Below are 72089 nucleotides of genomic sequence, written 5' to 3' on the forward strand. Positions count from 1 at the left end.
TTCCACATTGTCTTTTGATCCAAGCAAGAAAATTTTCATTCAGAGTCTTATTAAACAAAAGAAAGAAAGACATGACAAATCATATCAAGAATACAAAAGAAAAAAAGAAAAAAAATGAAATGGAAGGACTAATGCAGGGTGAAATGCAGGATCATGCAATGCAACTAGAGATCTAGAATGTACCTAAACATACTCCTAACCTAACAGGCTTGACGTTCAGGGCTAATTGTAACAAAATTTCCAGTGTAGCCATCGTAACTGCTCCTGACCTACAATCCCAAAGATACAATCAATTAAAAACAATATAAATCATTATGAAAAAGTAAACAAAACAATTTGAAAAGCTTGCATAATGAATTGAAGGTCTCCCTTATTAATAAAAGAATGTGCCATACTAACTAGCTTTAACTTCTTTCTTGAAATGACGATCATACAAACCTTTAAGGCTACTTGCGAAATTACATACATTCACATTTTCAATTTTTTCACGCATAAAGAAAGATCAAAATTTTATATTTGTGAAAGAGCTTGCCATATAAGATTTCTCTGAACATTCACCGAATGGATCTCAATATTTAGAACAACAAATATGAAAACCTGAATACTCATGAGAGAATGAACTTTAATTAATTGATTCAAATCATAAAGAGAATATTCTAAGGGGAATTTTATCTGATCTTGTTTGATTCCTTGTTAGATGGTTATAACTTGGCATAACCATTAGCTCATGCTGAAGTGCCTCAACTATCTGAGAAGCATCTGAATTATGAATTGATAAACCATGAAGATCACTGAATTCAATAAATCAATAAATATAAAATGACTATGACCAGATTGGTGAATATAAGATCCTCGATTCTCCATTGGTCCACTTTGTATCTGATTAGACACTATGCCAAAAAAATGAAAGCTTAAGGCATTTAAAACAGTCATTGAGAACACAAACTTATGAAACCAATTAGGATACCGTGGCAGTGAGCGATTGGAAACAAGGGTCAAATCAAACCAAGTATTCATATCAACACAATGGTTTTTCTTCATTGAATGAATCGAGAATTTTATATTATTCAAGAAGATATTGTGCCAAAAACATGGTTAACCTCATGAAATACACAAGAGGGATAAGAAGGTGATAAATCTCAGAAGGGTTTGACAAAGAGAAATCCTTCAACCCGAAATGACATTCATATTGATAATCAGAATGACAAGATTTGAAACTGTGTAGATCCACAAAAGATGTGCTCTCCAACCTTGTGTGTGGTGCAAATGATTCACATGATGAATAATTAACCAAACAATAATATTTCATCTGATTATAAATGCTATCTTGAAGATCATGAAGATCAGCTTGAAAATATCGAAGGTCATTTAGGCATGAACTCACAACCAGTGGAAGTGTATTAAGAAAATAATTATTCGTGAAAATATGGATCCAACTTAGTTCAAATATCTCAATAGGATTGTGAGAACCTGACATAACCATCTGCATGGGATGAAGTGCATTGATTTCCTAACCCATCTCTAAACTTTATGATGGTGGATCATCGAATTTGTTTGGCTTAGAAAAATTAGTAGGTAAATATGTACCACTATCATCAAATCTATCAATGAAAACACTATTAATGCCACGGTTTCAATCAGAATTAAGATTAAACATACCAGGTTCTTGATGGATAGATAATTGAGGTAGATTAGTCAGAAAAATCCCTTGATTGTTCAAAGTTGTAACATCTTCCTCCTGACTTATAAAATGTTTACAATTGACCATACCATGAATAATAGATTGAATATTTTCATCCTCTAATCATAAGAACAAATCATCCTATACCTTATTGCAACCATGACCAACCAGATAAAGATCTAAAGAATTTAGAGATATTGTTGTTATAGAAAACTTATTGCACATATCTGAGTACAATGAGTAGTGTGCTAGAGGTGAGGAAGGATGAAAAGACTTAGGGGAGAAGCATCAGTTGTAACTAAATCAGATTGAGTTTGTAATAACAACATGCCAACATGCATGCTATGTTCCATGATATTATTTTTCATCATCATAATGATTGAAGATAGGCATACCAAACATAAAACTCATATTGATCCTACCTTTCTCCAACAGGGTATATTGAAGATTCAAAAGCCTGACAACTTATTTACTCAAATTTGATATTCAAAGAAATTTTAGAGTCATTTTGAATTGAAAGATAATCCCATCGCATAAATGAATATTGAAAAATATGACGAGAAGATTATGAATCGATAGCGTACAAATCCAAGTCCTTAGAAAAAGGAAATATATCGTTTGATGTACTTGGATATCCATCACCACGTGTTAATGGAAATAGGGATGTCATGGTGATAGTTGTCTAAATTCTCAATTTGAATGAAGGATATTGAATCATTTGATAGGTTATCAAGATTTCGAGATTGGGGATAAGCCAGAAATGCAAGATTGTCATCCTGGAAGAGGGAAGAAATATGAAACATATATTCACTGCTTTTCTCCTCTACCTATGAAATGAAACTAACTTGTATATGATCTCTACTTGAAACAAGAGGTTGAACACCCTTAATATTTGAAGTAGGTTGATCAAGAGGATCATGAAAAAAGGAATCATGAGACATGGATAGCATAGGTTGAAATGTATCCCTTAAGGCAGTCAAGTTTTCATTTGGATCAGATTAAAGATTGGACTTATGTGCACTAATATGATATTGAAAATCCAAGGGATCAACTTTAACTTTAGGCTCTATGTAAATACTGAACCACTCCATGTTCTCCTCAATAAGAACTAGATCATGGGAAATGGGAGGAGGTTGAATGGACGGATCAAAATTTTGATTTTCATATTTTCCCACTTTAACATTTTCACCATGAGGCACCCAAATTGATAATGGAAAAGGAGGAGGACAAGGGAAAAAAACAATAGCAAGTCCATCCTCACAAATTTGGGGTGTCTCATGATTAACATAAGATGGAAGAGGGGAATCATCGAAGGGTTCATATGAAAATGATTTCACGGAGAGAAAAATCAAGCTCTGAAAATTTTCACGGATAAAATTATAATCAAAATCTTCTACAGGAAACTCATAGCAAATGTGAAGAAACCGAATAAGAAAATCTTCTATATATTTACCATATTTTATTCTAAGCAGATCAATCCTATCAAATAGTTATTGATAATCATACATGTCAATGGCTTGATGAATCTCCTTGAGGAATTGATCAAATGAATGAATAGAAGCGGTGGCAAGGTATGACACCATTTCTTAACTTGACCTTCAAGAGTGAGGGTGAATAATATACAAAAAACATCTTCATAATCAATTTCATTATATTTACAAAAACCAAGAAAATTAGATATATGTTTGGCTATGAATGTACCACACTCACCATCAAACCTGAATTGAGAAAATTCAAGAAATTGTTATGTGGATATGAAAAGTTTACCAAAAGATAGGTTATAAAAACATTAGGGGATTATGATTTTGGAAAGATTCATTTAAGATCATAGATTCAAAACATATTTAGTGGGAAGAACTTGTGATTTTTCCCTCCTTCTAGCACCAACTATTGACAATGATATAAATATATCAAACAAGGGTATCTCCCTGATGTGAAGTCCAAATTATACCTCACATTGTTTGGAGTAGGAGCCCCAACCAAATATATGCCCGGTTGCCATTGTCCTTAGGGATTTTCCTTGGCTGCAATTATTAACATAAGAAGTTATAAAACATTCTTTGAAACAAGCAAGTAAGCTAACATTGTGAGGCATACAATTGCAATATATATAAGGAGAAAGAGAGTGAGTCTCTAGAAGAAACGTAATAGTGCCATCCTAAAAGAGACACACAAGAGCATAAAAGGATTGCAAAATAGTATGAAAAGTAGTTCACAAGATAACCACGATCATAAAACCAAAAAAAACACACCTTCAACAAGATAAGTACCAAAGCCACTGTAATATTTTAATTTCCTTAGTACATATGAATGAAACATATACCATAAAAATATAAAAAATAGTCCTACAATATTCACGATACATGCATGAAAATATGTTGGCTCATAGAGATTCATATATTAAGTGGAAGTGTCAATATATGCAACTAAAATTCTACCACACTAGCCCCAATAGTGGAACATTAAGTCACCACTTGCTCCTCGAGATAAATATCTTCTTTCCTATGCCAATGCTAGAGAAGCTAAGGTGAAAGTTCAAGTCCCAAAAGTCCCTTTCCTTGAGTTATGAGGGTGTATTTATAACAAATGAGGTGACTCTTCATCTCCCATGTGACTCTTGACCTCCCTCGTGACTCTTGAGATTCTAGAATGGCTTTTCAAATTCTTAAATGACCTTTGATCTTCTATATGACTTTAGAACTCAATAGTGACTCTTGATATTCCATGTGGGACCGTTGGTCTTCCACATATTTTACATTTTCTCATTTTGGGAAATTTTAAAATTACATTCCATAAACGATGTGGCAATATACTATGGCACATGTGACTCTTGAGATGAATCTTGACAATGATGACATGAAACTTCATGATGATGTGGAATTTCTAAGCTTCTCCTTTTTCTACTTTCTTTAAATCTTCATGATCGATATTGCATGTGTTTCATATTAATCCTCCAAAGGGTTGATTGATATGGATTCTATCTAGATCTTTGACCTGTTGTGGTAAGCTAGTGTTCCTTCATCTTCTTGCTCGATGACTTATTCATGGTTCCAACTTCACAAGTGTCTTCTTGTATGAACTCGTTCTCTTCCTCTCTAAACATCATCCTGTCATGTCATGATGTAGTACCTGCAAGTGGAATCCACTCATGACAAGATGACGTTAGTTCGAAAATATCCTAGTCTAGATTACTTCATGAAAATGACTAATTGAGCTAGGACTGGGCACTGTCAGGGAGGAATAATTAGGGATTACACAGTGCATAGTTCTAGGGGCTAGGAGTGAGGGAATAAGGCTTGATATTTCACAATGCGCAGTTCTAAAAGCCTGAGAGGGAATATTATTGCGTAATTGAGGAGCTTAGTGAGGAAATCTTGAGCCTTGAAGTTGCAAAATGTGCAGTATAGGAGAGAGATAGCCATAGGTATTACGCAATTGTGTAGCTCAGGGAGTCAGGGAGACAACTTGAGGATTTTCATTGTGCAATGCATGAAAGGATATTGACTGGAAGGGTAAAATGCACAATTGTGGAGGTCAAAAGGGTAAGGTTGAGCACTGAGACTATGTAATTCACATTCATTGGATGTAGGAACTACACATTGTGCAATTCCAAGAGGTAAGAAATCAACTTGAGGTTTGACATTACATAATGTGTAGTTCAAGTAGTCTAAGTGAGGTCAAGTTGATCGGGCAAGAACTTTCCAAAATTTGACTAAGTGTGGTATCACTGAGATAGAAGTGAAACCAGGTTTGTACTTTAAGAATGATCACACACACTCAAAAAAAATTGATGACATAACATTGAACACTCAGTACATAAGGACAATCATGACGGCGGAAACACAAAAACCTCCTCTAAGTGTGATACTGAGGTTACACTTTGCGACGATAGTGATGACACTTGTACGATAGTTCTTAATACTTGGGGAATATGTTTGATGTATTTCCTTATGATGAATAGGACATAATAGTGTAGGAGAATGCATCATAACTTCCCTTTAAGAATGTATAATTTAATCCCTTTAACTAGGTATGACACTTAAGGTACACTTTGTGACAATCGTGACAATACTAGTACGATAATGCATAAAAAAATGGGAGTGCGTCTAGTACATGTCTACTCTGCTTTTATAATATGCAACACTTCCCATGAAAAAATACGATAGTTGTGATAGTGAGAGAAAAGTGAAAATGACACTTGCAAATTCAAACAACAATTAAATTGACATGTGCAAGAGTGAAGATAACATGAAAATGAAACTTATTGAAGTGAAAACAAGGAAAAGAGACAGTTGAAAAAACCCACTAAAATAGAAGTACAATCGCAACCAAAAGTGAGAGACTATCAATGAAATTGTGCACTGATTGTCAACAAAGGTTTAACATTGCACATGAACTCTCTTGATGGATTGTGTTATACCTATTCAAGCTTGTGTAAAATAATGTTCTCTTGAACTTATTACGAACTAAACAAATGTGATCAAGTGACTTCGATAGTTAAAAACAGAGAAGAATACTAAAACAATTTGCATAACATTAATCAAACATGAAGTGACAGGTCATTAGATCCTTAGTTGGCTCCAAAATTCATATGTAGGAAAACTTTTAGAGGTTGTTGATCACAATGCCAACAAAACCACATGACATTCACTTGATTTTTTGCAAGCCTGAGAAACACTTAGATTCTCAGTTCTATGTTGCTTCAAGTTATTTAAATACTAAAGAAGTAATCAAGTCATGGTGGAAAGAACTAACCAAAATTTTTTAGAAGCCTATCAATATTTACAAAACCAAGTCTTTCATAATAGTGTACCAGTACTTGATGGTTATGTGTTTCTAAGACTTATATGGACAAAGGAATACTGAATCTTTCCCTGAAGGATGGGTATACATGCTATATCCAATCATCATAGAAGGGAAGATATTCAATTGGTCACACCTATTGTATCACCTGTTGCAAATCAATTTGAATAAGGAGAAAACCCCACCTAAATGAAAGAAACAATAGTTTTACATGCCTTCGTATTTACTTGATGGATAAGTTCTCATCATGAATTCTCTAGTCTTAAATGTAACTAGACCCCAAGAGACATCCCTATTCATGTGTATTGCAAATTTTTGTGAGAATACAGTTAAAGGGGAATGTATGACAAGAAGGAATATGGACTCACATTCCACAACAACAAAAAATTGTGAAGTCTGGTCTAGCTAAGATCGAAGCTCAACGCATTGCCTCTTTAAGATGTTCAAAGGCATTAATTTCTTCTGGAGTCCAAAAGAATTCCTCCTTTTCCAGTAAATTTGTTAGAGGTGTTGTTATTTTTCCATAATTCTTAACAAACTTACCTTATCAACCCAAGAAATCCTCAAAGATGCCATAAGGTTGTGGGGATTTTCCATTCCTTATGGCTTTAGTTTTGTTATGGTCTACCTTAACACCCTAATGAGATACAATATAACCCAAATATTCCACTTCATGTACCCCAAAGTATCATTTGGATGGTTTTGCATCTCCTCCAATAGTTTGAGCACCCTATCGACATGTTGAGCATGACATTTCCAAGTATTTTCGTAGAATATTATATCATTAGAAAATACTAAGACAAATTTTGTAAGGAAGGGTTTGAAATTTGAATTCATTAAAACTTGAAATGTGGAAGGTGCATTAGTAAGGTCAAAAGGCATGACCAAAAATTCATAATTACCTTCATGAATTCTGAATGTTTTTTTTAGAGTGTCTTATGTCTTCATCCTAATTTGATGATATCCTAAATTAAGATCTAGCTTGGTGAATTAAATTATTCAATGTAGTTCATCCAACAATTCATTAATGACAGGAATGGAATATTTTTATTTAATAGTAAGTTTATTGAGCTCTTTATAATCCAGGCACATATGCCATGATCCATCCTTTTTTTGCACCAATACCACTAGAGAAGAGAAATAACTTTGCCTAGGTTGAATTATACCTTCCTCTAGCATTTTTGCAGCCGTACATTCAATTTCACTCTTCTAGTATGTTAGAGTCGGTCTGGTCAGTCCTCCGTTAGAGATCAAAACTCTTCATGCATTTCAATTTTAGGTGTCCCACTCCATTCATTCAACTGCATTCCGCTAGGGGCATGCCATGATTTGACGGAGAAAGTCATGCTAGTCATTTCTCCTCATGTTTGGCTCCTGTTGGCTTGTGTCTTTGTGTCAAATAATCAAAAAGTCCATAACAGTTAAGGTTTGGTCCTTTAACAGACAAAAGTCATTTTTGGCCATTAGGTCTAGGGATTGATCAATTTGGTCTTTAAATATGTCTAGTAAAGCCATGCAGGCCAGAGTGATGTTCTTGCAAAGTAATGATCCACAGAGTTTCATCATCATATTGATAAACTTCGACTGTTCTTCAAAACTTTGTTTTGAAGAAAAGTCAAACAATGCTATTGGTGACAAAATTTTCAAAAGGGGTCTACAGTTGATTTCTTCAGATGCAGTCATGGTTTCCATGGCTGAATGTCCTATCGTGCAATCCCTGCAAAGAGTGCCGAAAATGTCATCGTTTGAGCTAAAATTTCAAAGGGAAAGTGAAAATCAGTGTGTTCTAAAGTCAGTGAAAAAGTGTCAAAACATAACATTAGAAAAATGGGTTTTCAAGGAAGCAAAAATTTAACCCATCACTTCCAAGGCTATATATACAAGTTTTCATCAAAATCAAAGGCATTGTGCTAATCCAAGCCTTGGAGAAACGTTGCAAAAGGTGTGAGCGTGCATCATGAGTGTTTGAGGGAGTTGGAGGCAGTTTGAAGGAGTGCGGTGCATATACCCAGGGGCGCAGTGCACACAAAGGGCACGGCACAAACAGAGCCTGCCCGCAGTTCAAATTTTCCACAGGCGCGGTGCATACCCAGGGCGTGGCGCACTGGGTTTTGCACGCGACACACATAGACCAAAGGTCGAAACAAGGCAAAATCACCTCCAAATTTTTGTGAAGCCCATCAAATTAAAAGGTAGGCTCTTTGTCATCATTGGTTCATCAAGTTTTATAAATGATATGGTGGTTTATAGCGATGTTTGAATGCAACCAAATTCAATAAAATCAACCATAAGAAATCACCCAAAAACCATGATGGCTAGGGTTGCTAAAGTGGGTTGTTAGTGCCAAGGTTCCATTCCACCCATCATTTTCCCCTCACCTACCATTTTTCCTATCCTCCCTTTTCCTAATATCCCTGCCCTAAATTAATACCAAACCCTACCTTGTTAAAACCCCAAACCCTACCCTATTGAAATACCAAAACTCCTCCCATATCCCTAAACAAATTTCTCCCTATAACCCCTATTCCCATTACATTTCTCCCCTCCTAATACTCCCTTGTTTCATTGTTCCCCATGGTGGCAGATATCAAAGCAACACCCAGCTTCACCATCATCAAAGGGGAAGCCCAAATATAGTTTATAAACAGCAGTCATGGCATCCGAGGTTTCATCAGAGTATGAGGTGGAGACCCACAGTGATACAGCTTCAGGAGAACATGCCCCTAGGAGACATCACAAGAGTGGAAAACATGTTAGGGATGAGGCAAACACCCTCACTGAGTTGCAGGCATGCCCTCTTGCTATGTCATGTTTCAAGCATTTAGCATGTCCTGAATTTTGTCAAAGGGTGGCAAATGTCAGAGTTCATCATGAGTTGGCCTGTCTTTTTGCACTTCACCTACATGGAGGTCAGTCTATCTTGGCTGGGGTCACTTTCACATTGACACCCGAAACCGTATCAATGGCAACAGGCATACCAAACATTGGAGAACAGTGGCATAAGAAGAAGAAGGTGGAGAGGCATCATTATGAGCCTTACATTAAGGCCAGTTGTTTGAGTCAGCTTACAAGAGTCTTCCCGTTCAGATTTTTGAGAGATGAGTATGCTCTGCTCATGAAATTGATCATGAAATACTTCAGTTGTGAGGGGAGGTTTTCTCGCCTTTATGCCTATCACATCAGGTTGCTCATGCACTTTACCAGGGTGTGAATGATGAACCTCCCATTTTTCATTTATGGGAACATAGAGAGGATGAAAAATTTCATGCAGCACAAGACCCCTCAACAGCAGCTCAACAGTGTTTATCACTTTTCTCTTATCCGGATTTTGGTGGACCATCAGTTGGGATTGCAGGGTATTGCTTGGAAGGACTTCATCTCCCGTGACTTCTTCAGTGCTCCACAGGTAGTATCAGAGGCAAAGCATGAGATAGGTGGCCCATCTCATCAGTATGAGTGACATGAGACTACTACTATGCCAGTATACATCACCTATCAGAAAGGCAGTAGACCTTTGTTTGCAGCATCAAAGCAAGTGTTATCTCCACCCGGGGTGGAAGAGGCCTCACTTCCGACATCAGCATCACACGAGCAGGGCAGAGGTAAGGAGCCAGTGCAGGAGGAAGGGCCATCAGGTGAACGAGAGACCGAATTCGTTCTCCTCCATGATGATGAGACAGATACAGAACCAACAAATGTAGAGCTTACAAAGATCATCTAGGAGTAGAAATCAGTGATTGAGGCCTATCCCTTGACTTGGAGAGGGCCAAGTGGAACATGAAATACCTGGAGCAGAGAAACAAGCAGCTTGAGGATCAACAGGCGATTATGGAGCTGCAAAACATTCGTGAGCATCGCCAAGTTGCTCAAAGGAGAAGAGTTGAGCTCACATAATTGGAGAAAGAAATCAATGAGGATGGGGAGGACCATCTCGAGAGCATGAACATGCACTTGGAGAGGCTTCTAGACAAGGCCGATCAAGACCTTGCCTTGCTGAGACACATGGCTTATCGTTACAGGACACAAAATATGAGTGCAAGGGCCCGGATAAGGAGCTTGAAGGCGAAATTGAAAAGGAAAAAGAGGCAAAAGAGCAAGATCGGCTTCAAATCTTGGCTGAGGCTTCCTTGGCCCATCATAACACCCCATAGAGAGCCTCCACCCCAAACTTCAAGAAATTTGGGGATTTTTTGGTCACATGACAAATTTTTGGGCAAAACACAGGGTTTTTCTCCCAGTGGCGCGACGCTAAAAATATAGAGCTCCAAATGAGGAATGGTTTGCATTTTTGGATTCAGCATGGAAAATCACGACTACTGGTGCCTGAACAAGAAATTTTGGCAAGATATGAGTCTCCAAAAGGTCAAAAAACACCCAAAAATGGCCTCTCTGCCCTTTTTTGACACACAGGAAGTAGTCTTGGGAGAATGAAGATTTGGAGGGGAAAATGAGCATCAAATTCAAAAATTCTAGTTGGATTAGAAAGTAGACAGGATAGGCTTTCTAACAAGTCCACCTGGGCACATTTTGGACACCTACAAGTGCCCCAAAGTAGGCCCCAAAGTAGCATGGCGCACAGAGAAAATGGTGCGGTGCATAGAGGAAAAATTGCCAAATTTGCTTTCGTTTCGCGAAATTTCGGTTCGCGACTTCTCCAAGTGGGCCCGCTCATCTACACTTCGGTTTTTTGGCACCAAAGGTGGCATTTAAAGCATTTTCTCTCCAGATGGGCTTCTATCCAAGTGGCGAAGGAAGGCAAACGGTCACCCAAGCCAAATGTCATGTTTGTAGCGCTGCACCTGTAGCTGATGGTTGGCTCTTCATCTCCATTTTGTAATGATTCGAGTAACTCCCCAACCCTTGGGCATTCTATCTCTTCATGGCACATTCTATATATTGTATGTAAGCTATTTGCAAAGGGTTGGTTGGCTTGTAACTTCTGGGAGACTGTGGGAAAGAAACTCTGTTTCTTCACTGTATATTTTTGACAGAGAATTAATGAAAGGCAACGGCTCTGTTTCATGAGATTCTTGTGGTTGTGAGTGTAGAAAATGTGTCTCTTATGTTTTCATATGTATTTCGTTATGTTTCATAATTCAATTCATGTTCATTTCCAGTGAAATTTTCTGAGTGAGATTAGGTAGAATTCAATTTTATTGCTCTGCCTGTGGGAAAATTTCATGTTCAGTGTTTTTCTTCTGTTGAAAAGGATTCATGTAACTATGCCCTTTTCACCTTTTTCAGCAATATATTCATTTCGCGTTACCTCAAACTAAATTGCTACATTTTCCGCCTACCTTGCCTCACGGAATAATCTGTTCCTTTGTATTAAATTCTCTGTTCCTTGCTGACCGTTGGTCCCATACCATCCCAGAAGCTCGGTCATTCATGAAAATGGTTTCTTGTATCCATATTCACTTACTAGCCTAAGATCAATATTTCACTGTAAGTCATCTCAGACCGTTTTTGCTTATATATTCACTGAGCGTGACTCGGAGAGAGCCCTCTCCTGTTCTGGTAGGGCTAGCTACCAGACTGAGTGTGGTTTGTGGTTACCCTAATTTTTGCCTTCCTTCAACCTAAGGCAGATTTAGGTGCTAACATAGTGGCGACTCCACTGGGGAGCAAAACTGAAATCAAATCCCCTTGTTTGACAATAATTCTAAGCTTCTGGATGATGAGCTTAGGATTGGATAGGCTGAGTAAGTTGGTTGTGTCCTGTGATTTTCCTCAATAGCATGTTGGCTTTGAGACGATATACCAGAGCCAATCCAGACCCGGATCCTCCTCATATCTATGAAAATCCCAATTTGATTCCTAGACTCCTTCGTCAGGAAAGCACCATAACTCCCGTGTTCAAGTCTCATTCATGTCCTGATATTTTTGAGTATCTTGAAGAGCTTGAGTTTGACGAACGGTTTGAAATATCATTGTTTGAGTCTAAGTCCGAAAGGGTTGTTGATTATACTGTCCCCGATCCTCAATTTCTTGTAGACCTCGAAACAGAAAGAGCTAATCGGTTAATTGGTAATTATATTGCAACACAACCCCAAACTCCAACTGCTAGCCCCTTGCAAGCTGTGCACACTCCTCCAACACTCCCAAGGCCAAATCCACCGAGAGTGATGGCTGCCCGTTTTTCACCCCTTGTTCTGCCCCAAGTTCTAGATGATATGCCAACAGATTATCAATGTAAAATCTCGTTTTTCGATGGCACTCCTAATAGCACTACTGCTCAGCAACATGTGGACAAAATGGCAGACTTCTATGAACTCCATGAGATCGATGCGGATAACGTGGCAATGAGACTCTTTGTACAGACATTTGTAGGTGATGTGAGGAAATGGTTCAGAGGTTTGTTGGCAGCAAGTATCACTACCTAGGAAATGGTTCAGAGGTTTGCTGGCAGCAAGTATCACTACCTTGGCCGAACTACAAAGACAATTTTTAAATCGATGGGAAGCAAGGATAATTTTAGGGGCGAATGTTCGCCCTTTGGCGAAATTAAGGGGTTTTAAATTTTTAGTGGGTGAATATTTTGTATCATAGTACATTTTTACAAATCACCTCAAATAGCCCACCTTATTTTATGGGAGAGCGTAAAAAAGGTAAATTTAGCCCTTGAAATTAGGACTTACAACCTTCCATTCGCCCATTTTCAAGAATAGGTTTTATTTAAGTGAATCCATTCGCCCATTTTCAAGAATAGGTTTTATTTAAGTGAATCCTATGGGCCAAATACCATATTTATAAAAGAGGTATGGTAAATTAATAAAAATATAAATAAATGAGAGGTATGGTAAATAAATAAAACATTTTTTATATTTACTCCATAAGTCACCTTATATACATGTAAGGGTGTAAACAAATAAAAATATAAGTAAAGTGGAGGTATGGTAAATAAATAAAACGTATTTTTATACTTACTCAAAAGGTATGGTAAATAAATAAAAATATAAATAAACTAGACGTATCGTAAATAAATAAAACCTCTTTTTATATTTAGTCCATAACCCTCGTTCTATTTATGAAGGCTCAAGAAATATGTTTTATTTAAGTGAATCCTATGGGCCAAATACCATATTTGTAAAAGAGGTATGGTAAATTAATAAAAATATAAATAAGCGAGAGGTATGGTAAACAAATAAAACATTTTTTTTATATTTACTCCATAAGTCACCTTATATTTACGAACACTCAAAAAATGGGTTATATTAGGTGAAACCTATGGCCAAAATACTATGGGACAAATACCATGGACTAGATTGTTATTAATACCATGCAAAAAACCATTATTAACCCTAATATTAGAATTAATAAAAATAAAAATGGCACATGGTATTGACCCATGGTATTCTCCAAAATGGCACATGGTATTGACCCATGGTATTCACCTGGAATGTAGCCTATTTAAATGGGGGAATTAAACCAGCATGTAGCCTATGCTAAGATTCACTAGGACTTTACAAAGTTTTATTATTTAGTGAAAGACTCGCCAAGATCTTACAAGATTTTATAATTGAGTAAAATATTCGCCATGCCTGGTGAGAGATTCGCCAAAAATTATATATACATATTATATTATTGATAAAATCGCCTTCAATTTTTCTTATATACCATGGAGATTCACCCATTTATTATATTTATAAATTTAGGGGGGGTTCTTAAAATTTTCCCTGATGGGAAGTGAAAAAGAATCCCCTTCAAATTCTGGCTGAATATGAGCAAATCAAACGAAACGTTGGTGAGTCGGTCCAAGATTATTGTGTTAGATTCAATACAGTTTATAACGAGATTCCAGATCATCTAAAGCCACCTGTGGGACTAGCTATGATGAAATTTCCATATGGTTTTGATGCTGACATGGCCTACCAATTAAGAGAGAGAGAATCGGCCACAATGGAAGACATGCAGAAAATTACGGTCAGCGTTGAAGCAAATCTGTTGTCCAAAAGAGCTAGAGCGAAAGTAGAAAAGAAAGTCACTGTTAAGGAAGAGTATTCTTCAATGGATAAAATACTCAAAAAGTTAGAGCGGATGCTTGAAAGGGTGAAGCTCGACAAGCCTGAGCCACAAGTTAGAAATCCTAACTTCCGTGGCCAGCAGCAACCACAATATAGAATAAGACAGAGAGATCGGCGAACCCAAGAGAAGGTATCACAACAGCCAGTACAGACACCTTTGCAGCAAAATTTTGTGCATGGACCGGAGTCAGATGAGGATGGGAATGTAATAGGTGAAGAGAACCACCTCTTCACTCCAGATGAGCTGCCTACTTACTTTACCGAAGAAGAGGAGTGTGCGGTGAGTTCAGCTGCACACAAAGACACAGATTTCATTCTAGCTAGTGACACTGTTTTAGAAGAAGAATCAGAGGAGTATCAAGGGGGGTGTTATCAGGAAAACTAGTGTCCATGCAGAGCTGCTAGTCCCACTAAGGCTGGTAGCTACCTTAGAAACAAACAAACTAAAAACTACTTTGGTTTTCCTTTATGAAAAATAGATAAGAGGGGAATAAGGAGACCAACCTCTATCTTGCGCTTGGTTCCTTGCTCGATTCCTCTCCCTTCTAATAGGTCTTCGCCACTCGCTTCCTCATCTACACAGCTTCAAAGATCACCTGTAGAATCAAAGCAGCGTAACACTATCCAAGAACATAGATCTATTATCATAAACAATATAGGACCAGATATATATTGACCACACAAATGCATATAACATCAATCATACAAGAATGTGGAGGAAAACTTGAATAGCTTTATTGATAATCAAGAAAGAGCAAAGAGGATTAAAACCAATTGTTCTGACCCAGCATCATCCTCTCAGCAAGAAAGCCCTTCTTCACCTCATGAAAAGCTTAGATCACCCAACACTATGATATTGCACCAAGAAACCAACAGCACTTCCTTACAAGATACAAAATTCCAGCCTCTGGATCTCTGGGATGAGGGATCCATATATAGATGTTTGCAAGGGAGGTGAGTGAGCTTTTGACATTTGATTAGTGTCCTCTCTCTGATAGTTCTTGATTCCACTTGGAGATTGATGATCTCTTACTCATCCCTGGGCGAATGCAAAGAGGCAAGTGTCACAAGAGAAGTTTTTGGAAGATTCCATGATCCTCCACCTCGCGGATTGACCCTACCATTTGTCCACTCTCACCCATCGCACCCCATAGAATGGATTTTCAACATGCATCGCACCTACTGTGTGTAGGCAGGTGGGATGCAACGCACTTTGACCATGGAGCAGTTGAAATGGTCCAGTTTTGACTAGTTCTGAGTAGTTTTTCATGGAGAACTTCTGGGAGATGCTGTAATCAGTTGACCTTGTTCTTTTAGGGGTTGGAACAACACCTTTAGGGACTTAGGAGCCCTTGGTTTATGGACATTTATGATTGGGGTTGCAGTGCCCAAAAATGTCTATAACAGTTGCCCCCTAAAGCATGAGGTCGTTAATCTTTTGATGTCGGGTGAAATGCTTTATCATGAGGATCCGAAGTTTTTTCAAGCTAGAAGGCGACCTGTAATAAGATACAATACAATACATTATCTTCATAATATTTTCATGATCTAGCTGAGGCGGGCATTCCCATGCTTAGCTTTATAAATTCATTTTCATGTACATGAGACAAACAATCGTCTGAGTGTAGACTGATGATTCTGGTAGAGCCATCATACCTTAGATTGGATGATTATCTGTGCAGCAGTGATGTACATTTGATGTCTTTATTTTCTTGAATATATATTGCAGCCCGGATGGATGAAACTAGATCCAGGGTCTTCAATCTCATTCGATCTTCACTCAAAGTACAAGTCGATCCATGTGAGAGATGTTCTGGAGTCAAACATGGAAAGACATCGCCTGATTACCAGCCAATGATGTAAGCTGTTAACAGGCGCGAGAGGAATCACCGATAATGACGATGACCCTCAAGGTACCACAGTACAATTCACATCGTGTGAATAAGAGACTTGGCATTGAACACCACACAAAATCTTTCGGTCGAAGGTCATTGATGTAAACCGGTTGCCGGAAGTGAGAAACTTGCCATTGAGGTATGCAAGCTTCAAAGTACTGAAAGGGTTGTTCCTAGATCGACTTCTTGGATAATGAGCTGATGTCGACAAGAAGTGATGCGTCATAGGAGGGCCTTAGTGAATCCCACATCAATGACATGGAACAGAGCAAATGATTCTAATGGAGGTGAAAATGATCTGGTGATATAAGGTTCAGGGTGGTGGTCATGAAAGAATGGAGCATGAATGTATTGCAGCGGATGAGACACAGGTGAATTCTCTGAGTGACTTCTCTTGAACATATTGGCGACACTGACATGATGGATTGGTATCATTAACCCCAAATATGGATGGTGTGACAGAACCATGGTGATGTGACCAGTGAATGGAACAACCCAACCCGACTCGGATGCGGAGTGAAAGTGTCATGTTCAAGAGTGACTTGCTACCAACAAAGTTTCTTCAAGTTTTCTTCCCAATTTTCCCTAGTCATTGCTGACTAGTACCTCTTTATTTTTGTCAAGCTTGAGGAGGATAACATATGCTTGTTCTATAATTTTCCCTTCGGGCAAACCCATCGCTATGCTTTAACGAGCCTAGCGATAGTAAAACTCGTTCTTGTCTGTTATGGACAAGTTTTTCGCTATTCGGTTTTAACGAGTTTAACGACAAAGATAACTCGGTCCTTTTCAATTTTAGAGAGTCTGAAAAGGGAAGTAAAGGAAACTCCAAAAATACTTTTTCGTCACATAATCCCTTGAGTCCAAAAAAGTATAAAACAATACAAAAGGGATGAATTTTCGGTACTTTTAACGAGCCGAACAAAACAGGTGCTCGATCTTTTTGTGTAATAATCCCTCAAGTCCAAAAAAGATTAAAATCTAAAGGAGGGATAGCACTTCCAGTCACTTTAACGAGCTAGAGAGGCCAATGGCTAGGTAATCTTTTCATATTTTATGAGTCAGTTGAAAAAAAGCTTAAAGGAGACTCATTTTTTGAGGAACGAGTGATAGATTCAGGTAGCAGCTGATTCCAGGTAAGGCGTGGAATTTTCCAATCACGGCAGTGTCACAAGGATGGCTAACAGGATCACTCTTCGCAGCTGTTCCTAAAAAGGGGTAAACAATCAAGTGGAGGTGAATGATCGGCCAATACAGAGTGGAGGTGATGATGAGAACACGACCAAGGCTTCAAAGGGCTGATGGTAATACATTCACTATGGTTATTTACTGGAAATTGGTTCATTTTTTAATGAGCTTAAACTCTGGAGGAGCATTTTCTCATTGCTTATGTTTATTTTTTAACGAGCTTGAATTCTGCGTTAAAACTGCTCAATATAATGGTCATTGATTTTCTTGATTTTACCATTAATAACTTTGTTCCTTCAAAGGTTGTACTGCCTGCTCAATTGCTTCACCAAACTAGTTAGAAATGAACAATATATGTTTGAAAAATGAGTCAAAACACTAATATTTTACTTGAATTACGTGAAAAGTAATTTAAAAGTGGTTTTTACCTCTCATTTTACCATTTCATTTGAACTTTGGTTTGTTGGAGCTTTGGAGGTGCTTCCCTCTTGATTTTCACTAGCTGATTCTGGGAGATTCTGTGGATGATTCTTGGCGCCGTCAAGACCAGGTAGGAGCTAAACCTGTACTCTTCAGTTTCATTCTTTCCTTTTTGAATTCTGAGCATGTTTTTTGGTTTTTCTGAGCCTCAGGGGTTTTAAAAACTCACCCTGGCTCCATCGCACCCTTTCTATATCGAAATGTGCGTTGCATGTTGGCTTGGCCATTGGCCAATTAGCATGCAATGCACCCAGAACACTACTGGGGGTGCGATGGGTGCAAGGAGGGAAATTTGTGCACAGTTTTTCATGGAAATTTATGCCTGTTTTTCACCAAATCAGGATCTAACTCTTCTCTTGTTTGTTTTCAGAGATTCATTGGAGCAAAATGCCTGTTACATGGCGAGAATGTGAACATGAAGAAGAGGACATGCTTGCTTTACATGATCCGGTCACGGTAATTGCACTGCGGAACTGTGGCCTGTTCAAGTTTTTCTGCATCTCTAGCATGAGGCAACAAATAAAATTGTTGCAATATTTGCTCGATGCATGGGATCCTACCAACCAGGTGTTCTAGATTAGGGGAAAATCTATCCCCTTGACTGTCATGGACATCTATTTTTTGACTGGCTTATCGAGGCGGGGTGCCCCTATCTCATTATCAGGTTCGGCCTGTGGGGTGAATCTGTGAGAGATTATATTCGCAGGTATTGCAGAGAGGGATCTCAGCCGAGTAAGGACGACAAGATCAATATCCAAGATGTCACTGATAGGCCCTTAAGGACCATTCTGTTCACTTTTTCTAGAATGGCTGGTAGTGCGGCTCTTCATGTGGCCAACTGGTCTTATATGCAGTATGCCTTAGAATGCCTTGAACCAAAGGTGTTCAACTGGTGTGATGCAGTACTCTTTGTGATGAAAGAACAATTGACCAAGGTGAAAAACGAAAGATTGAAGAACTTTGGATATGGTTCTATTTTGACCACTTTTGCCTTCGAAAAGATCCTGCTGATGTAGCCGCAACATATTTCACTTGGTTTACCTCCACCGACTAAGCCACGGATGCAGAGATGGGTCGACCATATGTCCAGACATGCTGGTCAGTCTCAGGTTTCCTTTTCCGATACCTTCTTCGGGTGGTTCGATCGTCAGGAGATGGTTTTTTCTGAGTATCCATATGGTGGTATGGATTTCCAAGGTGACCCGGATTTGGTACTGTCGGCTGGCAAGCAGTGGGGTGCCATTGGTAAATTCGTCGACCATATCTCTGTTTATCGTTTCTCTTCATAATGTCCTTGTGCTTTATTCTGTCAAGACTAATCAGAACTCATGTGCTCATGCAGATGTTGGACCAGTTCGGCCAGTAGTACGCCTGAGTGTGCTAGCTGCTGCTCCAGCAAGAGAGGCTGTGGGAAGGGCTATCCTTCGCGACCTCGATGTGGCCAAGACTCTTTCAGCATTACAGGATCAGGTCGACGGCCTCACTCTTGGTATTCCAGATGTGAGGACTGACGAGCTGCCTCTGAGGTTGCAGCGACATACCACTGGCGTGCCAAGTCGATGGACTAGGCTTTTACGCATGATTGCACAGGCGGTGACTTGTTATCACCAGCATCATTAGACTAGGGTGCCCCCTAGCGTTTTGAGTTTTGGGTCATTTGACCAATTTTGTCTTGGCTACAGAACATTATGTGCAAACCATAAACAGTTATATATGCATACATACATACATATATATATATATATATATATATATATATATATATATATATATATATAGATATATATATATATATATATATATATATATTTGATTTTCGGAGTTTTATTTTGGTTAAGTTACATGATCCTGATGCAAATATTGATGAAATGCTTATTTTTATAAATGTTGCAAATGTCTATCTAACACATAATTTGCCAATGAGTCTGTTAATGTGTTTAAGTTTCTGGAAATATGCTGATATTGAATAAAATCAAATTGCCTTTCCAAAATCTTGACCCTTAGGAACATGCGATATATAGCTGGATTTCGGACGGAGTAGATACCAGTGAGTTGTAGTATGACGAGTTGTGAGTCTATCCTGACGAAAAGTTGGCGTATGCCATGTGTGATGGCATCAGAGAGAAGTTCTATCAATGCACTATATTCAGTGATGTTATTTGTTGACCGACCAATACATACCCCTCTGAAACTTACTAACTCGCCGCTTGGATAAAAAATGCCCCAGGCCGCAGAAGATAGGTTCCGCGAACTACGACTCACTCCGTCGGCATATCCAACAAATGATTCCAATATGTTCGACATTTGCAACAAATGTAAAAATTGGATTACTTGACCAAAACGATTACCCTTAGAGAAAACAAAAATGTAACAAAAGCATATGGGTTACTACACTGCATCATGTGTAGTAACGCTTAAGGTACAACCCATTACAGGGTTGCACCAACAGAATCCTATCATAATCCATTAACTCATAGGCTCCTTTTGCTAATACACATTTAACAATATAGGGGCCCATCCATAAATACTTGAATTTACCTGCTCCCAATTTATCGGATTCTTGGTTGTAAAGTAAGACCAAGTCACCTTCTGAGAAGACACAGGGTTTGACATTCTTGTCGAACTGCGCCTTGACTCGTTTCTTATGGGCTTCATTAGCCAAAGCGGCATCACGACGGGTTTCATCCAATTGGATTAGTTCCAAGAAACGAGCCTCCTCTTCTGAAGTTCCGGGGAGAAGGTCGATTGCGAGTTTGAGGGACGAGATTTCACACTGAACTGGTAAGATTGCTTCTAGGCCATACACCAGTTGGAAGGGTGTAAACCCGGTTGCATTCCTTACCGATGTTCGGTATGCCCACAAGGCCGAGTACAGGATCAGGTGCCAACTCCTTTTGTGGACTCCAATCATCCTTTGTAGCATGCGCTTCAGGACCTTGTTGATTGCTTCAACTTGTCCATTGGCCTACGGGTAATATGGAGTAGAGCTGTCGTGAGACAACCCTAATTTGGCAGCCAATTCAGCCATCATGTGATTGCGAAAATGTGATCCATGATCTGTGACTATAGCCTGTGGAACGCCGAATCTAGCGACTACATGATTGAAAAAGAAAAGGGCAGTTGTTTCACCAGTGTTATCTAATGTAGGCATCGCCTCGGCCCATTTGGTAAAATAGTCCACTGCGACTATGATATACCCATGCCCCCCAGTCGAGGTGGGGTTACATGTCATGAAATCAATGCCCCATTTGGCAAATGGCCCAACAACAACTATTGGCTGCAGAGGTACAGGTGGTCTTCTGGTTTTGCTATAAAAAATTTGATAGGCATGGCAACTTCTGACTGCGGTTATGCAATCTTTGAACATTGTTGGCCAAAGGTATCCTACTCGTAAATTTTTTTGCGCCATAGCGTAACCAGATTGATGCCCCCCACACACGCCTGAATGGCAATCATTCAGGACTTTTTCGGCTTCCTCATGGGTGAGGCACCTCCTCAGAACTGTATCGACACCACGACGGTAAAGCGTATCACCGATGATCATGTAGTCTTTTGATTGGTATCGAATACATTTTTGTTCTGAGCGGGAGGTATTAGGCCTATATTTTTGGGTTTGGAGATAGATGATTATATATCCATACCACGGATTGCTTGAAGTTATCAAAAACAAAGATTCATCCACAATTGTTTCTTCTGATGTTTCATCATTGGATGACGATGGGAGATCGCATAGTAATTCCGCGAAAATCAGGGATTTCTTTGACCTGGATTTTACAAATTCCAGATCAAAATCTTGAAGAATTGCTATCCATTTTGAATATTTTCCCCCCAGCAATGGTGGCGACAATATATAAGTCATGGGGTTGCAATATGACAGAATGGTAGTTTTTCAAAAGAGGACATAGTGTCGAAATCTCTGTATCGGTTGAACAGCTGCAAGCGCCAGCTTTTCAACATAGGAATACTTGCTTTCTGTATCATTTAAGTTCCTACTTAAATAATATATAGGATGCTCAATTCCATTGTCTTCTTGAACTAAAACCATTGCGATGATTGTATCCGCTGCAGCCAGATACAGGTTAAAATCTTTTTGATAATCAGGAGCATACATTAATGATGCTTTCATTAAGGATTCCTTTAAAGCATCAAAGGAAGCTTGCACGACTTGATCCCAAACGAAGGGCACTTCCTTTTCCAATAGACGCGTATAACCTTTAGCAAGTTCGGCATAATTTGGAATGAACCTCCTCAGAAAGTTTGCTTTCCCTTGGAGTTTCTGAATCTGAAGCAAATTTGAAGGTGGAGGAAAATTTATAATTGCCTGAACCTTACATGGGTCGAGACGAATCCTGTCCTTTGAGACTACAAAGCCAAGTAAATGACCAGAACTGACACAGAACACACATTTGTGTGGATTGAGTCGTATCTTGTAGTGTCGGCAACATAGAAATATCGCTCTCAAATGCTACGGATGATCGGTCCGCTTTCGCGAATGAGCTGGAAGGTCATCGAGATATGGTTGAACGATGTTTTTGATGTCGTGGCGTTGTAAAATATGAAACGATTGCTGAGCCATTGGCCTCTCCAGCTCATTAAGGTGACTAGAAGTGCTATCCCTCCTTTAGATTTTAATCTTTTTTGGACTTGAGGGATTATTACACAAAAAGATCGAGCGCTTGTTTTGTTCGGCTCATTAAAAGTATCGAAAATTCATCCCTTTTGTATTGTTTTATACTTTTTTGGACTCAAGGGATTATGTGAAGAAAAATGATTTTTGGAGTTTCCTTTACATCCCTTTTCAAACTCTCTAAAATTGAAAAGGACCGAGTTATCTTTGTCGTTAAACTCGTTAAAACCGAATAGCAACAAACTTGTCCATAACAGACAAGAACGAGTTTCACTATCGCTAGGCTCGTTAAAACATAGCGATGGGTTTGCCCGAAGCGAAAATTATAGAACAAGCATATGTTATCCTCCTCAAGCTTGACAAAAATAAAGAGGTATTGGTCAGCAATGAATGGGGAAAATTGGGAAGAAAACTGGAAGAAACTTTGTTGGTAGCAAGTCGCTCTTGAACATGACACTTTCACTCCACATCCAAGTTGGGTTGGGTTGTTCCATTCACTGGTCACATCACCATGGTTCCTTGTCGATATCAAAGCATCATTTTGTTGTTTCGAAACCGACAACATCAACACTTGGGACGGGGAAACATTTTCACTAGCAACTAGATTTGTTGCTGGATTTGGAAACGGATCAGTCAATACTGCCGAGGTTTTTGAATTCCTGAATAATATTTTAAGCTCAGCTTTATGTGGACAATTTTTTGTCCAATGATCCTCATCGCATATTAAGCATGGATTTTTTGGTTTCCTATCTCCAGGAGGGTTTGCAGAAGAATTTTCAGGTGATGATTCCACATGTTTCTTCTTCTTCCCTTTGTTTTTCTTCTTGCCTCCTGGTTGCTTGGTTTCTTTGCCTTTATTAGACGAGACGACATTTACTTCCGAGGCGAGAAGTTCTTCTTTTGCATTTTTACTGGAAATCTTACGGGCCTTTTTAGATGTAGCCTTTGTCGATTTTGTGTCTGTCGTACCAATCACACCATCGTCGGCATGAGAGTCATTGTTTGATTTAGGAGGAGGAGGGACGGAAAATTCTGGTCTGGGAGCATCAGGGATTTTATCATAGAGCGTGCTAGACTAGGTATAAATCAAGTCTAAATATTGCGCACGAGCAATAACTTGCTCTTCAGTGAAGACTCCTCCTTTTACCACATCTTCTGTAATGGAAGGTAATAATGACTTAATAAACCATTCAGCTAAAATCTGATTAGGAACATATGTTTTTACCATTCTACGACGACGTCACCACTCATGAATATGATCGGATATGTGAGTGGCTGTTGTTTGCTTGAAATTGGTAAGAAGTTTTGTTCCCGTTTCGTACCCTATAGGTAACTGAAAATGGGTTAAAAAGGTTGTGGCTAGGGTACTAAAGTTGTCAAACGAAGCTCTGGATAACTCGATATACCATTTTGATGTCGGACCAGTTAACGTCCTCTAAAAAAGGTGAAGCCTAATCAAATCATCGTTTAGGGTGTTTGATGAACACCATAGATGAAATGTCATCACATGATTCGACGGGTCTTCACCCGGATTTCCATTAAATTTAGGAATATCTGACGGAAGTTTATGCGGAATCGCTGGCCACCAAGGGGCGTAAGCAATTGGATCGTTCGTTAACCTATTTAGATCCGGTAACTCCAAAGTTGCCACGAAGGGTAATTGTTGATTCAGGTTTGGTGAAGCATACCCAGGATAAGATGGGATTGCCTGAGCAGTTGGTCTCTGCATACCAACATAATGCATTTGATGCTGGTAACTTTGGTAAGGTTGATGGGCATAACCATTGTAGAATGGTTGATTTTGACCATTTTGAATATACGGCTGCCCACTATTTGTAAAGATTTGTTGCTCAGATCCTTGGTATACTTGTTGGAATTGTGGTTGTTGGTATTGCACCAGCCATGGTTGCGAATCCATGTGTTGTTGTCCAATACTAACTGTTTGACCAAGATGAGGGGTAATTGTACCTGTTTGGGCCTGTGTAATTCCACTAGTTGGCGATTGTGGTTGAGTCGCAGGGACAAGAGGCTATTGCATTACAACCTGAGAAACCTGAGGTTGGCATACAACGGGCAGCGCTTGTACTTGTGACACTATCACAATAGCCGGCGTAGTTGGTATATTTGACATAGATAAACATTGTTGCATCGAATATACAACTCTTGGTTGTTGAGGCAGTATTGGCACCCAACCGCTAGATGTAATTCCGTAACCTGAATTTTGTTGTGAACTCTCGTATGTTTGTCCTCCCGGAGGAGACAATGAAAGGGTATACTGCCCCCCATACAGTGGTAATCCGGTACTTAAAGGAATTGTTTTCCCTTGAGGACGGGACTGCCCAAATTGACACCCTGAAGGATCAATTTGCTGAGACTCAACATAAGAGTTCTCGGATACTATTCTGGATGAACAAACAGGAACAAACCATACTGTTGAAATAGCCCTTGTGTGGGCCCCGTCTAGTGATTGAGAGCTAGTTGGGATAGATGGTATGTCGGCAAACATCGTTGGAGTGACAACAGGAAGTTCTATCGTCGCTGTGTCAGATGACACAGTCCTAGATGTCGACGGTTGTTCAGACATTTCTAGTCTATCCAAAAGATTGCCTAGCGATTCTACAGGAGCTTCCGATGACGGTAGACTAATTTCTGATGAAGAAGGATATAGAGTGATCCTGACTCCAAATCACGATGGAGTACTAGATGGAGGATCTTCCACGATCTCTTCTATAGCAATCAGACCAGGTGGAAGAGGTAGACCATCTGGTCCATAAAATATTTCTGGTGCCGAAGAAGGTATAGAATCTGCAGTGACAGATGCTTGGGGAATAACACCTTCTGAATCAGCTGTAGATGGAGTTGGTTCAGTAATAGAAGTGTTTACCTTCACACTAGGATCAGTTCTACTATCCTTTGGTGGCTGTTGAACTTCTTCTGTAAAGGCAGGGATACTAGAAATGTTTGGAGTAAGCAGAGTCTCTGATCGTGTTGGAACACTTGTTCTAACTTTACCAGGGGATTTGGATTCGGTTAAACGAGTTCTCTTTGTCCGTAACAGTTTCGACTCTGGAGACAAAGACGGTTGACTCGTAATAGCCTCTGCGAATGATGGGGTTTCAATTGACTTTCTTCCACGATTGCGGATTACTTGATCAACTAAAAATCAAGGGGAAGTATGTTTCCAAATTAGATGAATTTTAGATGCTTTGACACAACTTGTTTTTTCAATTTTTAAGATTCGAGAAAAAACAAAATATGACTCTAGTCGCCTTAAATTTTTAATGAGCTTGAAGTGACAAGTGCTCAGATGGACCTTTTCCTTTAAGGAGTCTGCAAAGGAATGAAAGAGACTGCTCTGGAAATCTAGACAGAAGGATTACCAAACCAATTGCAAAACTGCAGAATACTTTTTACGGTACGGCAGTCAATCTTCCCGAATGCTGTGTTCAGTGCATTGCGATCGATACGGCGGTAGACGCGGATTCCTATGGATAAAGGATATTGCCTATTGTGGTCTCCCAAAATATACTCGATGGTATGTGGGAGCACAAGTCTGTACTGGCACTTGTCATCTCAAAGTGGAGGAATCACCCAACCAACTGTGAAAACAACAGTTACTAGGCTTTACGACACACGTCTCTAGCCTAGACTTCTAGATGTTGTGCGTTAGGTTCCAAAGCATTTTTAGATTCATTAAATTTATTTTATAGTTGATCTTGCTTAAGAAATTTTCCTTTCAGGTTCATTGCATGATGTAGATGTACAATTTCTAAAATGTAATCTAAGATGATAAACAGTCGTTTAATCTTCTTTTTGCAATGAAAATCCTAGCTACTAAGGAAAGAGAGATGATTTTCTTTCAACATAGATCAAAGAGCACACACTATATGCACTTGTCCTAAATCAAACCAACAAACAGTCTAAATGAAAATTCACATGCATGTATTTTTTTTCAGCCTTCTTATTGTGTGAATGATAAAAAGAAAGCTAAGCGCAAATCTGAATTATTTTTCAAAGCGACAATTACTAACAAGCTTCTTTTCAAAACAAAATGAGGACAATGACGACACTTTGCTATTCGGAATTGAAAACTTGCTTTCGACACTTGAAAAACTACTAATTCAAATCAAATACAAGAGTAACAGTGTAATTGACTATCAAGAACAATCAAATTCTCTTCTATGACTGAAAACGACACTTGCGACACTTTCAAATCAAGAAACGACAGTTCAATTACGCTACTTCTTTGTAAAAGAGAACTGAAAATGACTCAAAATACATAAAAACATTTACAATTCTTTGCACAATGGAGGCGGAATAATGGCAAGGAAGGGGGGTTTCAACAAAGGTGTACTGACTACAGGCAGCAAAACTCCTGAATAGAGTTGAAAAGTATGAACACAGAAGCCAAAATCTAAGAGCAAAAGAGGTCTGATCAGCGCACCTATAGCACAGGGAAACTGAAATGCAACGCACCTACTACACTCGGGAAGTGCGATGCATTCAGGTTTCAAAGAAGACACAGTGCGATGGACCAGGGACAAGACTTTAGCTGGGTTCCGGTTCACAGTTTACAGCTCAGTTCAGGGATTTAGGCCAAGAAAGTGGTAATTAGTGAATCAATCAAAGGGGTAGATCTAAGGAGGTTACTAGAGCCACCACAAGGGAAATTAGAGATCTTGTAAATCAATCATTTAATTCATAAACAAAACCCGGAGATAGACTGAAGCAACATTGATCTACTTTGCACTTGCATAGAAAATGCAGTTCGAAGGCTAGCTGGCTTGACTTCACACTCCGTCTGTAAGTTTATAAAGTAAAAAAATGTAGATAAACAAACAATCTATTCGCTCCCAGCGGAGTCACCATTTTGTTATCAGGAAAACTAGTGTCTATGCAGAGCTGCTAGTCCCACTAAGGTTGGTAGCTACCTTAGAAACAAAAAAACTAAAAACTACTTTCGTTTTCCTTTATGAAAAATAGATAAGAGGGGAATAAGGAGACCAACCTCTGTCTTGTGCTTGGTTCCTTGCTCGATTCCTCTCCCTTCTGATAGGTCTTCGCCACTTGCTTCCTCGTCTACCCAGCTTCAAAGAGCACCTATAGAATCAAAGCAGCATAACACTATCCAAGAACATAGATCTATTATCATAAACAATATAGGACCAGATATATATTTACCACACAAATGCATATAACATCAATCATACAAGAATATGGAGGAAAACTTGAATAGCTTTATTGATAATCAAGAAAGATCAAAGAGGATTACAATCAATTGTTCTGACCCAACATCATCCTCTCAGCAAGAAAGCCCTTCTTCACCTCATGAAAAGCTTAGATCACCCAACACTATGATATTGCACCAAGAAACCAACAACACTTCCTTACAATATACAAAATTCCAGCCTCTGGATCTCTGGGATGATGGATCCATATATAGATGTTTGCAAGGGAGGTGAGTCAACTTTTGAGATTTGATTAATGTCCTCTCTCTGATAGTTCTTGATTCCACTTGGAGATTGATGATCTCTTACTCATCTCTGGGTGAATGCAGAGAGGCAAGTGTCGCAGGAGAAGTTTTTGGAAGATTCCATGATCCTCCACCTCGCGGATTGACCCTGCCATTTGTCCACTCTCGCCCATCGCACCCCATAGAAGGGCTTTTTAACATGCATCGCACCTACTGTGTGTAGGCAGGTGGGATGCAACGCACTTTGACCATGGCACAATTGAAATGGTCCAGTTTTGACTAGTTCTGAGTAGTTTTTTATGGAGAACTTCTGGGAGATGCTGTAATCAGTTGACCTTGTTCTTTTAGGGGTTGGAACAACACCTTTAGGGACTTAGGAGCCCTTGGTTTATGGACATTTATGATTGAGGTTGCAGCACCCAAAAATGTCTATAACAGGGGGTATATGAATGCTCTGTCTGCACAACAGCAGCGATATTCACTTAGAAACAGAGATGTGCTGGGCAAACCAATTCAGAAAAAGAAGGAGGTTGAAACAACAAAGAATGATTCATTAGCTACACAAAGAAAAGGAAAAGAGGTGGTTGGTCTGGAGAGCAGCAAATCAAAATCAGCAGAACAATCACAGCAGCAAGCTGCATCAAAAGAAAAAGAAAAGAAAGAGATCCCAGTCAAAGAGGTAGAAAAGACTCCCGCTTTTAGCTTAGAGAATGAGATTTCTAAGTTAAAGGTATCCATCCCCTTGACTGAAATAATGAAGAACAGTAGTTATAGAGGACAGATATCTAAAATGTTGAATTTGGACCCAATGTCCGACATGGTAAATGTAGAAGATGATCAACCTGAAATGATTTTTGGACCAGCATCGAATGGTGAGTCTCCTGATAGCGATGTGCCACCCTTTTACATCAGTTTAAGATTGCATGATTTTGTGTTACATAATGCCATGTTCGATTTCGGAGCTTCTCACAATCTCATGCCCAAGGCTATCATGGATAAGCTCGGTCTGGACATCACCCGATAGTACCACGATCTCTATTCATTTGATTCCAGCAGAGTGAGGTGTATAGGACTCATCAAAGACTTGGTTGTGAGTTTGGATCAGCTTCCCATGAAAAATGTTTTGATGGATGTGGTGGTAGCAGATATTCCTCCAAGGTTTGGCATGCTTCTTTCCAGGTCTTGGGTACCGAAATTGAAAGGGACACTATAGCTAGATTTCTCCTATGCAATGATTCTGGTGTTTGGACAAATGAGGAAATTATATCGGGAACAAAAAATGAAATATATGATCACCAGCAAGGAGAAACCAATAAATCATCCAATTAACTATGTACATACAGATTTAGAGTCTTTTGTTTTGTATTCAGATAGTTTAAATGATATAGATAGTCAGTTAGTAGAAGCAGATGATATTCCGGAAATAACAGAAAATTTCAGAGAAATTTTGAAGAAAGAAGGACAAGAAAAGCAGAAAAATGTTGGGCAATCAACTGAAAGTAATGGACGGCAAGCAGACAAGGCACAACAAACAGATTTCCAGCACTTACAAGAGGAGGAAGAAGGCTTGTGGACCATGGATTTTGATGGAGCAGTAGGAAATGATGGCGCTGGAATTGGAATTTGGGTACACAGTCCTTTCTCTGCCCCAAAAAAAGTGCCTAGCAGCATGAGGGTTTGCTCTTACAAGCTGGCCTTTGAGTGTTCAAACAATGAAGCTAAGTATGAAGCTTTGATTGTTGGCTTGGAGATTCTTAGAAAGCTGAATGTTAAAAGGATTTCGGTATATGGCGACTCCGAATTGGTAATAAAGCAGATTAGAGGTGAGTATCAACCAAAGCATCCTAGGATGCGGGCCTACCATAATGCAGCTTTAGACATCTTAAAATTATTTTCAGAATACACCTTGACAGGTGTGCCTCGTATACAAAATAGTATTGCTGACGCTCTTGCCAAGGTAGCAAGTAGTTTGAAGATCCCCATGAACTCCAGCAATAAATTTGAAATCCATGTCAAGCATCGTCCAACCATTCCAGACAATCAGAGATATTGGGAAGTGTTTCAAGATGATGAGGAGATTAAGGATTTTTTGCAAAACAAAGGCAAGTTCAAAGAAACCTCAATTGATGTAGAAAATGATGATGGTAAAGGGAATGGTACAGATGATGTGCTGATCAATGAAATGGACGTGTTGCAGCTAAAGGATAACATTATTCCTAAAGGCTTGATACCTCTAGAAGAACTCTTTGATCAGGATGATGTAGCTCGCAAGCCAACATTGTAGCCAACAGAGAAGGGTGTAGAAGAGGTCAACATCGGAACAACTTCCAATCCTAAGTTGGTAAAATTGTCTAAAGCATTGCCGCCAAAGATCAAGGAAAAATACATAAGTTTGATGGCTTCATTTGAAGATGTGTTTGCTTGGGACTATTCTGATTTAAAGACCTATGATACCAATATAATTCAGCACACTATACCCATCAAGCCCAATCAAAAGCCATTTAGACAGAAGCTGGGAAGGATAAATCCAAAGTTGCTGCCATCTATTGAAAAGGAGGTAAACAGGTTGTACAAGTCAGGTATCATTGTGCCCATCAGATTTTCAGATTGGATCTCTAACTTGGTGCTCGTACAAAAGAAGACAGGTGAGATCCCCTTGTGTATTGATTTCAGAAATCTAAATAAAGTCTCATTGAAGGACAATTATCCACTGCCCAAAATGGACCATATACTTCAGAGAGTAGTAGGCGCATCTCGTATGTCATTGCTTGATGGTTATTCTGGATATAACCAAATTTTTGTCCATGAAGATGACAAAGACAAGACAACATTCACCACTCCATGGGGAACCTTTCATTATGCCAAAATGCCTTTCGGTTTAAAGAATGCAGGTGCCACATTCCAGCGTGCAATGGACTTGGCTTTTGCGAATGAGAAGGATGTGTTTTTGGTGGTGTACCTGGATGATTTGACGGCGTTTTCCAAATCTGATGAAGAGCACATGCATCATCTAAAAATTGTCTTTCAAAAGTGTAGAAAATATGGTTTATCGCTGAATCCGAAGAAGAGCTTATTCGCCATGGAGGAAGGCAAATTACTTGGGCATATTATCTCAAAGGATGGCATTTGTATTGACCAAGTAGGTGTGCAAGAAATTCAGCAAATCGATCTACCCCGGAATAAAAAAGAGATACAATCGTTCAATGGTAAGATGAATTTTCTGCGTCGCTTTGTGCCTAATCTTGTTGAACACTTAAGAGAGATGACCAACATGCTCAAGAAGGACAGCCAAGTGAAATGGACAGAGGAGGCTGTAAAATCTTTCAACTTGGTCAAATTGGCCCTTTCTTCAGCTCTTGTTCTAGTCAGCCCGGACTACACTCAAGATTTCATATTGTTTTCATTTGCTTCGGAGCACACTATGGCAGCAATATTATTTCAGAAAAGAGATGATCACAAAAGACCCATAGCATTCTTTAGCAGGGCTATAAGAGATGCAGATTTAAAGTACAACATCATTGAGAAGCAAGCCCTGGCATTGGTGAAGGCATTGAAGGATTTCCGGGTATATATTCTACATTCTCACATTTTGGCCTATGTTCCTAACACTGCTATAAAAGATGTTTTAGTGCAGACCAATCCGTAAGGAAGAAGAGGCAAATGGATTGCAGCCTTGCTGGAATATGATGTGGAAACAAAGCCCACAAAGCTGGTGAAAGGACAGGGATTGGCGAAGTTAATGGCCGAATCAAACTTGCATTCCTTGGACATAAATCTGATCGTTGTTATCTCCGATGAGAACGAGGAAATATCATCAATTCAGGTATCGGAAATGTTTTCTCTGTCCCCATGGTATTCAGATATAATATATGTGCTAAAAAATCTGTCAACATCGCCCGGCATGACTAGAAACAAAGCGAGAACACTCAAGTTGAAGGCTGCCAAGTTTTGCATTTTAAATTCTGCACTGTATTGGAAAGACCCCAGTGGCATTTTGTTAAATTGTTTGGTGGAAGAGGAGGCAAAGAAAGTCATGGAGGATTTCCACAGAGGAGAGTGTGGTGGTCACCTTTTTTGGAAGTCAACAGCAAATAAAATTTTGAGAGCAGGGTACTATTGGCCCACATTGTTTGCTGATGTGTACAAGATGGTTAAGCGCTGTCATAAATGTTAGATTTTCGAAGGAAAATAGAAACTACAGCGTTTGCTACTTAAGCCTATTGAGGTGAGCGCTCCTTTCCAGTAGTGGGGGTTGGATTTCATTGTTGAAATTCATCTCGCTTCTTCCCGACATCATAGATGGATCCTTACAGCGACAGATTATTTCAAAAAATGGACTGAGGTAGCTCCCACTAGACAAGCTACAGATATGGTAATCATTTCATTTCTTGAAAATAACATCTTGTCTCGCTTTGGTTGTCCGAATAAGTTAATCATCGATAATGCAACAGCTTTCAAATCAAAGAGGATGGTATAATTTTGTCATAAATATCACATCATTTTGGGTCACTCAACTACCTATCATCCGCAAGGCAATGGATTGGCAGAGTCTTCAAATAAATCATTGGTAAACATCATCAAGAAGCTGCTGGAAATAAATAAAAATAGCTGGAATAAGAGGTTGGTCCATGCGCTTTGGGCAGATCGGATCAGTCAGAAAAAATCCATTGGTATGTCACCGTTTGAGCTTGTTTATGGAGTTGACATAGTATTTCCCACCTCTCTTGCTGCCCCGGTAGTCAGACTTCTTCAGGAGGCCGACAGTGAAGAAGATCCCATGCAGAGAAGGTTGAATCAAATGGTCCACTTGCAGTAGACAAGAGAAGAAGTTTTCAAGAACACATCCAAATTGCAGGAGAAAATAAAGAAAATCTATGACAGAAAAGCAAAGGCTGATAGATTTCAGTTGGATGATGTGGTGCTGAAGTGGGATGCAAGGAATGAAGAGAAAGGTAAGCACGGAAAGTTTGAGAATCTTTGGAAAGGTCCTTTCAAGATTGTAGCATATAGGGGTCAGAATTCCTTTCTTCTGAACGAAATGAACGGGGAATATTGTCCAGGAGGGCTGATCAATGGTCGGCTGCTCAAGCGGTACCACTGTTGAGATATTAACGTTGCTTCCACTGTCAATGTAAATACCATTTTTATTTCAGTTTGGTTTCAGTCTGTCAAGTTAGTTTTTGAGTCATTTCAATGTCAAGTTTGAGTCAATTTCTTGGTCATTTCAGTTTCATAAATCCGTCAGAGTCCTGTGTTGTAGTCGAAATGATGACTCCATAGCCCAATGGACAAAAGGCACTGTCTAGCTCCTCTAGAGATCTACTGTTCTTGGCACCTCCAAGGAGCTACCATCCCCCATTGGAGCGAATGTTAGAGTCGGTCTGGTCAGTCCTCCGTCAGAGATCAAAACTCTTTATGCATTTCATTTTTAGGTGTCCCACTCCACTCATTCAGCTACATTCCGCTAGAGGCATGCCATGATTTGACGAAGAAAGTCATGCTAGTCATTTCCCCTCATGTCTGGCTCCTGTTGGCTTATGTCTTTGTGTCAAATAATCAAAATGTCCATACCAGTTAAGGTCTAGTCCTGTAACAGACAAAAGTCATTTTTGGTCATTAGGTCTAGGGATTGATCAATTTGGTCTTTAAATATGTCCAGTAAAGCCATGCAGACTAGAGTGATGTTCTTGCAAAGTAATGATCCACAGAGTTTCATCATCATATTGATAAACTTCGACTATTCTTCAAAACTCTGTTTTGAAGAAAAGTTAAACAGTGCTATTGGTGACAAAATTTTCAGAAGGGGTCTACAGTTGATTTCTTTAGATGCAGTCATGGTTTCCATGGCCGAAAGTCTTGTCATGCAATCCCTACAAAAAGTGCTGAAAATGTCATCGTTTGAGCTAAAATTTCAAAGGGAAAGAGAAAATCAGTGTGTTCTAAAGTCAGTAAAAAAGTGTCAAAACATAACATTCGAAAAATGGGTTTTCAAGGAAGAAAAAATTTAACCCATCACTTCCAAGGCTATATATACAAGTTTTCATCAAAATCAAAGGCACTGTGCTAATCCAAGCCTTGGAGAAATGTTGCAAAAGGTGTGAGCGTGCATCGTGAGTATTTGAGGGAGTTGGAGGCAATTTGAAGGAGCGTGGCGCATATACCCAGGGGGGCGGCGCACACAGAGCCTGCCCGTAGTTCAAATTTTCCACAGGCATGGCGCATACCCAGGGCGCGGCGCACTGGGTTTTGCGCACGACGCACACAGACCAAGGGCTGAAACAAGGCCAAATCACCTCCAAATTTTTGTGAAGCCCATCAAATTAAAAGGTAGGCTCTTTGTCATCATTGGTTCATCAAGTTTTATAAATGATATGGTGATTTATAGCGATGTTTGAATGCAACCAAATTCAATAAAATCAACCATAAGAAATCACCCAAAAACCATGATGGCTAGGGTTGCTAAAGTGGGTTGTTAGTGCCAAGGTTCCATTCCACCCATCATTTTCCCCTCACCTACCATTTTTCCTATCCTCCCTTCCTCATTTTTCCTAATATCCCTACCCTAAATTAATACCAAACCCTCTCACCTATCGCTCGACTATTTGGTCAACATAACATCCCAAACCCTACCTTGTTAAAACCCCAAACCCTACCCTATTGAAATACCCAAACTCCTCCCATATCCCTAAACAAATTTCTCCCTATAACCCCTATTCCCATTACATTACTCCCCTCCTAATACTCCCTTGTTTCATTGTTCCCCTTCGTGGCAGATATCAAAGCAACACCCAGCTTCACCATCATCAAAGGGGTAGCCTAAATACAGTTTATAAACAGTAGTCATGGCATCCGAGGTTTCATCAGAGTATGAGGTGGAGACCCACAGTGATACAGCTTCAGGAGAACAGGCCCCTAGGAGACATCACAGGAGTGGAAAACATGTTAGGGATGAGCCAAACACCCTCATTGAGTTGCAGGCATGCCCTCTTGATATGTCATGTTTCGAGCATTTAGCATGTCATGAATTTTGTCAAACGGTGGAAAATGTCAGAGTTCATCATGAGTTGGCCTGTCCTTTTGCACTTCACCTACATGGAGGTCAGTCTATCTTGGTTGGGGTCACTTTCACATTGACACGCGAAACCGTATCAGTGGCAACAAGCATACCAAACATTGGAGAACAGTGGCATAAGAAGAAGAAGGTGGAGAGGCATCATTGTGAGCCTTACATTAAGGCCAGTTGTTTGAGTCAGCTTACAAGAGTCTTCCCATTCAGATTTCTGAGAGATGAGTATGCTCCACTCATGAAATTGATCATGAAATACTTCAGTTGTGAGGGGAGTTTTTCTCACCTTTATGCCTATCACATCAGGTTTCTCATGCACTTTACCAAGGTGCGAATGATGGACCTCCCATTTTTCATTTGCGGGAACATAGAGAGGATGAAACATTTCATGCAACACAAGACCCCTCGACAGCAGCTCAACAGTGTTTATTACTTTGCTCTTATGCGGATTTTGGTGGACCATTAGTTGGGATTGCAGGGTATTGCTTGGGAGGACTTCATCTCCCGTGACTTCTTCAGCGCTCCACAGGTAGTATCAGAGGTAGAGCATGAGATAGGTGGCCCATCTCATCAGTATGAGTGACATGAGACTGCTACTATGCCAGTATACATCACCTATCAGAAAGGCAGTAGACCTTTGTTTGCAGCAGCAAAGCGAGTGTTATCTCCACCCGGGGTGGAAGGGGCCTCGCTTCCAACATCGGCATCACATGAGCAGGGCAGAGGTAAGGAGCCAGTGTAGGAGGAAGGGCCATCAGGTGAATGAGAGACCGAATTCGTTCTCCTCCATGATGATGAGACAAATACAGAACCAACAAATGCAAAGCTTACAGAGATCATCCAGGAGCAGAAATCAGTGATTGAGGCCTTATCTCTTGACTTGGAGAGGGCCAAGTGGAACATGAAGTACCTGGAGCAGAGAAAAAAGTAGCTTGAGGATCAGCAGGCGATTATGGAGCTGCAAAACATTAGTGAGCATCGCCAAGCTGCTCAAAGGAGAAGAGTTGAGCTCACATCATTGGAGCAAGAAATCAATGAGGATCAGGAGGCCCATCTCGAGAACGTGAACATGCACTTGGAGAGGCTTCTAGACAAGGCTAATCAGGACCTTGCCTTGCTGAGACACATGGCTTATCATTACAGGACACGAAATATGAGTGCAAGGGCCCAAATAAGGAGCTTGAAGGTGAAATTGAGGAAAGCAACAAGAAAGGCAAAAGAGGCAAAAGAGAAAGATCAGCTTTGAATCTTGGCTATGGCTTCCTTGGCCTATCATAACACCCCATAGAGAGCCTCCACCCCAAATTTAAAGAAATTTGGGGAATTTTTGGTCACATGACAAATTTTTGGGCAAAACACAGGGTTTTTCTCCCTGTGCGGCGTGACGCTAAAAATATAGAGCTCTAAATGAGGAATGGTTTGCATTTTTGGATTCATCATGGAAAATCACAACTACTGGTGCCCGGACAAGAAATTTTGGGAGTCTCCAAAAGGTCAAAAAACACCCAAAAATGGCCTCTCTGCCCCTTTTTTGACACACAGGAAGCAGTCTTGGGAGAATGAATATTTGGAGGGGCAAATGAGCACCAAATTCAAAAATTCTAGTTGGGTTAGAAAGTAGACAGGACAGGCTTTCCAACAAGCCCACTTGGGAACATTTTGGACACCTACAAGTGCCCCAAAACAGGCTCCAAAGTAGCACGGCGCACAGAGAAAATGACGTGACCCAGAGAGGAAAAATTGCCAAATTTGCTTCCATTTCGCGAAATTTCGGTTCGCAACTTCTCCAAGTGTGCCCGCTCATCTACACTTCGGTTTTTTGGCACAAAAGGCGGCATTTAAATCATTTTCTCTCCAGATGGGCTTCTATCCAAGTGGCGAAGGAAGGCAAACAGTCACCCAAGCCAAATGTCATGTTTGTAGCGCTGCACCTGTAGCTGATGGTTGGCTCTTCATCTCCATTTTGTAATGATTCGAGTAACTCCCCAACCCTTGGGCATTCTATCTCTTCATGGCACATTCTATATATTGTATGTAAGCTATTTGCAAAGAATTGGTTGGCTTGTAACTTTTGGGAGACTGTGGGAAAGAAACTCTGTTTCTTCACTGTATATTTTTGACAGAGAATTAATGAAAGGCAACGGCTCTGTTTCACGAGATTCTTGTGGTTGTGAGTGTAGCAAATTTGTCTCTTATGTTTTCATATGTATTTCTTTATGTTTCATAATTCAATTCATGTTCATTTCTAGTGAAATTTTCTGAGTGAGATTAGGTAGAATTCAATTTTATTGCTCTGCCTGTGGGAAAATTTCATGTTCAGTGTTTTTCTTCTATTGAGAAGGATTCATGTAACTATGCCCTTTTCACTTTCTTCAGAAATCTATTCATTCTGTGTTACCTCAAACTAAATTGCTACATTTTCTGCCTACCTTGCCTCACGGAATAATCTGTGCCTTTGTATTAAATTCTCTGTTCCTTGCTGACCGTTAGCCCCATACCATCCCAGAAGCTCGGTCATTCATGAAAATGGTTTCTTGTATCCCTATTCACTTACTAGCCTAAGATCAATATTTCACTATAAGTCATCTCAGACCATTTTTTCTTATATATTCACTGAGCGTGACTCGAAGAGAGCCCTCTCCTATTCTGGTACGGCTAGCTACCAGACTGAGTGTGGTTTGTGGTTACCCTAATTTTTGCCTTCCTTCAGCCTAAGGCAGATTTAGGTACTAACATAGTCATATGTATATTTTTAAGGTCTATTGTTTCGAGGAACACTTCCTAAAATCAAGTGAATAACATGATCATGATCACAAATAGGTGGGATATGTTTGGGAATCTCAAATACCTTGGAATGATTATCAAGGGTTCTTTGGAGATCTGGAGAAATGGATGACTTAGACGTTTGAACATCTAGGGAACATAATTATGCAATTACCCCTAATTGTTCCTTATTCAAAATATTTTTCATCCCATTAGAGGTGATTATCTTTCCAGGTTTCCCTATGATACCCCCTAATTCAGTTTCCTTTCCTTCCTTGAAAAATTTCAAGAAAAATTATTGAAAATTAAAATATATCGTCCCCAAAGATTGTAACCATTTGACTCCTAATACAACATCAGCACCACCCATTGGAATGAAAAGCATTGGAATATTCAATAAATATTCCCTCATGATTAGATTGATATTATGACACTTCCTTGAGAAATTTATAGTTCCTCCATCTACGACCATCACTTGACACTCTAGTGTTTGATATGGAAAGCAATTCAAATCATTGTCTATCTTACAAAGAATAAAATTATGAGTACTACCTAAATCAATCAACACTATTACTTTTTTCTTCTTGATATATTCTTCTATCATGAGAGTTTGAGGAGTGGTAATTCTTGCCAATGCATTACAGCATATAGTCAGATTTGTTTCTTCTTTTTATATTGGTTCTTGGTCTATCTCTTCTTATTTTGAAGTTTCTTGTTCCTTTTCTTCCTCCTATTCACAATCTATGTAAAATAATTTCTTCTCGGAACACTTATGCCCTTTAGTGTATTTTCTATCACAACTATAACAAAGCCCTTTTTCTCTTTTTTTCCTCCATTTTTTGTGGTGTCAACCTTGTAGGTTGTGGGAGGCTATGAGAAACAACACTTCCATATTTATGGTTATGAGTGATATACATCTTTGTTGCCATAATTTTTCTTTCAAATTTTCTTACCAACCTTAATGCATTCTCTAATGACTTAGGTTCCCAATGAAGACATCCATCAGATGCTCCTCTGGAATATTATTTACCTTGATATTCAATCTTTGTAAGTCCTCAATGTGCTCTCCAACCGATCCCTTTTTTCTTTAGATTTATCAATTGGCTAAAGAAGGTATTCCTCTTTGTATCCTCATAATGTTCTATGAATTCCTTCGTAAAAGTTGTCCAAGTCACAAGTGATTTATGCAAACAAAGCCATCAATATCATACAGATTGATTGAATTCTAAATATAAAGATGCAATGCATGCCTTTTGTGTGTGTTGCACATTGTGTAGATCAAAGAATTGCTCCATTTTTAGTATCCATGTTACCGGATCTTTGCCATCAAACCTACTAATATCAATCTTTGAAATATGGTTGTTATTCAACCCAAAGTGAGAATATATAAAATCATGATTCACATTCAATTTGTTCTCATCATGAGTTTCATGGAATACATTATCACCATTAAGAAGCATTTCATGTAGCTACTTTGTCAAACCTTCCATGTCTTGTTTTAATATGTCCATGTCCCATTTTATTTATGCTTTTAAACCATCCTAAAAACCTTCCATGTCTATTTTTAAACCATTCATCATAGCTTCCAATTCATTTTTCGTTTCTATTTATGAGAACAAAAATTGTTGCACTTGGTCCTATAATTTTGATATATCATGTTGCATTTCTTCTTCTTCATGCATCATAGTAGATATTTCTAAGGGATTAATGGGTGTAGAATTTTTTTGTTTGGGAGAAATTTTGGAATCAATTAACAATATCTATGCTTCATTATGTCCTTTGAATCACTTCAAACTGGTTATTCAAAAACAAGTTATGAAAAGTTGAAAAGACGCACCTTTTAAGAACATGACTTTGAGATTGTTGATAAGGCTGAACTTGAAATCATAGTATCTCTATTAGTTTAGCCTCCCAAGGTTTTAAATTGTGTCCTCTATTATCTCTTTATTTCATATTTACAACCCAACTAGTTAGATCAAGATTGGATTCTTCAAGATAAAGTTATGTCAAATCTCCCACAATGACTTGATTATGTACTAGTTCAGTAGAGAAAAATTGTATGGAACACCAAGAGTCACTATTTTAAGCTTTGTTCTTGGAAAAAATACCCAGAAAACTAAATTCCATGCACTTTCGTCCACTTTTTATGAAATTCAAATATGATTCTTGAAGAGAAAGTTATGATGATTTTTCCTGGGACGCCTATTTGAGACTAAATTCTAGATCATACAGAAACCTTAACTTCCTTGGACCATATCTCTAAAAATATAGTGAACCAAGGTCTAAAATTGCAACCATATGTTCATCAAGATTTCTCCTCCATGTGGTAACAATTTCACAGTTTGAAGCTTTAGAAATTTTAAGAAACTTGATACTTCTAATGAATTCGAATTGAAATCAAGAGACACAAATTTCTTATACTATTCTACAAAAAGGAAAACACACGATAAAAAAACATGCAATGACATGAAATCATTAAAACATAAGGAATACAGTGACTTTACAAGGGAACCCAACTAGGAAAAACCCCTCCACTACTTTGCATTAATTAGATGAGAATGAGAAACAATTACAATGTCTTGCTTCAACTTTGAAGCATGCCTTGGACTACAATTCTAATCTCCGGCTCACTGACCTACTCTAGCCAACACGTAGCCAATTCAAGCCTCTACCAACCTCATATTTCCTTGCAAAATCCAGGAGTAAATTAGCTCCTAAATAAAATGGAAATTTCCTATTTCCTTGTGTAATTCCTGAAGTAATTGACCACCTAATCCAATGAAAAACATGTACACTCAACTAGTATACAATTGATAATTACAATGTGCCTTTTCCTCCACTCCAAATAGAAAATTTGAATTCCATGCATGACTGGGTTTATTTTGAGTAAATTTATTAGTTAACTAAGAGATCAATGAGTTAACAACTATTATAACTACTCAATTAAACTCCTGCTAAATCAACTAGTGACTAGACACCAATTAATAGAGTTTAACTAACAATAACTCCACTATATTGCTAAATTTTAGCAATCAATCCATGCACAACCCTACTTCTAGCATATAACTCGAATTTACTAATTTAACTAGTAGACAAGGCCATGCCACTCTAGTAAACTGCAATCCAAGTCATCCTATTGATGTGGAAAATTGAATTTCTCCATTTGACTAAGGCACAAGTCAAATGGATCCAATTTTAACACTCCCTCTTATCAAGAAAAGGGTTCTGCATCACCCCTATCCTACTTCCATGGAACTTGAATTTACCTCTTGACAATTCCTTTGTAAAAAATATCTACATCCTTCTCCTCTATGGGAATGTACTGCAACATCATGATTCTCCTTTGCACACAATCTCTCAAGTGATAGTACATGATATCAATGTGACTGGACTTGTCATGAGATACTAAATTTTCAAAGAGTTTGATACAACTTTGATTATCATAGTGAATCACAGTAGGATCCATCTCCAAACTGAAAAGACCAACAATAATTTTCCTCATCCATATGGACTCGCATGTTGCTTGACTAGTAGCCATATACTTGGCCTTTATTGAGTTGAGTGCTACAGATCTTTGTTTCCTTCTATACTAGAAAATATCGGTTGACCCAACACTAAAGATATATCCTGAAGTTCTCTTCCTATCTAATGGAATCCCTTCCCAATATGCATCATTGAAGCCTTAGAGATTCACACCATTAGTCCTCGTGTACCATAACCCACAATTTGTTGTGCCTCTGAGGTATCTAAGCACATTCTTTGATCCTTTCTAGTGAAGCTTGGTAGGCTTCACCATAAACTAACTTGTCTCGTTAACTGGATAACATATGTTGGTCTTTGTTCACTAGATACATCAAGGACCCCAACAGTTGTATGTAGATGGTAGCATCTACTTCCTCACTTGAAGAGGAATCCTCCTTCCTCAAGTTGGTAGCTGGAGAAGTGTCCATAGGCTTACTATCTTGAATATGGAATCTCTAAAGTATTTGAGATGTATACTTCCCCTAACCCACAAATAGCTCTCAATCTCCATACCACACCTCCAAACTAAGGAAGAAATGAATCAATCCCATGTCTTTCATCTCAAACTCTCATGCAAGATCCTCCTTGCATGAATGAATCAACTTCTCATCCCCTATCAGTATCAAGTCATCAACATATAGGACTAGAATGAGCAATTTACCATCTACCACAATGTAGGATAGATTGGCATCTACTTCACTCTTGGTGAAGCCCAATCCATTGAGATATGTATCGATCTAAGTGTACCAAGAATGAGGTGATTTTTTGAGACCATAAAGGACTTTCCTGAGTCTATACACACATGTCTCCCTGTCAAATGTCTCAAACCGCTTGGGATGCTCTATGTAAATCTCTTCCTCAACCACTCCATTGAGGAAGGCAGTCTTCACATCCATTTGGTCGATCTTCCACCCCAACTGCACAACTAATGCTAGAATGGTTATCATGGAGGACTATCTTTCCATAGGGGCATATGTCTCTTCATAGTCAACTCCGTCTACCTATGAGAAGACTTTGGCCATAAATATGGTCTTGTACTTCTTGATACCACCATCAACTGCATGCTTCACTTTGTATATCCTTCTTGAACCAACCATTGGCTTATTCTATGGTGCACTACCTCTCCTACATTTTTCTTCATGATGGAGTCATACTCCTCCACCATGGCATCTACCCATATTGGTTGGGAAACTACCTCCTCAAATGAAGAAGGCTTAGAATCAATGATTTCTGTCATGAATACCATATAACCACTGTGTATGTACGGTGACATCCTCTACCTGTGAAAGGATGTAGGACCTCCTACATGCTCCTATGCATATTGCACCAACCTGTTAGCATCTCTAGTTCTCTTCCTCCCCTCTCTGGAAGATTTTGGTTAATTGGGTGCCTCCATTCAGCCTCCTCTCTGCTCCTCCACATAATCCTAAGGATTTGCATGGGGCTCCTCCTTTGTATCTAGAATCTCCTCCTCTGGTGAAATGCTCATCTTTGGCTCTAGATAGCTTCCCATAGCCTTCTTCTAATCAAATATGACATATCTCCTCCTCACTTTTATCTCGAGTGATGGAAAATACACCTGATAGTTACGAGGTGTCTTTCCATATCCTACAAAGATCCCCATCTCTATTGTAGGCTCCAACTTTTTCCTGCTTGTTAGCATTATCTCTAATGTGTTGTCCTTGATGGAAACATACTTGATAAAGATGTCAAAGTTATGGTATCAGGATGATTATACAAGCTAGTACAGATGTGATAGAGAGAATAGAAAAACGAATATTAGTTGAGAGACAGAGGAATGATGAAGGTAAAGTTTGAGAAAGTATACGCAAGTCCTATGAAGTAAGGTCATGTACATACACAAGTATGGTGAAGAGAAGTAGCATACATAATACACACCATGGTAATATGAATACCAGGGGTTTTTACCATGGTATTGTCCCATAGAAATGAGCACGAAAATTGACATTTGATCCCATTGAAGAATAGCAATGCCATTACTCAGGGATTGGCCTAAGGTATTGGCTAAGGCTAAAACTGTATAAGGATATGGAAATCAAAATATTAAGTGTGCAAGTGATGGGTTATTGATGAATGATTTGATCTAAAATAGGTGTGCACCAAGGAGCATGGAGGAGGTTCAGATTTGATAGATCTGAAAGTATAGTAGAGACTAATGAATATGCTTTCTTGATCTTTTATTATTATGACTAACAATGATAGATCTATGGTGGTAATGATACTTTGACATGAATGTGTGACAATAAGGTTTTCGAGTGTGTGTTGTGGTTTCCATGATGGAATGATTCAATGATTATATATGTATATGTGGGTTTGTCTCTGAGAGTTCGTGTACATACATGGATCTACTTTTGGGTATTTGCATATACATTCTATGAAATTTTAGAATCTATATGCAGGTGTCAAGTATGGGAAGTGTGTACATACATGGATGTTCTTTGACATAGTCATGTATACCTGCTAAGGTTTGAAGTATGAATTGATGATGATGGTCTATCTATTCTGTTATGTTTTCTAATGTTTATCGATGAAGTATCTCTTATGATGATCCGTGTTTGATAATACTGGTTGGGTTGAATTGGTTATGGTATGGAATTTTGTCTAGTGATGATGCTACTGTATGGTGATCTGTATTTGGTTCAGTAATTTGTGATGGTTTTAGTATGTGATTTAGTGATTTATTTAGTGTGACAATGATTCAGACTTAGTTGTTCAGTATTTTGAGATATGTACGCAGATCCTTTTAAAAATAAGTGTGTACATATGTCATTATGTTTCAGAATAGTAATGTATACCTTCTAACATATGATTGATCAAGGTTTGCAGTGATGGGATCTGATTCCTGTGATGAATAAAGTATGGTTTGGTATACTTGTGAATGGATGTGGAATGATATGATCTGTTATGAATTTGTTTGATCTAGTTGCATTGGTTGATTAAGATTCGGTGATTGTTTTGATGATTCAATTGGTTCAGTGCTAAAGTAATTTGATACAATGATTGGTTTTAGAATTGTTATCTAATATTGGGCTTAAAAGATAGAAGTGGGTCCAGTCTCAAAATATGATGAAAAGTGGCCTACAGGTTTGATGTTTTGAGTCAAGTGGATCCATTATGAAATATTATGAAATGTGGTCCACAAAGTTGTTGAGGGTTGGAGCCTTCAGTGAGGGAGTTAAAGCTTCCTTCCAGTGGTAACTGGAAAATATGTTCAGGGCGTTGGAGCTCCCTTCCAGTGGGTCTTGGAGAAAAAGAGAAGGTCGTAGTCTTCTACAAGTGGGTGACCGCATACTGGTATGAGTCTGCGCTAGTTGAATATTGTAAGATGTTTTACTTTATAATAAAAGATGAAGACAAAGATGATGACAGTGGTAGTTTTCTCCCACATTGGATTTCCACCTAAAAATCTTGGTGTCCTCATGTGTTGTTGTTGGACATACTGAGGGGGGGGCTAAATTGGTATTCCTTAGAAATGAACACTTTTAAATCTTTTTAGAGCATTAATTAATATTCAATTATTATTAATTTTTATGTAGTAATAACAGTAAATAAAAGAACACATTAGGCACAATAATTTTAGGCGGAAAACCCCTCTAGGTCAAAAACCACCGAACACGTTTCTAATAAATTCTTTAATGTTCAACCCCAACTGAAATGAAAGCAACAACTTCCTAGAATTATAGAAAAGCATTCTTCTCCATCTCCCATTGAAAGGACACCCCAACGCCCTAGTTTCTTCAGTAATCAACTGAATGGATTCCCCAACACCCTAGTGAGCCACAACTTGTCCTAGCACCACCCAGCTACCACTCTGAAGTGTTAACAGGTCCCAACCTGTAGGCAACTTCATACACTTGCCTAGCACCTCCCTGCCACTCTATAATGATTGAAATAAGACAAGGATATGGATTCCCAAACCAGGGACACAAATCCATGATACAATAAGATGTACAATGATTTTTTTGTACTTGACCAAATACCCAATCACTCTATGGCTTGCAACCCAACCATGACATCATCCCAATAGTGACTCCTATACCTCCCAACACTGCCTCTTCGACTCTAGGTAGAATGACTCTTTTACAATCTTTACAATGATGACTCTTTTACAAATGACTCTTTTACAACTTTACAATGATGTCTCTTTTACAAATTACTTTTTTACAGTGATGACTCTTTTATAAATGAATCTTTGCCTTAACAATACTTCACGATATTTGGATGGTTGTCATGTCTTCAAGGATGTCTCACTGCAATGCTTCCTTTGATTTGATGCTTCTGCTCTTGAATTCTTTCTTGATGTTGCACTTGAATCTGCTCCTACCTGCATGAAAAATTTTCCTGGCGAAACCAATCCCAAAACAAAACAAAATACCTTTCAACTTACCTCTGCCTCCAAAACACATGTAAGTGCATAATAATGAATAAATACAAATTAAAATTACAATGAGTAAATGAAGTGTTCTTTTCACTTTTTTTTGACTTTTTGTAGTAGTAGACAAAGACTCCCACTCTTAATATAGGCCTGGACTCTATGCAATACTATATCCAAAAGTTTTCCCTTGATTTTTGATGTGTGGTCCTTACTCCATTGATCCTTGAATGCATGTTTTGTCTTTTCTTCTAGCAGCTCCATATTGAATATGTTGTATCTATGATCTTCAAGGTATAAAATTGCATCTTGTGGTAGCCCTTTCAGTCCTATTTCCAACCCCATGGGTCTGATCAAGATTGGATTCTTCAAGAAAGAGTTATGCCTAATCTCCCATGATGATCGTATTATATATGGGTTCAGTAGAGTGAAGGTGTATGAAGTTCCACGTATCACTGTTGTAACTTTAGGCCCTAGAAATGATACCCAAAACACTAAAATCCATCCTCTTTCTATCACCATTTACGAAATTTCAATCCAATTCTCATAGTGAAAGTTATGATGTTTTTCCCAATGTCACCTATTTGAAATGGAATTCGGGGGCCTACAAAAAATCCTAACTTCTGCAGATCATATATCCGAAAATATAGTGAACCAAGCTCTGAAATTTAGTCACAAGTTTCATAACTATTTCGGCTCAAATGGGTGTTAATTTCAGCTTCTAAAGCTTCACACAAAAAATTTTATAGCGAAAATTCCATGATGACCTGTTTTAAGCCATAAAATCCTTACTAGAGGAGGATATGAGGGTCACTATTTATATGAATGCCTTGAGTTGAGAGGGTCCTCAACAAGTGAACGTTGGAGAGATTTTAGGAGATTTTTTTATTATTACTAATTATTGACTATTCAATGATCACAACCAATTATAAGTGCCATGCCACAACCCCATAGGGTTTTAGCCCACTAACTGGGGTTACTAACTTCAAACACAAATATCTTTCAAAGCGTGAAGAATTACGTGGTGTGCCTTATATCAATTGAAACATATCAATGAGTAGAATTGATCTAGAAGATCCTAGACTCAGAATAGAGTAAGTTGTCAAGTCAAAATTCCCATGCAATATTGGGGTAGCCCCTGGTGCTGCTTGGGTTGACATCTATGACAACCATTGATCAACAATCTCCCTCTTTGGCATTGATGGAAACACAAGTACTCCTGTGATCATGACACCTCTTCCTACATCCTTCTCTCCCCCTTTTGCATCAATGAAAAAGGGTAACTCCCCCTAACAAATAGTCATCCTACGGACCTGTACACACCTCCACTCCCCATTTCTACTTAGTTAGATAAGAGAAAGATTATAATGAGAACTTGGGAGAATCCCAAGCTTTTGGTGAAGATACTCAAATGATTCACAAGGTAATTATTTGGTAAAGATGTCAGAAATTTGTTCCTTTGTGCCAACATATTCAAGCCTGATATTCTATTCAGTAACCTTCTATCTAACAAAATGATATTTTATCGGAATGTGCTTTGTTTTGGAATGCATCACAGGATTTTTGAAGATACTGATGGCATTAGTGATATCATAGAAGATGGGAATATGCTCATTAAACTTCACTTGAAGATCATGCAAGGTTTGCTTCAGCTGAAGAACTTGAGTACAACAAGTTGTTGTCGCGATGTATTATACTTCCACTGTGAATAACGAGATTGAATATTGATTTTTACATAACGATTAGAGAAGGAAACCACTTAGGTAGAACGTTGCTCCATTGGTAATCTTATGATCATCAACACTTCCTTCCCAATCCATATCTATATAAGATTGGATGACCAAATCATTTCCTTTGGGATACCAGAGACCATATTCTGTTGTACCCTTAAGATATTGAGGAATTATTTTGATGGAAATGATATGAGATTCTTTTGGTGCTGCTTGGAATCATGTTACTTGTCCAACTGTCTGGGTCACATCTGGCCAGGAAGCTGTCACATATAGGAGACTACCAATCATGTATCTATATCACCTTTGGTCGAAATCCTTTGATGAGTCTTCTGAACTTAACTTGCAACCTGTTACCATGGGGGTAAGGACTAGCTTGCAATCTTCCATCTAGTATTTCTTGAGCATTTCTTTGATGTACTTGATTTGACATGTGAATATTCCTTTATCCTATTGAGAAATCTGAAGCCCTAAAAAGTATGTCAGTTCGCCAAGCATAGACATTTCAAACTCACTTTGCATTTTTGTGGAAAAATCTTTACTCAATTTGTCATCATTGCTTTCAAATATTATATCATCCACATATACTTCGATAATTGTCAGGTTATCTTGATCCACTTTCACATAAATATTATTGTCATCACTTCCTTTCTTGAATCCATGTCTATGTAGATATCCATCAAGATGAGCATACCAAGTCGTAGGAGCTTGCTTGAGACCATATAGATCCTTATTTAATTTGTATACATAGTCTTCTTTGTCAGAGAGCAGAAAACCTTCAGGTTGTTCAATGTAAATTTCTTCCTCCAATTGACCATTTAGAAAAGTTGACTTAACATCCATTTGGTAGACATTGATTTTTCACGAGCAAGCATAAGCGAGAATCATCCTGATAGCTTCCATTCTGGAAATGGGAGAAAATATTTCTTCAAAAATGATTCCTTCAACCTATGAATATCTTTTGCAGACTAATCTTGCCTTGTTTCTAGTAACCTGTAATGCTTCAATTGTTCTTCTCCCCCTAAACCTGTAATGAAACTACCATCTTGTTCAAATTATCTATCTGTCAATCATAGAACTGTGCCATATACTGTTGCATAGACTCCTCCTCTTCAAATTTCAAGGATTCAATGAGATGAATCATTCAAAATAGTGTATCATCTAATGGGCCATCTTGACTCGAGTCATTAACAGAAGAAACTGATGATTCCTTATGACCTGTTATGAATCCTGAAAGCATAACTGTTGAGACCTTCTTGCCTTCTTGCTTTTCTTGCTCATCTTGTACTTGTTCATCTCATAGTTGTTTTCTTTTCCAAACCTTCTCATTATCGTAGTCAATCTTTTCATTCATGGTTGATTCGATCCTGTACCTGTAGTGAGGAGCTATGTGTCCATGTTATGACATTTGTAACATTCAATTTCATTCATAGAAGATTATCTTTGTTGTCTATCTCATGATCTTGCAAACTTGCTTCTAAGGTTTTACTGATAATAGTTGTACCTTCCAGAAACTTTGCAATCCCTAGCCATATGTCTATATTTAGCACATAAAAATAAATAACCATTAAATAATTGTGTGTACCTGAATGGTTCATTCGGATGCAATCGTCCTTGATAATTGTACCTGTCAACAACTTTACAATCCCTGGCCATATGTCCATAATTAGCACACGAAAAAAAAAAACCATTAAATAAACGACATACTTGGAATATTTATCATTCTTATTTGGTGGCGGTGTTATAGTTTTTTGTCATCCTTTTCTTTTGACTACTATGGTCTTGTTCATTGGAGATGCAACATTCTTCTTTAGCTTTTCACTTAGATCAACTTCCTTCTTAGAATCATCCTGTGAAGATGTGGAGCTTGTACCTTCATCAACTAGAGATTTACCTTCTTTAATTGCCTTCATTTTTGCTTCATCTATCTTGTCTTTCAAGTGTTCTTTTTGTGATCCCTTGAGTTTGTTGATCTCATCACAGGTTGCATCAAGTTCTTCTTTCTTTTGAGAAAGATATTCTTGAAACCATCTTTTCAAGATCTCCCTTCTCTTTTCTGCCTCCTCAACCTATAGCTTGAGAAGGGTGGTCTTCTCTAATTCTCCGTTGAGAGCATGTCTCTGTTCCTTTCGTTCCTCATTTTCTATCCTGAGCTTGCTTAGTTCAGCTAAAGAGGTTTCCAATTCTTTTTAACTTTGGTCAATTGCAAATATGTATCTTTCATCAGCATCCTTCCTTTCAATTTCTGCTTCTTGCATCTGTTGTTTGAGCCTGCTAATCTCTCCAAACATTGTGTGAAGTTCTTGTTTCTTTTGTTGGACTTCTCTCTTGAGGTCTTGTGTCTCTGTATTCTTGACTTTTTCCAATTTAGTTCTAAGACTACTAATCATCTTCTTAGACTCTTGATTTTCCTTGATGAGTTATTTTGTTGTCTTCAATTCTGCTTCCAAAAGTCTTGTATTTTCCTTTTGACTTTTGAGTTCCGTTATTACCTTGATCACTTGATTTTTAAACTTTGTATTACTCGTTTCTCTAATTTATTCATCATAATTAGAAGGATCCAAATTTTCAATAAAATCCTTACCTAATTTCTTTGTTGAATAAAGATTATGAATCTTTTCCCAAAACCCTTTAGCTGTTGAACGTTGACCAACTTTTGTTTTCACAAAATTTGGAAAAACCTTCAAAATTACATTCATGACCTTTGAATTATACCTTTTAGCTTTGTTGTTAGATGTGTCTCCAGATGTGCTTGCAAATGTACTTCCATCCTTGATTCACATATCTAGTAATTATCTGCATCAAAATTAGGCATTGGTACACAATACTCACTTTCTTCATATTTTGTTGTACCTGTACCTTCCATTGAAATCCTTGCAACCTTCCTTTTTGACTTTCCCATCTCCATGTTTTGAAAACTACCTTCCAACGCTTAAGTTGTTACTGAAGGAACTAAGCTCTGATACCAATTGTTGAAAATACTGAGAGGGGGGCTGAATTACTATTCCTTAGAAATTAACACTTTTAAATATTTTCAGAGAATTAGTTAATCTTCAATTATTATTAATGTTTATTCCATGATAATAGTAAATAAAAGAAAACAGTAGGCATAGGAATTTTAGGTGGAAAACCCTCTCCGGGTCAAAAACCACCAAACACTTTTCTAATAAACTATTTAATCCTCGGCCCCAACTGAAATCAAATCAACAACTTCCTAGAATTCTAGAAAAGCATTCTCCTCCAGCTCCCACTGGAAGGATTCCCCAATGCCCCGCTTTCTTCAGTAATCAACTGAATTGATGCCCCAACACCCTAGCGAGCCACAACTAACCCTAGCACCACCCTACTACCCTGAAGTGCTCACAATCCCCAACCTGTAGGTGACTTCATACACCTGCCTAGTGCCTCTGTGTCACCCTATAATGAATTAAATAAGACAAGACTATGGATTCCCAAACTAGGGACAACAATCCATGATACAATAAGATGTACAATGATTTTTGTGTACTTGACCAAATACCCAATCACTCTATGACCTACAACCCAACCATGACATCATCCCAACAGTGACTCCTATACCTCCCAACACTGCCTCTTCGACTCTAGGCATAATGACTCTTTCACAAATGACTCTTTTACAATATTTACAATGATGACTCTTTTAAAAATGAATCTTTTGCAATGATGACTCTTTTATAAATGACTCTTTGCCTTAAAAATACTTCATGATATGTGGATAGTTGTCATGTCTTCAAGGATTTCTCACTGCAATGCTTCCTTTGATTTGATATTTTTGCTCTTTAATTCTTGCTTGATGTTGTACTTGAATCTTCTTCTACCTGCATGCAAAATTTTCCTAGTGAAACCAATCCCAAAAAAAAACAAAATACCCTTCAACTTACCTCTGCTTGCAAAACACATGTAAGTGCATAATAATGAATATATACAAATTAAAATTACAATTTGTACCTAAAGTGTGCTTGTCACTTTTGTTGTTGACTTTTCATAGCAGTATACAAAGACTCCTTCTCTTGATATAGGTCTGTACTCTATGCAAGACTATATCGAAAAGTTGTCCCTTGACTGTTGATGTGTCATCCTTACTATAGTGATCCTTGAATGCATGCTTTTTCTTGCCTTCTAGGATCTCGATATTGAATCTATTGTGTCTATGTAATTTCATAAATCTAAGGTTTAAAATTTAGTTATGTGGTAGCCCTCTGAGTCCCCTTTCCAACCCCATAGGTCTGATCAATATTGGATTCTTCAAGGAAGAGTTATGTCCAATCTTCCACGATGACCTAATTATAGACTAGTTCAGTAGAGCAAAATTGTACGAAGTTCCATGTGTCATTGTTGCGACCTTCAACCCTAAAAACGATACCTAACAAACTAAAGTCCATTCTCTTTCTGTCACTATTTACGAAATTTGAATCCAATGTTCAGATAGAAAGCTATGACGATTTTCCCAATGTCGCATGTTTGACATGGAATTTGGGAGCCTGCAAAAATCCTAAATACCTCATATAATATCTCTGAAAATATAGAAAACAATGATCTAAAATTCAGTCATGAGGTTCATCAATATTTTGGCTCAAATGGGTTTTAATTTCAACTTCTTAAGCTTTGCCAAACAAATTTTATAGCGAAATTTCCACAATGACTTTTTTAAGCCACAAAATCCTTACTAGAGGAGGATATGAGGGTCAATATTTATATGAATGTCTTGAGTTGAAAGGGTCCTTAACAACTGAACGTTGGAGGGATTTTAGGAGCAACAAAAAACATTATTAATTATTGATTATTCAATGACCACAACCAATTATGAGTGTCATGCCACAACTCCATAGGGTTTTAGCCCACTAATTGGGGTTACTAACTTCAAACACGAATATCTCTCCTACCATGAAGAATTACGTGGTGTTCAATATATCAATGGAAACATATCAACAAGTGAAATCCGTCTAGAAGATCTTTGAATTAGAATAGATTACGTTGTCAAGTCAAAATTCCCATGCAAGATCAGGGTAGCCCCTGGTGCTACTTGGGTTGACATCAATGACAACCACTAATCAATAGTTGTTTTGTTTCTTATGCGTGATGGTTTATTATTTTCTTAATGCTCATGGTTATTTTTTAATTAAAGGCTAATGAAGAAATGATACACTAGTTAAAGTAGAACAAATGATGGAATATATGAAAATTTATTTAACTAGATATACATTGTTTTCCTTTAATAAAGTCGTGTACATACGTTGTTTTACTGAATGACAGTAGCATATAAAAATCTAAAGAAGAAATTGAAAAATTGGATTGGGTTTAAAATAATGATTCACCCCCCCATTAGTATTTTTCCCAACAATTGGTTTCAAAGCAGGTCAATTCAGTTGAAGCTTAACTGCTTGGAGTGGATGAAGGATGATGGGAAAGAAGAAGATAGCTCAAAGGAAGGAATCAAAAAATTGTGGTAGTGACAGTGATATACTCAGCTTTGGGAGCACCCTGCTTTCTATTGATCAAGAATGAAGAAGACAGTAACAAAGAATTATCAGGTATGGGTTTTTGTTCTAATTGTGGTCCATTTCCTTGTATATGTAATAATGATAGTAGTGAATATGACAGTGAATCAATTGAACTTTCTCTCATGGGTAAAAGTGAAAGTAATCATTCTAAAGAGAAAAAATATTCAAAAATGATGGCCCTAGAAGCAGAAGAATAAGGAAAGTTAGAAACAATGGAAAATAAAGGTATGTTTATGCTAAGTAATGATAACTATCAAGAATGGAAAGAAGAAATGAAGTTTAATTTAATGAACCTAGGATCTGATGTTTGGAATTTAGTATGTAAATGTTACACTAAAACTCCTCCATTTGGTGAATAATTATGAAATAATAATGTAGTATTAAATGAGATCTTTGGTAACATACCTGATTCAGCATTAGGAAAGATTATGCATTGTTAAACTACAAAGGAAGTATGGGATAACCTTCAGGAAATCCATGAAGTAAGAAAAAAGGAAGATTGTTCATCAGAAGAATAGATAACCTTATTTATAAATAAAATAATGATGTATCAAAATATAAGTATGTTATGTCAGATGGAGTTACTGATTTAGAAGAAGACAAGTTAGAGGAAGTTCTTAATCTTAGAAGAAAACTCAATCTTTCTTTGAAAAGGATTATTAATCTTAAGGATAAGTTGCAAACATATGATAACAGGGATCATGTTGCAGTAGAATCTAAACAATATTGTGAAGGACTTGAAGTTGAGATTCTCTCTAAGAGAAGATCTAGAAAAGTCAAACAAGCAAAAAGAAGAGTTACTTCAAGTATTTGAAGAACAAGAAAATGGGTTGAAGAAAGAGATTATCGAATTAAAGGAGAAATTGGAAGAAGGAAGAAAGGTTGAAGAAGGAATGAGGAAACAATATCAGGTAAAGGAAGAACAATACCGAAGAATGGAGGTTGAGGTAAACATTCTAAAAGGTAAATTAGAAGAAAAGGATAAACACTTAAGATTTCAAGATAATACTAATATTTTGGATAACATTCTTAGTAGTCAAAGGTCTCCTGCCATTAAATTCGGTCTTGGTTTTCATGAAATTGTAAAAGGAGAATCTAGTTCATAGGCTTGTACAAGGATCTTGAAGGATAATAATATGAAATCTGAAATTCCTGTCAAAGAGATAAGAAGTCAACCAGATCAACATCCAAGGAAGATGAATTTTCAAAAGAAATCATTTTCTCCCAATAATAGAAACATTAATTGATTCTCTCCTTTGATCAATAATGTTGAATGTTTTATATGTCATAATTATGGACACATTGCATCCAGTTGTAGATGCCTATTGTTTCAATCTCAAGCAAGTAGCCATCTCACAAGAAGGTCATCAGCTCCCAGGTTCTCAAGATTCTTTAAAGGATATCCTTTTACTTGCAACATACTTGGTCACAAAGCTATTGATTGAAACAGAAGGAATATGAAACAAAAATACTATGATTCCTCTACTCCCTTTTATGGTCATATAATATGTTATGCTTGTAACAAATTTGGGCATGTAGCAAAAGAATGTAGGAACAAATCAATGGATCACCACAAACAACATGGAAAGCAATCAGATAAGAATATTGATGTCAAAATACCTAAGAAAGATGGATCCACCAACATTTCTCATAATAAGAAAAAAGAAGAAGAATATATAAGGTGTGGTCTTGCTCTTTGCTCGTTTGAAGATGAAGATGAATGGTACATAGATAGTGGATGCTCTCATCACATGACAAGAGATAAGAACAAGTTTGAGTCTCTTAGGAATAAAAAAGATGGTAAGGTTATTCTTTGAAATAATGCTCCAGAAAAAGTTTTAGGAAAAGGTAGATCCAAAATTAATAAGTATAGAAGAGCAGTTGATACTTTATTAGTTCAAGGGATAAAGCAAAATATTTGAAGTGTAGGTCAAATGGTGGATAAAGGAAATGTAGTTTTGTTTACTTCATCCAAATGCAAAGTTATAGATGAAGGAACTAGAAATTTCATATCAAGAGGATATAGAAATCCAGAGAAATTATATGTGTTTAAAGAAATGAATTCTCACATAAATGAGGATAGTTTCTATTCTTCAGACTCGAAGTCAAAGAAGATGGTGCACATTGCAATCCATTGTTCTTAAAAGAATACTTCTAACAGTGACTGCAGAAGTGATGTGAGGTACATGACCTCATGAAGAGAAAGTGATGATTATCATGTACTCAAGATCAGTGATGTATGATCTCAGTGGTAGTTATATATATATATATATATATATATATATATATATATATATATATATATATATATATATATATATATATATATATATATATATATATATATATATATATATATATTACTAACAGTGCATCTGATGTAGTAACAGTGAATAGGAACATACAGTATAGGCTCAGGGGGAGTAATGGTTATGAAAATTCAACATTTTACCTTCTGTACGCAGATATTATGAAGGAAAGTCACATATATACACAAGTTTAGATCTAGATAGATGTATGTTTCTATGAGATGAGAAAATAGTGGGACAGACTTAGGGACAAGTTTCTAATATGCTTCAATCAACTATTGTTTGATTTTTTGGTTTTGATATTGATTGTTTATAGTATGTTGCTAATACTCAGATGTTACTTATAAATGATGATGGTTCATGAGTTGTTGTTGGGTTGTGTTATATTCTTTCCATGACTAGCCCACATAATTAACCGGGGGGTTAGAGGGGGGGGCGAAGCACCCCCTTCATTGCGCCGATTGTGTAGTGTGGGGGGGGGGGGCATCACAGGGGGTTTGAGGTGTACCCGTAACCCCACTTTATGGGGTCCGAGGCAGCGCCCCAGAAAAGTTTGGTTTTGGACCCTATGTTAGGTTGGGCGGACCCACCTATGGTTTTGTGCATGATTTTCGCACATTTTTTTTTGGACGCAATGGTTTTCGGTCTGTGGTATTGGATGCAATGGTTTTCGGTCCATGGTATTGGATGCTTTGGCATGAATAAATATGTATTATAACATTGAAAGGAACATAATGAAAAATCAATCTGGTAGTCCTGATTTTGGGATCTAGGGGAAATCTCTGTGTATATGTGTTTTATGTGTTATGCTCTCGCAATTGTTTATTTTCTGTGTTTTAGAATTCGTATGCAAGTAATTTCTGTACGGGGTTAAAACCTACATTTGGTATTGAAGTAGTTTTGGCTTCAAGGGGACGCCTTTGTTCTTGAGCGGTTTCGCTCGGGCCTGTGGTAGACCCTATTCAGTGGGGGATCTGCAAGATCGATTTTGGTGGTGAAATAAGATGGCGAGCAGTGGAAAGATAGAGATCGAGAAATTTAATGGTCAGAGTTTTGAGTTGTGGAAACTCAAGATGGAGGATCTGGTGGTGGATAAAGATCAGTGGATTGTGGTAGATTCGGATACTAAACCAACGGGAGTGTCTGATGAAGAATGGAAGAAGTTGGATTAGAAGGAAAAGAGCACAATACGATTGTGTGTCTCAGATTCATTATTGCTGAATGTATCAGGGGAATCTACAACAAAGGCTTTGTGGGACAATATACAGACTTTGTACCAATCTAAGTCTTTGGTGAATAAACTGTTCCTGCAAAAAAAGCTATATAACCCGAGGATGAAAGATCAAGACTCGGTGACAGAGCATCTGAATGCATTTAATACTGTGGTAAGTCAGTTAGAATCTATTGATATTAAAATTTTAGATGAAGAAAATTGCATCAATTTGTTGTGTTCTCTATGAGATTTGTGGGATAGTCTGGTTATTGCAATAGGTAGCAATGCAATTGCCTTGTAGTTTGATGAAATAGTCTCAGCCTTGCTGATGGAGGAGATGAGATGGAAAAATATGGAGAGCCAAAGTGGGGATGCCTTGTTTGTATGAGGACGATCCTAGAACAAAAACAAAAATAAGTCATCTAGTGGGAGATCTAAATCTAGAGGGAGATCTAAATCTCCAGGAAAACCTGTAAAGGTGGTGTGCTGGAAATGCGGAAAGGAAGGCCACTTCAAAAGGGACTGTAAATCTAAAGCTCCTGACAAAAGAAATGGATCTGATGAGGCTCCTTTTGCAGAGGTGAAAACCACCTTAGATGAAGGTGGGGATGTGTACTTGGCTTCTTCAAGTACACATGTAGATCATGAGGCATGGTTGACTGACTCAGGTGCATCCTTTCACTTCACTCCCCATAGAGAGTGGTTCTGTGAGCATGAAAAATATGATGGTGGTGATGTCTTCTTTGGGGATGACAAGAAGGCTAGAATCATTGGTCGTGGAAAAGTGAAGTTGAAGCTACAAGGTGGAGGGGTTAGAACACTTCCGATTTTTTTGCATATTCCTGCATTAGCCAAAAATCTAATTTCTATTAGCAAGTTGGATGATGCAGGTGTAAAAATAGTGTTCAAGAAGGATACCTGTAAGATGGTTCGGGGAGCATTGGTATTGATGCAGGGAGTTCGGATTGGAACTCTGTACAAGCTGCAAGGTAGCACTGTTGTTGATGGGTGTAACAGTTCCGTGGTTCCTGAAAGTGGAGCAGAAAATCTAGTGGTCTCTGGAGAAAAGACCATGCTATGGCAACAAAGGCTTGGACATATTGGAGAGAAGGGCCTTCGAATATTTCATGGTAAAGGTATTGTAGAAGGTATGAGTAATAGCTCTCTGGATTTTGATTTATGTGAAAATTGTGTATACAGGAAGCAGAATCAGGTGAGTTTCCCCTCTGGTGGTAAGAGGGTGAAACATATATTAGAGCTTGTGCACAGTGATGTGTTTGGACATGTGAAGGTTCCATCACTGGGTAAGTCTGTGTACTATGTATCATTTATAGATGACTTCTTAAGGAATACATGGATATATATCCTTAAGAAGAAATTTGAAGTCTTTGACAGGTTTAAATAATTTAAGGCTCTCGTGGAAAATTAGACAGAGAAGAAGATAAAGGTGTTGAGGATAGTTAATGGTGGAGAGTTTTGCAGTAAGGAATTTGAAGAACTCTATAAGAAGTGTGGTATAGCACGACAGAAGACTACTCCATATACACCTCAGCAAAATGGAGTTGCAGAGAGAATGAATAAGACATTGATGGAAAGGACAAGAAGCATCCTTAGTGGTGCCAAGTTAGGACACGAATTCTGGGCAGAGGCGGTGGATATTGCATGTTACCTGGTCAACAGGTCACTTTTGTCCGTGTTGGAGGATAAGACTCTACAAGAGGTATGGACTGGTAAGAAACCCTCTCTTTCACATCTAATGGTATTTGGATGTGATGCATATGTACATGTTCCAAAGGAGAAATGAAGCAAGTTGGATAGTAAATCTGAAAAGTGCATCTTTATTGGGTATAAGGATGGTTTAAAGGGTTATAAGCTTCAGAACCCAGTCACACAGAAGGTTGTGTACAGTCGGGATGTGGTGTTCAAAGAGGTGAAAGATATTATTAAACATGAAGTCCAACCAAATGAACTTGAAAAGATAGAGTTTGAGCTAAAGGATGAATAATTAGACTCTACAACAGAGGAGGAATCAGAAGATGAAAAGCCACAAACTCCGGCCGTGAAAAGATTAGTTCGAGAAAGAAGGTAGCCAGAAAGGTATAGTCCATCTGCTTTCTGTTCAAATTTTGCATTGTCTATAACTGATGATGATCCCAGAACTGTGAAGGAAGCAGTGGATTCAGAGGATGGAAAACTCTGGAAAGAGGCCATGGTTGATGAAATGACATCTTTACACAAAAATGAGGCTTGGGATCTGGTGGAGTTGCCGGCTGGAAGGAAACCCATTGGCAGCAAATGGGTGTTCAAAAAGAAGACAAATACAGAAGCAAAAGTGGAGAAATACAAAGCTCGGTTGGTAGCAAAAGGTTATTCCCAGGTGTTAGGAATTGATTTTGGTGATATTTTTTCTCCTGTTGCCAAGGTAACTTCTATTAGATTACTTTTATCTATTGTTGTTGCTTTTGATTTTGAGGTAGAATAGATGGATGTGAAGACAACATTTCTTCATGGGGATCTAGAAGAGGAGATCTACATGAAGCAACCTGAAGGCTTTGCAGTGAAGGGTAAGAAAGAACTGGTATGTAAGTTAAAGAAGTCTCTGTATGGGTTAAAACAGTCACCAAGGATGCAGTATCAGAAATTTGATACATTTATACGGGGACTTGGCTTCACCAGAAGCAAAGCAGATCACTTTGTGTATTTTAAATTAATTGGTGACCATGTTATTTATTTGGTCTTCTATGTGGATGATATGTTGTTAGTTGGAAATGACAAAGAAATTATCCAGGATTTGAAGACCCAATTTTCCTCCAAATTTGACATGAAAGATCTTGGTGCTGCAAACTATATTTTAGGCATGGAAATTAAAAGAGATCATACAAAGAGGAAGCTTTGGTTAATCCAAAGGAAGTATGTCAAGACAATACTACAAAGGTTTAATATGCAGGATAGTAAACCAGTGAAGGTTCCTATTCTTTTAGGTGTGAGGTTATCTGCTGAACAATGTCCCAAGACACAAGAAGAGGAAGAGGGCATGTCCCGTGTTCCATATGCAAGTGCAGTCGGTAGATTGATGTATGCAATGGTTTGTACTAGACCAGACATTGCACATGTAGTGGGAGTATTGAGCAAGTTTATGTCAAAACCAGGGAAGGAGCACTCAACAACAGTGAAGCCGGTTTTCAGGTATTTGCGTGGCACTAGTGATTATAGTTTGTGCTACCAAGGAAGACCAGGATTGGACAGAGTGTTGGATATTCATGGCTTTGTTGATGCAGACTGGGCTAGAGATTTGGATCAGAGAAGATCTACAAGTGGGTATGTGTTTAACCTATTTGGAGGTGCAGTCAGTTGGATGAGTAAGAAAAAATCTATAGTGGCACTATCAACTATAGAGGCAAAATACATGGTAGCCACTCATGAAAGCAAGGAAGCAGTTTGGTTACAAAGATTGTGTTAAAGTATGGGGTTAGTACAGGAAGCTATAAGGATAGACTGTGATAGCCAAAGTGCAATTTTCTTGGCAAAGAACCCTGCATATCATTCAAAGACAAAGCACATTGATGTTCAGTATCACTTTGTGAGGGATATGATAGAAAACAAAAAGGTGTTGCTGGTAAAGGTGGACACTTTGAAGAATACTGCAGATGCATTTTCAAAATTTGTAAGCTTTAAGAAGTTCTTGGTGTAGAGAAGCAATGGGCATTTTAGGGCTGGAAAAATGACTAAGCTTTCTTATGGCCCCCTATGGAAAGAAAACAAAAAGTGGGAGAATGTTGGGTTGTGTTATATTCTTTCCACGACTAGCCCACGTAGTTAACCGGGGGGTTAGAGGGGGGGGCGGAGCACCCCCTTCGTTGCATCGATTATGTGGGGGGGGGGGGGGGGGGGGGTTAGAGGGGGGGGGGGGGGGGGGCACCCCCTTCGTTGCATCGATTATGTAGGGGGGGGGGGTCACAGGGGGTTTGAGGTGTACCCATAACACCACCTTATGGGGTTTGGGGCAGCGCCTCGGAAAATTTTGGTTTTGGACCCTATGTTAGGTTGGGCGGACCCACCTATAGTTTTGTGCATGATTTTCGCACATGTTTTTTAGACGCGATGGTTTTTGGACCATGGTATTGGATGCTTTGACATGTGCAAATATGTATTATAACATTGAAAAGAACATAATGAAAAATCAAGCTGGTAGTCCTAGTTTTCGGATCCAAGGGAAAATCTCTGTGTATATGTGTTTTATGTGTTATGCTCTCGCATTGTTTATTTTCTGTGTTTTAGAATTTGTATGCAAGTAATTTCTATACGGGGTTGAAACCTATAGTTGTTGCAATGTGTGATTTCTTCTTTGATGACTTTGTTGATGGATGAGTTGGATGTAATCAGATTTTGATAGTAAATAGTTGGCACAAGTTCAAGGGGAGAATTTGATATGCTTCTAATAGTGCATTGTTGGCATTATGATTTCTTGAGCATTCCTTGTTGCATAATGGTGTGCATGAATAGTATATATCAATGGTGATGTTGTTGAATACACATTTTTTTCTGAATTTTTGGATGATGACTATATATTGCATAAGTTGCATTAAATTAAGCTGATTATGCTATGCTATTGTCATTATGTCCTCTTGTTGGTGCAGTTATGAATGATGCCTATAGTGATGTCCTTGGTTCTCACATATGTTGGTGATATATGGCGGTGATGCATGTATATGTTATATACATGCTACATTTGATGATATATATGATGCCTGGGAATTTGTGGCTCTTCGTATGTATAGCATGTTGATCATGATGATGTGTTATCAAGGAGATGGGTTACTAACAAAGCTTGATTGCACAATCTCATATTGGTTGATGATCGTGAATTCATACATATTGTGATCTCTATGTCATGGGATATCAATAAATTGTAGATAAGGATCTTATGGATGATTACTTGAGCTTCATATTGGTGAACTTGTCTATGGTTTGATAATTCTTCTTGCATGAAGATACTGATCAAAGAGAAGATATTTCTTATAACTCTTCATATTTGATGAAAATGCATTAGGATAGTTATTGATATATTGTTCATGCAACTGCTAGGTGGTGCTTGAAAGAATTTCATACTTAGTCACATGTTAATGTTGTTGAATATTGATGTTGCATTGCCATATCTTACTTCATGATGATAATTTTCATGTTGCAAATGACTATCATGGTCTTGCTACCTCACTATTGATGTCTTTGGTTTTGGTTATAAATGTCATATTTGTATCTTGATGTAAAGGTCATGTAAATACCCATGATGTAATAATTGTAATATTCAGTCATGTTTGGACTATTTGGGTCAAGTCAATTATGTATGTAATCCCATTGTTTTGGGAATTTGATGTACGTAACCCCATTGTGTTGGGTGATTGATGTAAGCATGACTCTTTGGTGATAGGATAGGTCATAATTGGTTGAGTCATAGATTCATGTACTTCATTGAAAATATTCCAAAAGATTCAACATATGCCTAGGGGGAGCATGGTCAGTATATAATAGATTAGATCTACAAGTTCTCATCTCTACACAAGGAGAAATAAGCCTTCATTTCGCATTGGGTAGCCCTTTGCACTTGATGTCAAAGGGGGAGATTATCTTGGTTTTTGGAGAAGAATGCTTAGAGAGAAGATTAGTGTGCTTACAAATGTCTTTACAGGTATTTATAGGTGGTGGTGACCAAACACCAAATTGGCTGCCATGAAGTCCAATGGGGGAGATTATTGGCATTAAGACTAATGTGTTGTCCTTTATGGAAACCTACCTAATAAAGATGTCAACATTATGGTAGTAGGATGATTATACATGATGGTACATATGTGATAGAGAGAATGGACAAAGAAATATTAGTTCAGAGACAGAGGAATGATGAAGGTAAAGTTTGAGAAAGTATACGTGAGTCCTATGAAGCAAGGTCATGTACATACACAGGTATGGTGAAGATAATTTGCGTATAGAATGCGCACTGTGGTATTATGAATACCAGGGGTCTTTACCATGGTATTTTCCCATAGTAATGAGTGAGACAATAGAATTTTGATCACTTCAAAGAATACCAATGGGATTACTAAGGGATTGGTATAAGGTATTGGCTAAGGCTAAAGCCATATAAGGAGATGGAGATCAAAGTGTTAGGTGTGCAAGTGATGGGATATTGATGAAAGATTTTATCTGAAACACATGTGCACCAAGGAGCATGGACGAGGTTCTGATCTGATAGATCTGAAAGTATAGTAGAGACTAATGAATAAGCTTGCTTGATCTTTTATGATTATGACTAACAATGATAGATCTATTGTGGTAATGATATATGACATGAATGTGTGATAGTAAGATTTTCAGAGTGTATGTTGTGGTTGAAATGATGGAATGGTTTAGTCATTATAGATGTATACGTGGGTTTATCTCTGAGAATTTGCATATATACATGAATCTACTTCTGGGTATTCGTGTATACATTCTGTGAAAGTTCAGAATCTATATGCAGGTATCAAGTATGAGAAGCGTGTACATACGTGGATGTCCTTTGAAATAGTAATGTATACATGCTAGCTGATGATAATGGTTGATCTGCTTTGTTATGTTTGATGTTGTCTTTCGATGAAGCCTCCCTTATGATGATCTGTGTTTGACAGTACTAGTTGGGTCATACTGATTATGGTATGGAATATTGTCTAGTGATGATGCTACTGTGTGGTGATTTGTATTTGGTTCAGTAATCTGTGATGGTTCCATTATATGATCTAGTGATTGATTTAGTGTGAAAATTATTCAGACTCAGTTTTTTAGTATTTTTAGATCTATACGTAGGTCCTCTTAAGGAGAAACACGTACATACGTGGTTATGCTTTAGAATAGTAGCATATACCTTATGACATATGATTGATCAAAGTTTGCAGTGACATGATCTGATTTTTGTGATGAACAAATTATGCTTTGGTATACTTGTGAGTGTGGACTGATATGATCTGTTATGAATTGGTTTGATCTATTTGCATTGGTTGATTAAGATTCACTGATTATTTTGATGATTCAGTTGGTTCAGTGATTCAACAATTTGATACAATGATTGGTTTCATAATTGTTAATTGATATTGGGCTTAAAAGATGGAAGTGGGTCCAGTCTAAAACTATGATGAAAACTGGCCTACAGGTTTGAATTTTTTATTCAGGTTGATCCAATATGAAATATTCTGAAACATGGTCCATAGAGGTGTTGAGGATTGGATCCTTCAGTGAGGGATTCAAAGCTTCCTTCTAGTGGTAGCTGGCAAATTTGTTTAGGGGGTTGGAGCTCCCTTCCGGTCAGTGTTGGTAAATGATATCAGGGGGTTGGAGCTCCCTTCCAGTGGGTTTTGGAGAATGAGAGAAGGTTGTATATTGTCATATTTTTTCCTTTATAATAAAAGACAAAGACAAAGAGGACGCCAGTGGTGGTTTTCTCCCACATTGGGTTTCCAACTAAAAATGTTGGTTTCCTCATGTTTTGTTGTTTTACTTATGTGTGATGGTTTATTTTTTTCTTACTCCTCTTGGTTACTATTTAATTAAAAGCTAATGAAGTAATGATACACTGGTTAAAGTAGAAACGATGATGGAATATATGAAAAGTTAGCTAACTGGATATACATTTTTTTACTTTACTAAAGTCATGTACATACACTAGTTTACTAAATGAAAGTAGCGTACAAAATTATGAATAAGAAATTAAAAAGTTGAACTGAGTTTAAAATACTGATTCATCACGCCCCACCCCCCCCCCCCCTCCTAAAGTATTTTTCCTAACAGTGTTATCCTTGGAGACATGAAAATAGACAGTAGCTCCAAAGATTCGAAAATGGGATACATCTAGCTTCCTCCCAAAAAAATAATCTTCTAGTGTAATCATGGCAAGTATTTTGTGAGGGCTTCGATTCTACAAATAAATTGTTGTATTGCATGCTTCTTCCCACAAATGTAGTGGCATTCTCTGATCATGCAACATTTCTCTTGCAACCCATACAATGATTTTATTTTTCCTTTATGAAACCCAATTTTTCTATGGTTTGTGTTAATTTGGAAGCTCGATGACAAATTCCAAGCATGGGATGAGATTCCTCTTTCTGAGAGGACCAATATTGACTATTGAAGCGCTTAATTTGGACAAGGGAAAGTGTATTTTTGAAATAAAGCCCACATGTGCGTATTTTCTCAGGTCAGCCCTAAAGAAAATTAGACACCCTTGGAAGGCTATAAATACAAGTGACCTCAACCACATTTGGACATCATCATGGAGAATTCTTGTATTATCTTCTTTGGTTTGGCTCACACAGGTCTAAGGCAAGTTCATGTAGATTGGTTGGCATAGATTCGAAATTGCAGGGTCTGAAGCTTACATCTCTGTTTTTAAGGTTTTGGGTCTCAGCCGTAGGCATGTCCTATATAAATTTCGATCACAATCACAGGAATATCATGGATAAATTTTGGTCGAAGCCTTTCAACCACATGCATGACACTTCTTCCCTGCGACTGGAACCTAAAGGTTGAATTTTTTAGTTGACCGAAGATTTCGCCAATTGACCGCAGAGTTCGACAGTTGACCTCAGTCAGTAACAGTTGATCACAGCCTTTTGAATCAGGGTTTTGGATAATTGGCATGGTTGGTTTCATCTCTTGGATATTGTCTAGTTGATTTTTCTTGATAGTTTTATGATGAAATATATGGACCATTTTACTCTCTCATTGCTGAATCATTTAATGACAATCTAACAAGAAGAACAATTTGAAAGGGTTTTCCCTATAGTGGGTTTTTCCTTGGTCTCCTACCAATCCTGGTGTCTCTATGTGTGAATTATTTTCTTATATTGTTCCTTTATGTTTTGTTGCATTGATGATGATATTTTTCTTTCTATATAGTTTCATATGTTGTTGAATAATGATGTAAATTTGAATAATGTTATGATGTTATGGGGTGAATTTAATATGGAAATAATGAAATGCAATTATCAAAGCAAAGACAAATATATCCCTAAGAAAAATTAACATGGAATCATAGTTGGGCTAAAGAAAATTCATCAAATATCACCCCTATGAAGACACCTTTGATGGAAGCACGAGAAGATGGAGGATACCTAAAAGAATACTAGGGTTTAAAGAAAACTCTAAGAAATTTCAGTTATTAGGGTTTGATGGATATTATGAGGATAGGGTTTGAGAGAAACCCTGCTTTATGGAAAATATTTGAGATACGAAATTTAGAAATCCTAGCATGATCAATGTGAATATGTTCAAGAACTTGTGACAGATTTGATGAAGCCCTAGATGGGATAGTCTCTATTAGACCTTGGTTATTGATGAAGAGGATGAATGTGTTGAAAGAAATAATTTTATATAGTCAATGAGTAGTCATGACCCTTGAAGGTTGATCAAAGAGGGAGATCTTGTTAAAATATGAGTGCCTTTTAGATTTATGTTACCTCTTTGTGATTCTATTCATGTTTGAGTTTATTGCTTTGATTATTACTTATACTTCCTCCATGTATATTCTAACATTTGGATACTTCTAACCTCTTGGTGAGATGTGATAAACGGATCCTTCTTGAGGATCATCATAGATTCAAGAAAAAATGGCTAGTGAAAGAAGGGAAGAGCTAAATGACAAGTAAGTTAACAAAATTCTCTCACTGCCAATATCAAATAATAATATGCATAGGTATTTGAATACTACGAGGTATATATGATGTGTTGTTTCATTGATTTAGCTACATTATTGATCGAAAGGTAAGCCCTAAGGTATGATGAGAACGTATCCTTCACAAATTTCTCATGTGTGCATATGAAATTGAGTTTGATTCATGATGCACTTGGTATTGGACAAGTATCTTGCATTCTATTATGGAATAGCAAGGAAACCTAGAAACATTGATTTTTGATATATTTGTATATTTGATATTTGGAAAACATCTCAGACATGATGGATTTCCTGATCTAAAGAAATCTAGCACATGGATTCTAATTTATGTTAACTTGATACTATTGATAATGTTTGTGATAAGTATGGTAACCTTAATGATAGAAGTATCACAATAATATTGATATGCTGGAAATCCTTGTTGACCTTGTTTAGGTTTTGATAAACTTAGTGATTATGTCACATGGTAAGATATGGATGACGTGACTTGATGTACTAAGATATGTAAGTGATAATGTGTTCATGATATTTGAAGTATGATGAATCACATGTCTAGTTCCATAATCATAAGACTCTAACTCTTGATGAAAGTTTGGTGTCATGTTCATATATGATAATGAAGTAGTTGATGTTGACATGTTATGAATATTATCGATATATGTTTTAGAACTCGATATAGCTTGATTTTATGAACTAATAGTTATGTTGATGCTTGAAAAGTATTTTGACGGATAGTTTGATCTTTTGAATGATGATGATTGAAGTGGATTCATTTTCAGAGGGAGAATATATTTATAAGATCCCTTCTCCTATTTTCATTTGCAAATTCCTTATTGTTGAATTTTTCTAACATAAATAGAAAAATTTCTGATGTTGTTGGTCTGCAACAATTTTGGTCTGAGAAGAGAGGGTTTCTCTTAGTCAAAGCCCCAACCGAATGGAAGAAAACTTATCAGTGTGGTTATAAGCATCACAACAAAACGAAAGAAAACCTATGGTTGTGGTTATGCTTGTAGGTGACTAAAACTAAATATTTATGCATAAAATCAGAAATGCACCAGGAGTATGATAGTCCTACAGACATGGAGTAGACAATAGAATGTCCTATGAGAAGGTAAGTTTGAATATTTGACTTACTATAGAGAATGTGAATGTGTTAACTAAACTTGTGTTTGTAGGGGACCGAAATATGCATTGAAGCTAGTATATGACAATATTTGATAACAATTGAAATGGTTTGACAAGATTTGGCTTATTGGTTTAATATAGATGAGAAACATTGGAGTTTTGGCATGGTGCATGATAATTCATAAATATGTTTTGGCTTATGGATTGTTTGAATTCACAATTATAACAAGTTAAAGTTTTGATATGATTTGGTACTCGATAACTGATGATTTTCCTTGATGACAGTGTTATGTGGGCATAGTTACTTTCAAATATTAATATTGGTATTCAATAATTCTTTTGTGTTGGCCTCATTGTCCTTGGCACATTGGTTGAAGTTTAAATAGTTTTGATTCAGTATGAAGTAATATCATGATGAATGGTTGGAACTTGTAAGACTCATTCTTGGTATATGCGTGAAACTTATATGTTAGGTCCCTATAATACTAGTGTATCCCCCTTATTTTTATTGTTTTACCCATGTATCCCCCATATTGTTATTGTTTTGCCCCATAGAAGCCCATTATTGCTATGACGTCCCCTTACATTATTATTTTTATGTATACTCTAATTATATTGTCACCCCTTAGACTCTTATATATACAAAGGAGGTCTTTTCATTTCTATCATCCATAAATTTTTTATTTATGTAATCTAAAGGAGATTTCCACCTCAAAGAGGATAATTCTTAATTTGTTAAACTATCTTTTATGTGAGCTGGTTGCATAACATTTGGTATCGGAGATTTGGATTCTAGGGTTTCACTTCTTCAAACATGTCATCTTGGAACTTTCGCTATAACATTTTTTATACAATGATTCAAAAGCTGAAATGTTTACCACATGGAGCCAAATTCTTGATGAACTTTGTGTAGAAATTTCAGAGCTTGGTTTGCTATAATTTTGGATATCTAAGGAAGTTAGGGTTTTTTTAGGATCTGGAATTCAATCTCAAATAGGTGACTGAGGTAAAATCATCATAAATTTTTTTTCGGGCATTAGATTTGAATTCTATAAAAAGTGGCTTAAATTTCATGAAATTTAGTTTTCCATGTATTAATTTTAGAGCTGAAGATTGAAACAGTGACATGTGGCATCTCGTACAACTTTGATCTATAGAACCAATCCATAATTAGGTCATCGTGGGAGATTTGGCATAACTCTTTCTTGAAGAATCCAATATTGATCATACTTGTGGGGTTGGAAAGAAGACTCAAAGAGATACCATAGGAAGAAATTTAAGAACTTGGAGATCCAAAATTATAGAGTTACAACCATTTCAAGATCGAGCTCCTAAAAGCAAGAAAAAGGTGTGTATTTTTTTTAAAAAATTGCATAAATTTTGTTTGAAAAATCAGTTTGAAGTGATTCCAAGGGAATATTGAAGCATATATATTAGTATTTGGTTCTAAAATTCCTCCTAAGCAAAAGAATTCTACACCCATTAAGCCCTCAAAAATCTCTACTATGACGCATGAAGAGGAAGAATTGTAGCATGATATATCAAAATTACGGGAACGAGTGCAACAAATTTCGCTCTCACAAAGAGCAAACAAACGCGACTAAAAGGTGAAATGGATGGTTTAAAAGAAGACATGGAAGGTTTTAAGGATGAAATAGAAGCTAAGATGGATATTTTGAAAGAAGACATGGAAGGTTTGAAGGAAGGTTTGACAAAATTGTTGCAAGAAAGGCTCCTTGGTGGTGACAAGGTAATCCATGAAAATCATGATAAGGACAAAAGGAATATGAATTAAAATTTTAGAGACTCCAATGTGGGGTTTAAGAACCAACACATTCCAAATATAGATATGAGGAAGTTTGATGGCATGGATCTAATAACATGGATACTACAGATGGAGCAATATTTTGATATACAGGATGTGCAACCCTCAGAAAAGGTACGTATTGCATCTTTATATTTAGAACCAAATCAATTTATATGGTATAGATGGCTTTGTTCTCATAAACCACTTGTCACCTGGTCAAATTTTACATAGGAAATGATAGCACGTTATGAATATGCAAAGAGAAACACCTTCTTTAGCCAATTTATAAATCTCAAACAAAAGGGTTCAATGGTGGAGCACATTGAAGACTTCCAAAAATTGAATATTAGGCTAACCAATATTCCACAGGAGTATAGGATTGATGTATTCATAGGGACTTTAAAAGATAACTTCCAACGTGAGGTTCTCCTTTGGGAACTTGATTCATTGGAGAAGGCATTTAGGATGGTAAGAAAAGTTGAAATCAAAATTATGGTAACAAGGAATTCTACCACTCACAACTATAAATATGGAAGTGTTGTTTCTCCTAGTCTTCCAAATATACAAGGTTAACACCACAAAAATTGGAGGAAAAAAGAGCAAAAAGGCTTTGTTATAGTTGTAAAAGAAAATATACGAAAGGTCATAAGTGTGCTGAGAATAAATTATTCTACATAGATAGTGAAGAGGAGGAAGAAAAGGAACATGAAACATTAAAAGAGGAGGATATACACTAGGAACCAACCCAAAAGAAAGAAGAAATGAAATCGATCATATGTTGTAATGCATTGGTAGGAATTACTACTACTCAAACTCTCAAGATAGAAAGATATATCAAGAATAAAAAGGTAATAGTGTTGGTTGATTCAGGTAGTACCCATAATTTTATTCATTGTAAAATGGCCAAGGAATTGAATTGCTTCCTATATCCACCACCAGAGTGTGAAGTGATGGTTGCAAATGGAGAAACTATAAATTTCTTTGGAAAGCACCATAATATCAAGCTAACCATGGGGGAATATGTATTGAATAGTTCAATGCTTCCCATTCCAATGGGTGGTGCTGATGTTGTACTAGGATTCCAATGGTTACAATCTTTGGGGATGATAGCCTTCAATTTTCAAGAACTTTTTTGAAATTTTTTTGGGAAGGAGAGGAAGTGGAATTAAGGGGTATCAAAAGGAAACTAAGAAATATAATCATCTCTAATGGAATGACAAATATTATGAATAAAGAACAATGGGGTGTAATTGCACAATTATGCTCTCTAGGGGTTCAAACATCGAAATCATCTATTTCTCTAGATCTCCAAAAAGTCTTGCACAATCATTCCAAGGTGTTTGAGACTCCCAAATGCCTCCCACCTATCATGATCATGATCATACAATTCACCTGATTACAAGAAATTTTCCTCCAAACATCAGGCCTTACATATATCCTTATGCCCAAAAGAGTGAAACTAAACGTACAGTTACAAAAATACTAGAGGCTGGTATAATTCAACCTAGTCAAAGTTCTTTATTTTCTCTAGTGGTATTAGTGCACAAGAAGGATGGATCATGGTGTATGTGTCCATATTATAGGGAGCTCAAAAAGCTCATTATTAAAGATAAATTTCCCATTCATGTCATTGACAAATTACTGGATGAACTAAATGGAGCAATTTACTTCACCAAGTTGGATAATCATTTAGGATATCATTAAATTAGAATGAATACTAAAGAAATTCCGAAAAAAATATTTAGAACCCATGCGGGTCATTATGAATTTTTGGTCATGACTTTTGGCCTTACTAATGCACCTTCCACATTTCAAGGTTTGATGAATTCCATTTTCAAACCCTTACTTAGAAAATTTGTGTTAGTATTTTTTGATGATATACTAATCTACGACAAGTCTTGGAAGGATCATGTTCAGCATGTTGACAGGGTGCTCAAATTATTAGAGAAGAAACAATTATATGCAAAAACCTCCAATTTTTCCATTGGAGTACAGGAGGTGGAATATTTGGGTCATATTGTATCTCATGAGGGTGTTAAGGTAGACCCTAACAAAATTAAATCCATTAAGGAATGGAAAATCCACACAACCATAAAGCATCTTCGAGGATTTCTTAGGTTGATAGTGATCTAGGTGGATGTTGGTGGCTACCCACCTATTCCACTTGGACCCCTGCCACTATCTCTTTCAGTTTTTCAATTTCCTTAATTATAGCACAATTTACTATTTTTGGAAGTTTTTCGGGTCTTGAACTTTTGGAGCTATTTGAGGCCCTAAACGACATATTTTTGGAAAACTAGGGCCAACATGATTCATAAGTTGGCCACTTGGAACTTGTAGTCCTATGATAGATATTTCTAATGAGGTATTGTGCCCGTCAAACAGAGATTGTATGCCAAAGTTACGACCTTGGGAAGTTGATGTACCAATTTACGCAAACGAGGCCCATAGTTTTGGTGTATCATCTCTTAGGGTTAGGTTTTTGGATGTTTATGGTTTTACATCATTTCTCAATAATAAATATGCCTTTGAGCCTCATTGTAACATATTTTAGAGGCATGTAGGCACCACATCTCTTCTCAGAGATAAGCTACCATCACTCAAGCTAGTCTTATTTCCATTTTGTTTGTAAGCATATTTCAGTATTTGATATTAATGAAATGAAGTGTTATTTTTATTGTTTCTTTATATTGATGGTTACATTTTTAATTTTTTGCGTTCCTGTTTAAATTCATATCAGATAGGTTACTATCGCAAGTTTGTTAAGA

This window comes from Pinus tabuliformis, chromosome X (assembly GCF_031772625.1).
Source record: "Pinus tabuliformis cultivar Carrire ecotype Pingquan chromosome X, CPIR1, whole genome shotgun sequence".
Classification (NCBI taxonomy): domain Eukaryota; kingdom Viridiplantae; phylum Streptophyta; class Pinopsida; order Pinales; family Pinaceae; genus Pinus; species Pinus tabuliformis.